Source organism: Podarcis filfolensis (genome assembly GCF_964270895.1).
Source record: "Podarcis filfolensis genome assembly, chromosome: 3".
Taxonomy (NCBI): domain Eukaryota; kingdom Metazoa; phylum Chordata; class Lepidosauria; order Squamata; family Lacertidae; genus Podarcis; species Podarcis filfolensis.
This window is the reverse complement of record NC_139606.1, coordinates 14,245,152-14,317,240: the sequence shown is the minus strand read 5'-3', so window position 1 is coordinate 14,317,240 and position 72,089 is coordinate 14,245,152. Positions and strand designations below refer to the sequence as shown.

General features: G+C 43.7%; 3 long non-coding RNA genes across 3 annotated transcripts; 2 read left to right on the top strand and 1 right to left on the bottom strand.

Moving 5' to 3' along the window:
• Positions 1-22,738: 22,738 nt before the first annotated feature.
• LOC310759606 lies at positions 22,739-29,994 on the top strand. The gene is made up of 3 exons (XR_014546459.1): positions 22,739-22,929; positions 23,036-23,114; positions 29,951-29,994. It is a non-coding gene; the product is annotated as an uncharacterized lncRNA (long non-coding RNA).
• An 8,579-nt stretch (positions 29,995-38,573) lies between these two features.
• LOC310759587 lies at positions 38,574-41,560 on the top strand. Its single transcript, XR_014546433.1, has 2 exons — positions 38,574-39,737; positions 41,176-41,560. It is a non-coding gene; the product is annotated as an uncharacterized lncRNA (long non-coding RNA).
• Positions 41,559-43,291, bottom strand: LOC310759590. The gene is made up of 2 exons (XR_014546436.1): positions 42,864-43,291; positions 41,559-41,922 (listed from the first exon to the last, which is right to left on the bottom strand). It is a non-coding gene; the product is annotated as an uncharacterized lncRNA (long non-coding RNA).
• Between the last annotated feature and the right edge of the window lie 28,798 nt (positions 43,292-72,089).

Sequence of the window (72,089 nt, the reverse complement as noted above, 5' to 3'; positions counted from 1 at the left end):
AAAGATGCCGTTTAATCCTATTCCCTTCCACAAGCAGTTCTTGGACCTACAGAAAGAAAATCTAGAACTCTTGGAGCATCCCTGTATCTTTCTCCTCACAGGGGAAAGGGAAGTTTGAGAGGAATGGTTTTCACCTGAAAAGGAACCAAAGAGGAAATGACTGAATTGCATCTTCCACCGATGTTTCTACCACTCAGACCACACCTGGAAAACTGGTGACCCTCTAGAAGTTGCTGAATTCAACTTCCATCATCCTGGATGTGAGTTAAGGTAAAGATAAAGGGACCCCTGACCATTAGGTCCAGTCGTGGCACTGTGGGTTAAACCACAGAGCCTAGAACTTGCCGATCAGAAGGTCTGCGGTTCGAATCCCCGTGACGGGGTGAGCTCCCGTTGCTCGGTCCCTGCTCCTGCCAACCTAGCAGTTCAAAAGCACAACAAAGTGCAAGTAGATAAATAGGTACCACTCTGGGGGGAAGGTAAAACGGCGTTTCCGTGCACTGCTCTGGTTTGCCAGAAGCAGCTTAGTCATGCTGGCCACATGACCCGGAAGCTGCACGCCGGTTCCCTCGGCCAATAAAGTGAGATGCGCGCCGCAACCCCAGAGTCGGCCACAACTGGACCTAATGGTCAGGGGTCCGTTTACCTTTACTACCACATTGGGAAGGCTGCCTTGACATTCCTATACACATGCTGATTGTATAAACTCACCCAGTTTCTAAACAGTGCCTCAAAACATCCACCTCTGAAGGAGACGTTAACGGGAGCGTTATCAATTAAATGCAATATGTCCTTCAAGCAGAATTTAGAACTGACTGGTTGTGAATATGGTATGTAGTTTCTTCCTGACACCTTTGACTGAAGCCCTCCACCCAATGGTTTATTTCCAGTGTCTCCATTCAGAACAAGTTGCTTGACCTCGCATTTAGGAGGTCTGTCATCACCCAAAACAGTTCCTTTTCATAAAGCGTTCGCAGTTGTACATTGCTGAGCTTTTAGCAGCATTTCAAACAAACCTGTGACCTGCTGACCTACAGGTGGAAAGACTATCTATAAATTTGCCCAGGGACAGGCATTTTGTTTTACTTGGCAATGCTTCCCACTGAATATTAAAGAGCCAGAATTAAGTGAGGTCAGCATTGTGCCACCATGTGCCCCCCCCCCCGCTGCCATTCAAACCTTGTTAATCTTGCTCGACTAAAAAGCTGGAAACTGATGCTATAAAAACAGGAATGCTGTTGCTAACAAAAAGTAGCATGAGCCAAGGGTTTCGATCCATGTCCGGAGGACGTGGAGGGATTATACGAACCTTGAAGCAATTAGTTAAATTGTCTCCCTTCTGGTAAATTCCAAAAGACATTATTAATTGAACTGCTGGTCCCTATTAAAGAGTCCAGCTATTCAAGGACCCTGACAGTGTGCCTGAAGACATTCCTGAAATATATCTTCAGCTTTAGGAAAGACCATTTAGCTAAAATCAGTGCCTGCCAAGTTCATATTTACCAAATGTAGCTGAATGCAAAAGGAGGTACTGACTTCTACATGTTTGGCAAATAGTTCTCAATATTGACTATTCCTGGACAAAACTGAGGAACTGAATGACTGGAGGAAGTTGGGGACTGATATATGCATTGAGGCAGAGAGCCAGAGCTTTAGATTTACGGATTTACTGGGTTAATTAAACAAATAAATTAAACACATCCAAAAGTACACAACCAAACTGAACTATTCCCACCTAAATTCATAATAAGGTCTAAAAATGGAGATACAAAAATGGAATATCAAGAACAGAAACAAAAGCCTGCAATACTTCCACCCTAAACAATACACCAGTCCAAGAGTTCAGCTTTTGTAGCTGGAATCAGTTGGAAGGAATGAGTTTCTTTGGGGGGGGGGTCAAGTTCAAGAAAAAGAAATGAGAGAAGAAACTCATTTGTCTTACTGTGGAGACTACTGATTATGCAATTGTGTTAATGTCTATATTGCAGATTGATCCCTTTGCTAGCTGTTCTGCTTGGTTAGTTAACAAGGAAGAATACTATTGTTTCACTGGAATACTGGCCCTGAAGATTCATGGCAACAAGTTTTTTTTTTTTTTTTTTAAATTAATTCTTTGTATAACCACCAAAGCCATGCTACCAAGAAGATGATCTGTTGTGTTCCATATAAGCAAGGAGAGCAATTATCTATGCATGTGCCCACTGGGTTTTTTGAGATGCTTTTCCATGAACGCAAACCTCTGCTTCACGGCGGAGTGCTGTGTACATTAGGCAACGGATGCAGCAGCAGGCAACAGAGTGCCCTGGCAAAGGAGAAAACTCATTTTGCTCGGTGTGGTCCCTCTTCTTGAGAAGAGCAATGTTTGTGCAACACGACTCTGGTTGCTGGGAAGGGAAAGGAAACCGCTGTGCACATCTGCTCAGATTTGGAAGCGCAGCTCTTCCAGATGTCCAGCACAAATATTACAGAAGCCAACTTGCATCCCAAAGGCACAATAAGCAAGTCCTGTGACTGGCCACTTCAGCAGTAGGCTTCTTCAGAGATTCTTCACATTAGAGCCACAGTTTTAAATTGCTTAATTAACAAGGTTAATCATTTAACTGCCTTCTGATCCACTGAAAAGTGTTTCAGATTGATATGGCAATGCACTTTTTTAATAGAGCACCTTTGCAAACACTGAGGATGGCAGGTGCCATTTTGGAAGAAACATCCTTCCATCACTCTCACAAGAAGGGAAACCTGTTCTCAATACAGTGGTACCTCAGGTTACATACACTTCAGGTTACATATGCTTCAGGTTACAGACTCGGCTAACCCAGAAATATTACCTCGGGTTAAGAACTTTGCTTCAGGATGAGAACAGAAATCATGCAGCGGCAGTGCAGCAGCAGCAGGAGGAGGCCCCATTAGCTAAAGTTGTGCTTCAGGTTAAGAACGGATCTCGGGAACGAATTAAGTACGTAACCAGAGATACCGCTGTATGCTGCCTGTTATACATATACAGTGGTACCTCGGGTTAAGTACTTAATTCGTTCTGGAGGTCCGTACTTAACCTGAAACTGTTCTTAACCTGAAGCACCACTTTAGCTAATGGGGCCTCCTGCTGCTGCTGAGCCGCCGGAGCACGATTTCTGTTCTCATCCTGAAGCAAAGTTCTTAACCTGAGGTACTATTTCTGGGTTAGTGGAGTCTGTAACCTGAAGCGTATGTAACCTGAAGCGTATGTAACCTGAAGCATATGTAACCCGAGGTACCACTGTACACATGATAACCCATGGTGGTTATATACACTGTAAGTATAGATGGAATTTGCTGCAATAGGTGACAGAGCAGTGGGATCTTCTACTTTTTGGTGACAGAAGTGGGATCCACTTCATTTGGCTCCTGACATTTGGCTTTAAGAGTGAACTTGGATCAGATTCTTCCACTGTTCCAAACTATAGTGGTTTAAGAAACCCAACGTAAAATAGTCATGTAGAAACAAAAAAATTTTTTTTTCCTTCCAGTAGCACCTTAAAGACCAACTAAGTTAGTTCTTGGTATGAGCTTTCGTGTGCATGCACACTTCTTCAGATACACTGAAACAGAAGTTGCCAGATCCTTCTATATAGTGAGAAGGTGGGGAGGGGTATTACTCAGAAGGGTGGTGGGAATGGGTGATTGGCAGAAAGCTGTGATGAGCCTGTTGACGACTCTTAACGACTGCAATAGGTCTTACAGGAAAAAGCAAGGGGTGAGAAGGTGAAAAATGGCTTTGTCATGTATAATGAGATAAGAATCCAATGTCTTTGTTCAGACCAGGTCTCTCCATGGTTTTAAGTTTGGTAATGAGTTGCAATTCAGCAGCTTCTCTTTCCAGTCTATTTCTGAAATTCCTTTGTAGTAATACAGCTACTTTGAGATCTTGTATAGAATGTCCTGGGAGATTGAAGTGTTCTCCTACTGGTTTCTCTGTCTTGTGATTCTTGATGTCCGATTTATGTCCGTTTATTCTTTGGCGTAAGGTTTGGCCTGTTTGTCCAATATAGAGAGCTGAGGGACACTGTTGGCATTTGATGGCATATACAATGTTAGACGATGAGCAATTAAATAGTCCCGAGATGGTATGTGTGATGTTGTTGGGGCCAGTAATGGTGTTGTCCGGGTGTATGTGGCAGCAAAGTTGGCATCTGGGTTTATTGCAGGCTCTGGTGCCAGTGTCCGTGTTACGTCTGGTTGTAGTATTATTGTGGGTTAGGAGTTGTTTAAGATTGGGTGGCTGTCTGTAGGCAATGAAAGGTCTTCCTCCCAGAGCTTGAGAAAGAGAACTGTCATTGTCCAGGAGAGGTTGTAGATCTCTGATGATGCGTTGTACTGTTTTAACTTGGGAGCTGTATGTGATGACTAGAGGTGTTCTGTTATTTTCTTTTTTGGGTCTGTCTTGCAGCAAGTTCTCTCTGGGTATCTGTCTGGCTCTGTTGATCTGTAACTGGAGTCATGTAGAAAGTTATGGAAACTACTGCAGTCCTGATAAATGGCAGGGATCTTCAGGTCCACATACATCTTGTTCTCTGGTATCATCCTTGAAGCTAACAGCCTCCCCAAGTCATCCTCAGCATCCTTTATTCTATATCACATAAGCATGGGAATGTAATTACTCACCCCAGCTTCAATAAATATTTCCTGAATACACGTACTAGATATACTACCATTGCTAATATAGTTTCAAAAATTGAATTTCATTGGTGAGATGGAGCTAAACTGGACTGGCTCCAGTCAGTGTCTACATGGGAGCTTGCATAGACACCCTATGTACATTGCCCTAGGCTCTACAGCAGGATACAACTTACATGAAATAATTGACTAACAAGAAATAAATATTAAGAGCGCTGATGTCACTGAATTGAAAACTTATCCTATTGGCCACACTGCTATAACAACCGAATGCAGTCCAGCAGCTAAGCGGACCCATGAAATGATTCCTTTCCCAGATCCTTGTTATCCATTCTCTTCATTGTCTATGGGCTTTTTGCTATTGTGAGAATTCAGTCCTCAACCTGAAATAGCAAGTCTTAGAAACACCTGAAGGGGGCTTTGCATAAAATAAATTGTTGGGAAGCATCTGTAGGCTTGTAGAGGAGATAGGCAGAAGGTTAAGGGCAAAGTGCTGGCCCCGGAGAATTAATCAAGCATCTTCCTGTTCAATAAAGCCATGGAGACAGACATATGATAATCTTTTGGAAAAGTCCTAAGCTGGAGATGGGAAAGGCAAGCCAATGATATTATTTATTGGAGTCCTGGAGTGTTTCTTCTAGGAAAACATATCGTGGGGCAACTTGGTGAAAACAAAAGGGAGATGAAATGTTTGGGTCAAGGCCCTTTGCTTTATTCTGTAAAATATCCCGCTGCTTGGGATATTGCCTCATTTCCTCTTAAGATGTTGTGCTTCCAGAAAAAATTCCCCATGGGCTGAAATGTCCCACCCCCGCCATTCTTTCATAATCAATAGGTCTAGAACAGGCATCCCCAAACTCAGCCCTCTAGATGTTTTGGGACTACAAATCCCATCATCCTTGACCGTTGGTCCTGTTAGCTAGGGATGATGGGAGTTGTAGTCCCAAAACATCTGGAGGGCCGAGTTTGGGGGTGCCTGGTCTAGAAGGTGGAGGAAAAATGTAACTGTATCCCTGCTCAATTTTTGTTCAACGTTTTTACCTGAGCCAGAAGACCAGTGGTTTATCTAGCTCAGGAGTACAAAACCTCAGACTTATGGACCTAACTAGGCCCATCAGGATTCCCCATGTGACCCACAAGACCACTTTAGCCAAGCCAAGTCCACCTGCGCCACCCCTGAAATCACAGGTCATGTATAGATATGCTGGGGCCAAAAGGGGGTTTGCAGGCAGTGATAAACAGATGGTCAGTGGGGCCTGCAAAGCTTTCCAGGATCTGAAGGTGGTGGTTCCCAGATGTGTGGATAGTGTCATTATATGGTTTAGACACTAGACGGCACTGTGTTGTATGTGAGAGGGATCAGCAGCTTCCTGTGTCTATCTTATTCTTGTTGGAGACAGACAATAACACTCTTGTCTTTCCTCCTGACCAGTATGCCCTCTAAACCTTCCATGGTCAGCCCTGCTACCTGAGATGTTTCAAACTAGAGATACCAGGAACTGAACCTAGGACTCAAGATTGGAAGTGGGGCCTTATATGCCCTGATCTATGTCATCTCCCCCTTTAATTTTTTTTTGCCTAATGTGTTTGCTGTTGCTGCTTGTGTTTCAGTGTTTGGCTTAAAGTGCTGCAGCCACATCTTTCAACATAATCCAAAAATCTACTAATAAATTATAGAGAGTTTATGGGCTCAATACAACCACATTTAATCACGTTTGAGTCCCATTGATTTCAATGTGAAAGTTAAACACATGCTTAAATCTCTCTGATTGACATTAATTGGATTTGGAAAGTGTTTAAATTTGGCTGGATTATTCCCTACATTTGCAAGATTAAAAGTATTTAAAAGCCTGGATGTCTGAAGATTTGCCAAAGACCAAGACTAGGCATATTCTGGAATCAGCATTGAGTGGCACTGCTTATTTAATCAAGCCACCAGAAAGTCATTTATTTCTAATTATTTTAAGTAAAAACAAATTTTGAAAACTGTATGTTGCTTCCAAATGCAGAATTCATGCACACACAACTATCCTGCCGCGTCTAGTCATTTGTATTTTCCTCACTCAAAAATCCAGCACCCTTCTCAGTCGCAAACATATCTGGGGGGAGGGGGAAATACCAATTTTATTTTATGAAAAGCCAAACATTTCCAACTTTAAAGGTGGTGCCAAATCTTACATCTGAAATGGTAGCAAAGAAAACTTGGTGCCGTATCCAAGTAATGGGAAAGACACATAACACTAGTCTGTACAAAGAGCCTAATATTGTAGCTTTGTTGTTGTTTAGTCGTTTAGTTGTGTCCAACTCTTCGTGACCCCATGGACCAGAGCACGCCAGGCACTCCTGTCTTCCACTGCCTCCCGCAGTTTGGTCAAACTCGTGCTGGTAGCTTCGAGAACCCTGTCCAACCATCTCGTCCTCTGTTGTCCCCTTCTCCTTGTGCCCTCCATCTTTCCCAACATCAGGGTCTATTCCAGGGAGTCTTCTCCTCTCATGAGGTGGCCAAAGTATTGGAGCCTCAGCTTCAGGATCTGTCCTTCCAGTGAGCACTCAGGGCTGATTTCTTTCAGAATGGATAGGTTTGATCTTCTTGCAGTCCATGGGACTCTCAAGAGTCTCCTCCAGCACCATAATTCAAAAGCATCAATTCTTCGGCGATCAGCCTTCTTTATGGTCCAGCTCTCACTTCTATACATCACTACTGGGAAAACCATGGCTTTAAGTATACGGACCTTTGTTGGCAAGGTGATGTCTCTGCTTTTTAAGATTTTTTAATATTTAAGATTTTTTTTAATATTGTAGCTACCCCAGTCATATGTCTAACTTAAGACAATAGCAGTTGGTGAGAAGGGGCAGGACCCTCACAACTGACCTCCTGGCCGTGGAGTCCCTGTCATTTGCTAGAAGTAGGCTAAGGCAAGAGGGAGGCAGGTTCATCAGCGGAAGCTCTTGTGTCAAGGACTGGCTAGATGAGGAAGTGCGGTAATAATAATATAATAATATATTTTATTTATAGCCCACCCTCCCTAGCCAAGACCAGGCTCAGGGCAGCTAACACCAGGTATAAAAACAATTGATTAAAATACAACTTAAAAACAAGATTAAAATACAACATTAAAATGCAGCCTCATTTCAGTAGAAACTCAAAAACTTTTTGGGGATGAAAACGTCAAATCTTCACCAAGGCCAACTATCCAGACTGGTTCTACGTGGGCCAGAAAATAGCCAGGGTAGTCCCCAAATAGGAATTCCATCACAGAAGGAGAAAGGAAAAAGGAAAGACAGGGAGGGGATCAAGTTGATTCCAAGCCAAAGGCCAGGTGGAACAACTCTGTCTTACAGGCACTGCAAAAAGAAATCAGATCCTGCAGGGCCCGGGTCTCATGAGACCTCCCACTCAAGACCCCCCTAAGGAAGGCAAAGAAGAAGATGATTTAGATCCCGGATCCTGGTGGTAGGACACCGGCCACACCTCAGAGGAGGGGACAAGCTGGGAGGTACTAGAAGCAGGAAACTTGAGGGACTGAGAAAAGGAGATGAGGAAGGGGAGCCAGACCGTGCACGTCTCCTGCAGATCCATCCTGACAGCTTCTCCTGACGGCTCTCCAGCCCCACTTACTCCTAGAAAGTGACATTTTGCTGAGCAATGGGCCACAGGCACAGAGAAGGGCCTCTGGGGCTCACCATAGCAGAAGATTACAAGGGAGCAGCCCTGAGTCACAAAGCTAGAGAGTGAAGGAGGGGTTGCACTCCAGTTTGAGCAACTTCTTCATTAGGCGGCAGGGTTTGCTTTTATGAGCCTCCTTGTATTTTCCCCCTTTCCTTAATAAAGAAACTATCGTTGGCCTCACGTCTCTCTCTCTCTCTCTCTCTGACTTGTGAATGACCTGCTCTTCCTGTCAGCCTTGTGACAGCTGGATTGCTTCAGCTGGTACACCAACACGGCACCAGCATTTCCACCTTTTAATAATAATAATAATAATAATAATAATAATAATAATAATAATAATTTTATTTACAAACTGCCCTCCCCGGCCAAGACTGGGCTCAGGGCAGCTAACATCAGGTATAAAAACAATTGATTAAAATACAACTTAAAATACAGCCTCATTTCAGTGGAAGCCCTAATCAAAAACTGTTTGGGGGGAGAAAATGTCAAATCTTCACCAAGGCCAACTATCCAGACTGGTCCTACGTGGGCTAGAAAAAAGCCAGGGAAGTCCCCAAATAGGGGTTTCATCACAGAAGGAAGAGGGGGAGGGGATCAGGCCGATTCCAAGCCAAAGGCCAGGCGGAACAACTCTGTCTTACAGGCCCTGCAGAAAGAAATCAGATCCCACAGGGCCCTGGTCTCATGAGACGGAGCGTTCCACCAGGCCGGAGCCAGTGTTGAAAAGGCCCTGGCCCTGGTTCACCGCTCCCCCCTCCCCTGCTTAGCAACAGTGACTCTGCAGCCGGAGGCGGGGGGTGTCAAATGTAGCTTCAGGTTTTGTTGGCATCCGTCTGCCTTGAGGGACAATGGAAGAGGGTGCCATGAGGGGTAAAGTCAAACCGTTGGAGAGTTACAGTGCCTGCTGTGGCTGTAGAGACCAATATGGGAGACGCATGTTTTATTGCAGGCAGATGAAGGCGATTTCAGGTCGTTACAGTCTAAGGGTCAGTCCTTTTGCAGCATAATACTAGGCATGGTTACTTGGAGATAAGCTCCACTGTGTTCAATAGTGCTTATTCCCCATTGTTTAGGATGGCAGCATTAAACACATTAATCTAGAGTAGGGATGTGGAACACTCTTGCCCTTGCCGTGCTCCCCCATGTGCCATCTTCCAGGGACCACAGGAAGCAACTGATGTGGTTCTTGCTTTTCTGTTGTAAGCATCATTCCAGCCACAGAATAACCAGAGTTTTCTAATACACAGACAGCAGAGGAACCAACCCCCACGGCAGGTTGCCAGGAATAGATAAGACAAAGAAAAGTCCTAACCATCTTTACAGAGGGAGGTTTGAGAATGCAGCCTCTTGGAAAAATGGTGTTCTCCCAAGTAAATCTCCACCCACTTTTTCTCCCACTTCCTCATTCATCAACAGCACCACCCACCATATGGTTTCTGCTTAGGGCCATCTGTCTCCAAGCTCTTTGCTCTCCTACTTTTAAGGCTCGCCAGGTACTGGAAGATGGTGGGTCTGGAATGCTTTCTTGTGATAATGTGTCAGCGCTCTGCCTCTTCCTCCTCTCCCATTATTTCCCACCTTTCCCCCTCATCTTCCTCTGAACTGTGACCTCCCTCAAACCCCTGTTGTAATTCTGAACTATCTTCTTCTTCTCTGGAAGGGTCAGGCTGGGGAGGCAGTCTCCACCATTCCTCCTCGGCCCAGTCCCTGACACATACCTTCATCTCTCTATTCTCCATCTAGGCAGACAAGAGGTATTATTGCAATTCAAGCACTCATTCTAGGCTGGAAAAAGCACCCAAGAAGAGGCATAGCAGGAACATGCTAGGAACATGGCTTGGGGAAAGGGTGTATGGCCCTGGTGGGAAGCATACTGAGATCCAGATAGAAAGGCATGGAGCATCGCTGCATTTGATCGCTAGGCCAGTTTGCTCTCCTAAGCTTATATGAAGCAAAAGAATCAATCTTCACATTTCTTGAACCCACCGCAACCTCCTGCAGAGCTCATGGCATGAATAAACATGCGTAGAACTTCACTGTGATTTCATGGAGTGTGGGGTTGTAGCTTCTTCCAAAAAGTTGCATTTTAAAAAGAAGACAAGAGAACGGCCAGGTTCACTGGTGGGATATGATATTCAACATCTTTCTAGTCCTTCAGGAGGTCACAACATCAAACGTTAGAGGAAGCAGAAAGGGAATGGAAGTATCTCCTTATCTGCTATTTCAACTATGAACGAGATAATTTGAGATCTAGCATGTCACAGCAAGTCATGACAGTGATTAAATTTGTGTACAGTTGTTATCAAACTCCACTGTATAATTCTCCCAACTTATCGCAAGGCTCAGATGTAATAAGGTGGGTGCCAGAAAGATGTCTTGAACTGTGGATTAAGAGATGCTGTGATATGATTGATGCTGTTTGAACAAGGAAACGAACCTATATATTCACTTTGATCCATTATAAAAACATTAACTATAAACTGCCTGGAAACATCCCAGGCTTTTCAGTTGTAAGCAGCTGACCAATAAGAATGGCAAGAAATATGACTTATGTAGTTAATTATATTCTGGTGCTTTTTGTTATTAATATTATTGAGAGGCCCAAACCTTGGCATCATCTTCAGTGCTGAGATTCTGAAGCCAGCAGCGACATTTTGAAGCAAGCCAAAAAGCAGCTCTAATGTTCCAGATCCATCCCCATATTCATGTGACGTGGTAAATCAAGCTTCAGGAATGTTTATTAAAAAACCAAAAAGTCCACGAGGATGTGCACTTCTTTTATATCAGCTCAAGAAAAGCTCAATAATTTTAAACATTTGCCTAATGAAATGCAAGATTTTACACTGGGGATTTAAGAGGATTTAAAAATAGCCACAGTTTCTAGCAAGTAACTACAGAAGCCCAATGTAAAATTAAAATGAATAGTTGAAGGGTCTGGCTAAATGCGATCTCAGCAACCATGCTTTTGCCTCATTCAAGTAAAAAGGTAAAGGACCCCTGGACAGCTAAGTCTAGTCAAAGGCGACTATGGGGTTGCGGTGCTCATCTCGCTTTCAGGCCGAGGGAGCTGGCGTTTGTCCACAGACAGCTTTCCAGGTCATGTGCCAGCATGACTAAACCACTTCTGGCGCAATTGAACACCGTGATGGAAAGCAGAGCGCACAGAAACGCCGTTTATCTTCCCACTGGAGCGGTACCTATTTCTCTGCTTGCACTGGCATGCTTTTGAACTGCTAGGTTGGCAGGAGCAGGGACCGAGCAACAGGAGCTCACTCCGTCACAGGAATTTGAACCACCAACCTTCCGATCAGCAAGCTCAAGAGGCCCAGTGGTTTAGACCACAGCGCCACCTGCATCCCTTTCCATTCAAGTATAAAATAAGGGGTAGGCCAGCAAATATAACTGATATCAAAAGAAGGTTCCTTGAGCTCTGCTCTGCTCCCCCATTCTTCCTGTCCGGGGTGGCCCTGTCCTCTGCCTGCCCCTCAGAAGCAGATTCTCCTCCTTGCCCCCTCTCCAGCAGCCACTACAAGGAGACCGGCAGCAGTGGCCATGGAGAGGCCATGGAGAAGCAACTGGACTGGCTCAAGGGAATCCATTTTGCTACACTACCAAGTCCAGATTTGAACCCCGCTCTCCCAGGCCCTGCTCCAACCATTACACCACACTGGTTTCAATCCCTTACCATTAGAAAGTACTACAATTTTTTTGTAGGAAGGCATTTAAATGGGCCAACTGGAGCCCACTTTGCTTAATAGGTAAAGGTAAAGGGACCCCTGACCATTAGGTCCAGTCGTGACCAACTCTGGGGTTGCGGTGCTCATCTCGCTTTATTGGCCAAGGGAGCTGGCGTACAGCTTCCGGGTCATGTGGCCAGCATGACTAAGCCACTTCTGGCAAACCAGAGCAGCGCACGGAAGCACCGTTTACCTTCCCGCCGGAGCGGTATCTATTTACCTACTTGCACTTTGATGTGCTTTCGAACTGCTAGGTTGGCAGGAGACTTTGCTTAACAGGAGGGTTCAAAAATGATTCCCCACCTCCCTCCCCAGTTGTGTTATTCTGATGCTGATGGGCGCAATATTTTGACTAGTTTTTACAACGCCATTTTATATGTATATTGCTTTTCACTAGCTGCCTTCAGCATCGGTAGGGAGGGTGCCACTTTGATAAATAATCATCTGCGTTAGCTGCCCTGATAACCAGCCCACAATAAAGACTGTCCAGGAAGTCCTCCCCCAAACAGAATGGCATAACTCGCAGCTTGCAAATGGGTTTAATTTAATACTACAAAAGCCAAGAATTCTAAATATTTCCCTGTCTTCATGCACAGACAGGCCCCATAGTTTGGCCTGGACCACATTTTATGGCATAATTGGCATGGCTGTAATAGACAAGGGTAGTATCAATTGCCTAAGAGTCTCCAGGAGCACAGTGTGCTCATACAAAGAGCTTTCTTCATAAGTCACATGATATCAAACTGGGTTGGTTCCAGAGCTTATTTTGATATGGCACAACAGTGTGCCGTAAAACTGCTTTACAGGCCAGCCCCTGCCCTGCTTTGCCTTCCATCTTTTCCTCATTAGGCAGTCAAATACTTTCAGGAAGTTCACGCAATGCCATACTGGACATGTGCCTTCCTCCTACGTGTTTTGAAATTATTTTAAAAATGTTTTAGGGGTGGTGGGGAAGGAGAAGAGGGGGACCTGAAGGGTCAGGCAGCTTCAAAAGGAGAGCGAGTTATCCTGCAATCTCCAAATTACCATGACTCTCTCCGTCGAGGAAATCAATTAATTTGTTTCCCAATGGCTTATTTATGTAACCCCCTTAACTACAGCATTGCCCTAGCACTTGTGCAATGTCGTGGGAAAATCTAAAGCTATTAAGCAAGTCAAATTCAACTCTGCCTTGTACAGGCAGACAGCATATACAGTAAGCAAATGGATGGCATGTTAAGACACAGACACATTTCCTCCCCTCCCCTTTCAAATCATGGCTTATTGAATCTAGTAAGAAGAGTGCAGGAATCTGTCCATAAGACCTTTTTGTGGAATTTCTAGCCATTTCTATCAGCACTGGTATCTGCATTTCAAATCAGCATTCCATTTTGCCATTGTTTCTGGGTTGGCTCTGTCTTCTGGTTTAACTAAAATTCATTTCAGAATACATACATTTTGATCCCGATGCAAAAAAAGCACATATCTGCATGATGATTCCACCACTGAATTTGATTTCCTTTTGATAGTCTTTAATCATGCACACTTGCACATTGAGTACATAACTCCAAAAAAGAAAAAAAAAGGAATATGCCAGTTATGTCAATATTTTTGCACTTTTATATTGAAAGCAATCCAATATGCTTGTACGCTCCTGCAGATTGGTAAACAGTAAGAAGAAGCAAAAGGAGGCATGAACTGAAAACGAGGAAAGTCAAGCTTCATACATGCTCAGAAGTTAGAACAAATTCTGGAAGTCAAAAGTGGAAAGTGCCATTCTGCAAGCACAATCAAGACAGTTGAAAACCCTAAATCAGGGCAACATCTGAGAAGCACAATTTTGTTGTCATCCCTGATTTCTACTGGCAACGAATAAATGTATGCTACTGCTGCTGGTTTCAGCCCAAAACAGTAGCAGATATATGAAACCTGAAATAACATAGAGGTCTCCAGTCAGTCAGGCCATCCTTCATAACACTCCATTCCATTCCCCCCTGATTTTCTCCTCTATGCAGAAGAACAGGTCTGTAAAACTCCTCCAAGCTGAACATGGCTCACCACGTATAAATGGAGGCTTGAATTAACATGGTACTCAGAACCGCTGCAATTAATAGTTGGCAGGAGAGTGTAGAAGGAAACCCAGCTAGCTGTTTAGAAAATGACAATATCCTTTATCCCCACTGCATTTCAAGATGAGCTCTCCGTCATAAGGAATTTTCTTTACAAATGAGTCCAAATTAGACATAAAGGTAAAGGTCCATTAGGTCCAGTCGTGACCGACTCTGGGGTTGCAGCGCTCATCTCACTTTATTGGCTGAGGGAGCCGGCGTACAGCTTCTGGGTCACGTGGCCAGCATGACTAAGCCACTTATGGCGAACCAGAGCAGCACACGGAAATGCCGTTTACCTTCCCACCAGAGCGGTACCTATTTATCTACTTGTACTTCAGGTTTTATATGCCTGTTGTCTTTGTCCATGGAGTTTTCTTGGCAGGGATACTGGAGTGGCTTGCCGGTTCCTGCTCCAAGTAATGCTTTTGAATTATGGTGTTGGAGGAGACTCTTGAGAGTCCCATGGACTGCAAGAAGATCAAACACATCCATTCTTAAGGAAAGTAGACATGAATACTCACTGGAAGGACAGATCGTGAAGCTGAGGCTCCAATACTTTGGCCACCTCATGAGAAGAGAAGACTCCCTGGAAAAGACCCTGATGTTGGGAAAGATGGAGGGCACAAGAAGAAGGGGACGACAGAGGACAAGATGGTTGGACAGTGTTCTCGAAGCTACAAACATGAGTCTGACCAAACTGCGGGAAGCAGTGGAAGACAGGAGTGCCTGGCGTGCTCTGGTCCATGGGGTCACGAAGAGTTGGACACGACTAAACAACAACAACAACTTCAGGTTTTCGAACTGCTAGGTTGGCAGGAGCAGGGACTGAGCAACAGGCGCTCACCCCGTTGCGGAGCTTTGAACCACTGACCTTCTGATTGGCAAGCCCTAGGCTCTGTGGTTTAACCCACAGCGCAACCCCTATTCCTCTTATAAAGCCACAGTTCCCAGAGTTACCCTGGAAAGATGGATTGATTGTTAGACAACTCTGGAATTGTAGGTCTATGAGGGAAGTAGGGGGTCTCCTGGCAACTCTCAGCATCCTTAGAAAACTGCCATTCCCAGGATTCTTTGAGAGGAGCCATGACTATTTAAAGTGATATGATACTGCTTTTAATGTATAGTGCAGACTAGAGCCTCAATTCTTTGCAAAAGTCCTGCCTTGCAAGCTTTCAACATCTGCAGTTGAGAATGAGGTAGTAACTGTTACAACTGTTTGGGCTTTATAACTGGGACCCATATGGAACTGGACTTGGCCCTGGAAAATGTAAATTCATGTCAGCACAATCCTTTGTGTCTAATATCTTATGTAACCTCTCAAATAATGGCACTGAGCCAGCAGGCAGCAGAACAGGATAGACTTGTCCTGTGGGGGGGGGTGCTGCCATAGGATTGTGGGTGCAAGCTAGTTTGCATCCTCTCCCATTTGTGCCTGTCAGGGTGGCTTATGAGCGAAACATGAAGCAACACTGTTGATCGCGATAACATCTATTTTAGCTAAAGGGCTTTTGCCAATAACAGATTAGAGATGAAAGCTGTATTTTGGGCTCTCAGTTATTGGAAAACATGTATTGTGCTTCACACACTAGGCTATGTAACAAGATAAAGATCTGAACAGCGAAGACAGTAGCACGATTCCTTTTCCAAATCTAGATAAGAAAGTAGCACAATTCCTGCTGTACGTAGAACCCAAATGTTATTATGAGTTTGGGGTCATAGGCTGTATGCAGAGAATGGGGAAGAGGCGGGAGCTGACCCACTCTGTCCGAGGACTCAGAGAATGGGAGGGTTGCAAGATAGGAAGCAAAACAAAAGAAGTAAGAAAAGAAAGTTCAGTTGCTTCCAGTCATGCCGGAAGCAATCTTCAGAAGGGTCATATTGAATAATGGTGCTGGAGGCTTTTTTAGAGCCGTCCGGAGCTATCTGTTTGTTTTTGCAATAAATCCTCCTTTTTAATTAGCTACGCTTACTGTGTAGCGCTGTGGGTTAAACCACAGAGCCTAAGACTTGCCGATCAGAAGGTCGGCGGTTCAAATCCCCGCAACGGGGTGAGTTCCCGTTGCTCGGTCCCTGCTCCTGCCAACCTAGCAGTTCGAAAGCACGTCAAGTGCAAGTAGATAAATAGGTACCGCTCCAGCGGGAAGGTAAACAGCATTTCCGTGCGCTGCTCTGGTTCGCCAGAAGCGGCTTAGTCATGCTGGCCACATGACCCGGAAGCTGTACACTAGCTCCCTCGGCCGATAAAGCGAGATGAGCGCCGCATCCCCAGAGTCAGTCACGACTGGACCTAATGGTCAGGGGTCCCTTTACCTTTACTGTGTTATCAAGCTGAGAACCTGGACTCCTGACACATAAGCTAGTTTCTGGAGGGAACTCAAAGATACGGAGTACCAGCACCATGTTTTCCATAAGAAAAGCACTGAGTAAATGCCCGCCTGTATTTTCATAGAATTGTAGACTTGGAAGGGATCTCAAAGGTCATCTGGTCCATGCAATGCAGGAATCTTATCCCACTCCAGAATAACCTCAGGCCAAGTGACACAATAATACCTGTATGTTTTGGCCCATAGGGCAAATAAGAGGACTTCTGCATGAGCAGAAGAGCAACATAGAGGGAAAGAATTCATGGAATTATAGAACTGTAGAGTTGGACGCTACCAAGATGGGTTCTCGAGTCCAACCTCCCACAATTCTTTTGGGAATTATAGGGACAGAACTACCTAAAGCGTACAGAAACTTATTCATGTATGCTACTATGGTGGATACTCGCCTCAAAATGGAAAGAAGCAGGAGTCCCAGCAAAGTCAAGAATGGATACAAAAACATATGGAATATGGAGAAATGGCAAGACTTACCAGAAGAATAAGAAATCAAGATAACAACCTTTCATTAAAGAATGGAAACGGTTTATTGAATATTTACAGATAAATTGCAAACAGATAAAAACATTGGCAGGATTATTGTAATTACCTGCAGTTTCGTAAGAGTATATATTTAAAGAAGATGAATAAATGAGAAAGTCAAGTTAATTTGGATATGCAGAAAGACGGGGAAGGAAGTCCAGCCTTGCAATGTTAAAATGATTGTAAAATTAATGAAATGTATAAATTTGAGAAGTATAAATAAAAATAAAAATAACTACGAACCCCCCCCAAAAAAGGTCCAGCCTCCTGCAATGCTGGAATCTTTTGCCCAACGTGGGGCTCGAACCCTGGGATTACGAGTCTCATGCTCAACCGACTGAGCTGACTCTCTCAGCTGTGCGACCTGAATCCCCACCCTGCCCCACAACTCCTATTGACATTTTCTAAAAATGCAGCAGATCCGGTTCCCCAGATCTGCCCAACCTTGTCTAGTTTGGCCCTATGGGTTAGTATTGGGGAAGATGGTGTCAAATAAAGAGGCAAAATCAATTGCCGACGTTGACCATTTTGTGACTGTGAAACAACACAAATGTGTCACAGCTACACACGTCCTTCCCTTTGGTCTTTTCCAGCTCATTACCCTTCCAGCAAAGGTTGGACTTGAACCTTTGGCCTGCTTCTAAACACACACACACACACACACACACACACCCACACACCGAACTTGCAATGAAGATTATTGCAATGAATAGTAACACTAGAGGAGGCCCTATCTTCCTCTTAAATAAGCCATTCAATTTGTTATGAATGGCCGAGTGTGGGTCCTTATTTCGCTTGCGGGGACTCGGGTTTCAGCGCTCCAAAGACGGTGAATAGCTGGGATGACGAAGCCAAGGCATGAGAAGAAAGGGGACCTGGGAAGAGAGAAGAAAGCCGACAGAGACAAGCAATTACAAGGTGTATTACGTACACCAGGCGGGCCTACAAAGAGGCAAGAAGTAATTGTCTCTCCGTGGCCCCCAATTAAAGGTAAAAGAGGAAGGGAAATGAATATTTGCCCTTCATGGATTTCGAAAGCTGTGGCTGGAGAGAATGAAAGGGGCTTTTAGAACGTGGCAGATGCTGTAGGCCCCCAAAGCCCTGGTACTTGATACTACAATCTGGCCTCTTAGTGGTTTTTGGCCATCTTTTGAGAATTGCAGGAAAGGTATTCAAGGTGAAGACAATAACAAACGTCAAAGAGAGGGGGGAAATTGAGTTTAAAAGACTGGTGAGTGACGTGCAGGCCAGATCAAAGGGAGAAATTTACCTGGTATTTATAATTACAATGCTAATAGGGAGTTAATAATAGAAGTCAAAGCTGAAGGAGTGATGTCTCCACATCTTTTATTTTATTTTATTAATGCAGTGCAAAAAGCCAACCATTCATTCGGTTAAGCATCCATTCAAGTTTCCCTCTCTGCTGTTCATCAATGAAAGGGAAGTTTCTTTGTAGGTTGGAGGCGAATTCCTTTGCTTTCAAAACATGGATAGTGTGTACTTTGGAGGGATAACACAAGATGGGGCTCAAGTGCAATCATTTGAGACTTGGGTGATTTAAAACAAAAACAAAAACCTCTTGCTGCGCGCATTGATTTGTCCCATCAAAACACACAATTATTTTAATTCTGCAACAGCCACAACGCTTGCGGTTCATTTTGTTGACAGTATTTCAAAACAGATTTGTTTGCTTTAAAATGCCAGCTTGTTCTCGATTTGGATAAATTGACCTGCAACTTTTTAAACATGTTTAAAACCCAGGCAAAACGTTGATTGCAGGCCACATGCAGTTTTCAATAGACTCTGACAACCGAGCCATGAATTTCCCTGTTTTGGATGGCTCGACACTTGCCTTTCCAACCCCAGGGATGCCAGAAGGATTTTCTGGGCCTAACCCATTGCCTGTGGATCGGGGCCCCTGTCTTCTCCCTCTTCCATTTACTGACAAAAACTGCTGTCTATGTACATATATTAATTTAACTTCAACGTTTCATGGTCTTAGGGTATTTTCTGTGTGATGTTATTTATCAGGTTTGGCGAACTTCTGGTGTGTTTGGGAATTTTGCCGTAACATCAGGACTACAAAATGCTGTAGTTAATGCAAGGACACTGTTTTTCTGGCTTTCTTTGCATGGTCTGAGAAGCCTGCTCACCCTTTTATGTGTGGCGGTATTGCGGGACAGAGGAGGCTTCACTGGGGCTGCGACAGAAGAATTCAACCTGGCTGGGCCCTTCCTGATGGGTTCCTTATCAGGAACCGAATCCTAGCCTGCACCCTGCTTTGGCAAATGGGGATGCAGGCTGGGACCGGGGCTGTGCGGGGGTTGGAGCTAATGGAACCGGCAGTGGGCTTCCCGTGGATCCGTCCCTCGCTCTTTTAAGCAGCCAGCACCCTGGGTTCGGCCAGTTTCTTCCTGTGCCCGGTTTTCCCCACCCATCCACCCTCAGTATAAGCTGATAGTCAATGACTTTGCTGTGGCTATGGTTGTTGCCATCCTTTATGGGGCCGGGTAGGAATTTGCCCACCGGGCTAATTGGCTCTGACCCGGTGGTTTTGCCTACCTCATAGCAATTGTCACAGCTGGTTGGGCATTGGGGCAATCCTTTGTTTTCGATGGAGGGGAGGTTGTAGTCTCCACCTGCCCCTCCAAGCGCTGGGTATCCCATTAAAGGGATCTGGGGGGAGTGGCCATGTCCATGTGCCCAGGGGGGCCAGGGCTGAAGGCACTCCCTCAGACAGCAGTCCCTGTGGGGGTCACCCTATTGGATGTAAGTCTTAGGAACCCCCATCTGGATTGACCACGCATCACTTCTGGTGGGCAGGCTGAAAGTATTTGCCGTATTTTTCGCTCTATAAGATGCACCCGACCAGAAGACGCAACTAGTTTTTAGAGGAGGAAAACAAGAAACAAGAAAGCAATGCAAAGCCTCTTGAGTGAAGAGGCTGGAGTGCTCCCACTGCGCTCGAGCGGCTTTGCGTGGCTATCCCCGAAGCCAGAAGAGAAGAAGAAGAAGAGTTTGGATTTGATATCCCGCTTTATCACTACCTGAAGGAGTCTCAAAGCGGCTAACATTCTCCTTTCCCTTCCTCCCCCACAACAAACACTCTGTGAGGTGAGTGGGGCTGAGAGACTTCAGAGAAGTGTGACTAGCCCAAGGTTACCCAGCAGCTGCATGTGGAGGAGCGGAGACGTGAACCCGGTTCCCCAGATTACGAGACTACCGCTCTTAACCACTACACCACACTGGTGCGCGCCAATCCCTCTTGCTCTTCTGGCTTTGGGTACAGCCACGCGCAGCTTCTTCAGGGCAGCGGGATGAAGGTTCCCCACTGCCCTGAAGAGGCTGCACGCGGCTAAGCCAGAAGCTAGAACAGCAAGAGGGAGCGCTGTGCAGCGATCCCTTTCACTGTTCTGGCTTCTGGGATAGCTGCGCAGCCTGCACTCACCACATAACACACACACACATTTCCCTTTACTTTTTAGGAGGGAAAAAGTGTGTCTTACAGAGCGAAAAATACGGTAGATTGCCGCATGCCCAAGCCAAACCCCATTCATCTATATTCAATAAAGTTGTGGCCTGTTTTGACCCAAAACCAGTCTCTTTGGTCTCTCATTATACGGGTTGAGGTATGAGAAGTCCGATGCCTGGTCCTGCAATGACTTCACATAGGAACATGCTGGATCAAGCCAAAAGCCCATCTGGTATGGCATCGTGTTCTCAAAGTGGCCAGCCAGATATCTCTGTGTCATCTGCAAGCAGGACCTCAGTGCAACAACTCTTCTCCCCACTTGAGTTTCCAGTACTGGAGGAAGTAAACAGCCCTTATGGCCAATAGCCATTGATAGCCATTCCCTCCATTATTCTGTCTAATCCCCTTTTAAAGCCATCCAGGTTGGGGGCCATCACTGCAATTTATGGGAAATAATTCCGTAGTTTAACTATGTTGAGTATGAGCAACCTTGCACCCCTCCCAGCCTGTAGGGGGCAGGGTTGAGACTAACAGATATTCAGGGGGATTGTGGTTTTCCACTATACCCCAAGCTGCACTCCTTCCTCTTGTGAAACTAGCCATGAGAAACTAGCTCCACCCTGTAGTCTTAGACTCTGAAGCCATCCTTGTAAATATGAAGAAACTGTAAATAATCAAGTTTTTTCAACCAATGGTTCCTCTGTGTGTTTTATTTACTTTTTTAAAAACATTGTTAGTAATGTGTAAATTGGTGGGACTAGGTTGCTCCAGCTTCTCGACTTTTTAACTCTGCTAGATAAACCACTTTTCTTTTTTAAAACCCAAGAAACTATGCACTGCTCAAAGAAATACTTTCTTTTGTCTGTCCTAAATCCCTCACCAAACAAACCCATCAACAAAAAAGCTCACACCCTGAAGGCTTGCAAGCCTATGGACACTTACTTGGAAGTAAGCCCCATTGATCATGGTAGAACTTGCCTCCGAGTATACATGCACAGGATTGCACTGCAAATCTACTTTTTTTTGAAAAATGGCTGGTTTGTGGCTGATGCGCATTGTTTACTTTTGACAGCTGATGCTCAGTCCTTGCCTTTCCCAGAGGCTAGGAAACTAAACAAACTTGATTCCCAAGAGCACCTCCTCCAGAAAAGGTTGTCTGTGTACAGTTGCCTTGACACAAATATGATTGTTCCTTGACTCTCACATGCTTTTCTTGGCATTCATGAACAAAGAGTAAAATTGCCCAAGAAAAAATATCACTCAAACTTTTGTTCAGCTGCTTAGATGTTCCATTTCCTTTCATCTCATTATACATTATACACAACACAAGTTTTATCTGACATTCTTAAACTGGTGATTCCATTAAACCTTCCTTCCATTGCTGCATCTGGTGCTCAGAAGTTTATCACCACCCAAGTAAAGTGATAATTGCTTGCTAACAGTCAAATTGTACACATACATTTGCATTTTGTCTCCTGGACCAGCATATTGAATCTGCATGCTAACCCATTTTCTGGCGTCCACGTGGCTCCTCTCCTCTGCAGAACTTTCACGATCCTCCAACAACCTACTTTTATATTTTGGGGAAAAAGTTTGTCTGTCTGTCCTCTCTGTTGGATCAGACATCTCTTGAGACATCATCTCCAAACTCATCACAGAAGTTATTGAAAGTTGGGGCAGCAGTCTTTGTTGACATTGGGACACCAGCTGCCATTGTGAAACAAGATGGTGGACCAAAATATGACTTTGGCGTGACTTTACCCAGTTTGGCATGATGGTTACAAACAAGGTTTTCCAAGGTGGAGGAGGTGGTTTTACCGAGATTTCGATGCCATTGTAAATTATCCCAGAACAAGATAAGAGCATTCTCCCCATTAGGAAATTACCAATAATTACAACCTGCTGGAGACTCTACTTTCACTATGTCTCTGACTTCACAATGTTTTACATTCACTACTTTATTGATACTTATGGCAGCCCTGCACAGTAGGCTTAGTTTATCCTTATATTACCAAGAAGGTAAGACCAGTACAAAGAAGTAAGGCTGATGCTGCAATGAATTTACTTGTACAATAACCCTGAGAGCTTTATTTAGACAGAGAGAGAGAGAGAGAGAGAGAAGGATTCACAGGGTCATCTAGTAATCTCATAGCTCAGGTGTGGCTTGAATCAGCAATTTCACTTCTTGGAACCACTACTTTTCACTGTTTCTTTGTTTTTGCTTTTTGCTTTGCTCTGTTTGAAGCAGAAAAGCAGGCACATACTCGCCTACACAGGAATCTGATCCTCCCCAGTTTGATCCATTGGGAGAATTGTTCAGCAGGGAAAGTATTAAAACCATAGCTTCTCTCTTGCATTTTCAGTGTCTCCTTCACACAAGCTACATGGTTGATAAAACTGGAAGGTGAGTGAGAATAAAAGTGCAAGAATTATGTTTTGGGGTTGTTGTTTTTTGCAAATCTTCCTACCTGTCTCAGTAACAAACCATTCTGCCTTCCCTTTGATTTCAGTGGATCCACTGAAATGCTAGGAAGATTAAGACCACAATCCTTTGCATGCTTTCCTGAATGCAAGCTCTACAGAACACAGGTGGGCCTTACTTCTGAGAAGGATAGACAAGTCTGTCAACTTTTGGTACCTCTCAGTTTCGCTCTCCCCTTCCCCAAGCTTAAGCTTAGCTTGTCCCATTTCCAAACCCATTTGTCACTCCCCTCACCAAAAAAAGGTCAGCACAAAAATATGTGCATGTTTTCAAACACAGGTATCCTACAAAGTATTTTTGAACTTTGGTTTGCTGAATGTAGTCCTTTTGCAAGCAATTTGCCTCAGATGTATTCATTTTTTGTATGCTATTTTCACTCAGGTGAGTTTTTTGTGTGCACTTTCCCCTAATATTTTCGTAGGTCTAATTTTTTGCTGACGGGTGTGTGGTGTGTGTGTGGGGGGGACACGACTGCAATGCAAAATTCAAAGGCGCTCTGATTTCGAAGGACAGCTGTGTCTCAGTTTTCACGTTGGTTTGGGAAGTGTGAATTAGGGAGCAGGCAAAATGAACCCTGCCAGTCCCTACTGAGTGTAAGTATGTAGCAGGGGTGAGAATCTTTGGAGGTCTTATTTCTTTTATTTATTTGTTTCTTATACCACCCTACACTGGTACCTCAGGTTACAGACACTTCAGGTTACAGACTCCGCTAACCCAGAAATAGTACCTCGGGTTAAGTACTTTGCTTCAGGATGAGAACAGAAATCGTGCTCCGGTGGCGTGGCAGCAGCGGGAGGCCCCATTAGCTAAAGTGGTACCTCAGGTTAAGAACAGTTTCAGGTTAAGAACGGACCTCCAGAATGAATTAAGTTCTTAACCCAAGGTACCACAGTATATCCGTAGATCTCTGGGCGCTTCACAACATAAAGCTCTTCCCAAGCCACACCCCCTCACCTCATCTGCTTCTCAACCTTCTTGGGTGTTTTTTGCCTGACTGGGATGTGTCCTTGAGCTCTGATAATACTTCTCACTTGCCTGAATGGAGGACACAAAGGGTGAGTAAACTAACCTACTCTACAAGGCTAGAACTACACGAGTTGCTCTTCCTGCTTTTGTTTTGCCTTTGGCTCCCACCCACTGCTGGTCTGTGGCTTGCAAAAGATTGGCTGGATGGGAATGTGATCCCTGAATCTGGAAAACGCTCCCCACCCCAGATGTGCTGGAAAAGTGCATGGCTGGAAAAAACTTGAAGCATCTGAAATGGAAAGCAGGCCCACCAACAAGAACTCCCAGATGAGCTGGGCTCTCCTGTTGCCCTTTCACGTCTCCCCTATGGAGGTTTGAGAGACAAGCCCCATTTCAAAGCAAAACAATTATTTCCTTGAAGGTGATTTGCAAAGCCAGCAATCCAGTCAAGATGCGGGTCAAAAATAACAATTGTAATTAATAAAAAGACCTGGCAAGTAGTAACCTTTGCACTACATCAGCCCCAGCTGCTGTAAAGATGACACATTAAAGTCTTGTGGGATATGGCAATGCAGGCTATCTTGAAAAATCACTGCTCTGGGATCAAACAAGAGGGAGGACAAAATTTCCCTTACGTGAGCCAGGCTAGGTAGGATAAATGGGATGGGTGCAGCTTTTTGCAAGTGAAGTAATCACTGGAACAAGTGGAACTGAAAACAGCAGCCAACTTTAGGTTGTATTTCAGCTATGACATACAGTAGACCAATTTCATGTTTTAGCCTTCTGGGCCAGATGGTTGCTGTTGAGCCTAGGGAGCTGCTGAAGAGAGGTCTTCCTCCTCTCTTCCCCCATCCTTGCACATGCAAACTTGTTAAGAGTGTTTATGAGTATCTGGCATACATGACAGGATGACTAGGTTGGGTGTGGTATATACTCAGCGCCTGGCAATCCCCAGGACAAAAGTCGCCATTACAGATCAAATTGGCACAATTCAGGGCAAACAGTGGAGTTTACAAAATCTGAGTACATCGCACACCCAACATTAAAATTTAGAGTCAAAGCCTGCCAGGCTGGGATTTTATTTGGCCAGGGGAAAGTTTAGGTGGGGTTCACAAATCTGACAGAGAAGGGGAAAAGTCGAGAGATGTTCAGTCTTCTACTGCCTGCCAGTCACTTGTAATTTAGTTAACTTTATTTAAAGCATTTTTACCCCTGTCTTCAGCTGAATCAGCAGTTGGGGGAGGGCCTGGAAAGATCAATAACAGAGATCAATAGCAAAAAAAAACCAGGTCCTGCCGCACCAGCTTACATTCTGAAAGACAGAGCACAAAAGAAAACAAGGAAGAGGAGTAAAGAAGAAAACTCACCTTGCAGTTTTAGACATGCTTACTCACTTAATCCAGCCTCCCCCCAAAGAAAGTGAGCCAAACTATATGTTCAATGTGTTTTTCCAGTTAATGTGCAGGTTTTTGAAATTATGGGGAGGTTATGCAGCAGGGAAGGCTGATAACAATGTTTTCAACATATTTTTTTTGGGGGGGGGAGGTGTTGGATATATAAAATATGCTTACCACTTTCAGGTATTCCCAGGTGATGTCTGCAGTGTGAAACTTGAAAAGCTACATGCTGTCAGTTCAAACACTATTTTCCCTGCATGGTCTCCCATTCTTTCCCCAGCCAATGTTACCCCACTCCCATTTTCTAACGAGAAACTCCCGTCTGTCTAAACTGGGCACTCCCAGACTCTCGGTTTTTTTGCAGGTGGAATTCAGGGTGCACCAGCAAAATCAGGTTGCACAATTAAAACAGACCTGCTATTCTTGTGCAACAAACCCACTTCCAAAACAAAAACACTCCAGTGTGTGTGTGTGTGTGTGTGTGTGTGTGTGTGTTTTGCATCAAGGAAAGTGACCGCAAAACTGCACTGGAAAGGGTGGGATAACAATTTATTGATCAGCATCATCTAACCTTCCCATAAACACACCAGAATGTTTGTGAAGCAGCCAACCTTCCTACAAACCTTGTGGAAAAACAATTCAGATGAATATTCAATAAACAGGTCATCTGAAAGTGAGCTGGGTCTCCTGCTCAGGTTGCCTGTGTCCACAGACCTTCCTGAATCCAAACTAGCTGTCTTATTCACATAAGAGTCTGCTGGATTAACCCAGTGGTCAATGGATGGAGAAAGGCACACACAACAGCCATTGTTGTGCTTGCTCACAGAGAGCGGGCCTATAGCCACCAGACTGCCGACCCTGGTCTATGAATACTTTATTGCTGATCATTGAAAAGCATTAGAAAAATCAGAATTTTCTAGATGCCTTATACAAGACCCAAAAGTGTATTGTTGCACACCACCCTAATTTCTGAGTAGTGTGAGATTCTAGGGGTTTGAGCTGCTTACACAGGTATCGGTTTCCTTGGAATGAGGGTCAGCGGAGACTGCAGTGTCTTTATTATATATGGTTTATTTACACATATATACAATTCTGTCAGTGTTCCATTGTGCCAGAAGTGGTTATGTCCTGCTGGCCACATGACCCAGAAAGCTGCCTGTGGACAAATGCCGGCTCCCTTGGCCTAAAGTGAGATGAGCGCCGTAACCCCATAATCGCCTTTAATGGGTCTTAACTGTCCAGGGATCCTTTGCCTTTGCCTTTTTCTTTTTTCTTTTTTACAACCTGAACCTTGCTTCTCCCATAGACACAACCTTGGATCCCAACAGAAATGAAGCATGGCTCTGTCTTTCAGCTGCCCGGCCTGCTTCTAGTTTCCAGCTCACACACAACTCAACTCAGGCTTTTGTCTTTCTACCAGCCAGTTGTTGGGGGGGGGGGCACACACATAGCTATTTGTCCTCTGGCACAGAGCCATGTCCTTTGTTACCTCAACAACACATACCTAAACAGCCTCAGCCCAGTATACCTGAAGGAGCATCTCCACCTCCATCGTTCAGCCCAGACACTGAGGTCCAGCTCTGAGGGCCTTCTGGCGGTTCCCTCACTGTGAGAAGTGAAGCTATAGGGAACCAGGCAGGGGGCCTTCTCGGTAGTGGCGCCCACCCTGTGGAACACCCTCCCATCAAGGAAATAAACAGCTATCTGACTTTTAGAAGACATCTGATGGCAACCCTGTTTAGTAAAGTTTTTAATGTTTGATTTTTGATTGTGTTTTTAATATTCTGTTCGGTGCCGCCCAGAGTGGTTGGGGAAACCCAACCAGATGGGCGCGGTATAAATAAATTCTTATCCTTATCCTTATTACCATTACCAGAAAACTGGCCTGGCTACCCCAGCAACTGAATCCTTGTTGGATACAGGAATTGAAAGGTACTCAGGCATAAAGTAATGGAATATGCAGCGAGTCTGGAATTTACCTTTGTTTGCCTTACTTTAAAAAGAACCTGCTTAATGTGAGTGTTGAAATAACTGTTGCACAAGAGCCCCACGTCAGTCAATTGTTTGATGTGGTTTGGGTTTTAATTGTCCACCATTCTATTCCTGCAAATAGAATTGCACTATTGTATGGATCGCGCATAATGGGAGAATGGAGCACGACCATGGAGCACATCTCTGCCACTTACATAAAGGATGCACAATCCCTCCTTATTTGTATCTTGAGTGTTGGCTGGAGTTCTTTAATTTTGACATAATAGTAGCGCAAGCAACAGACAAAACATGGGCCTCATTTCAAACAGGTAGGTATGTCTTGGCAAACGCTGTGACATTGGTGCTTGCAACTACTGCCAGCTGGCCCCAGTTGTAAAGCGGTGTTTGAGCAGGATTGCTTCCTCAGCCTCACAGCGCTTGGCGCCACGGCCCTTGGCTGACTGATGAATGAATGAACAAGGGCTTTGGTGAGTGGGAGCCTTCAGTCTCAAGCTGCGCTGCCAATGGCTGGATACAATAAACACTGTGAAGGGGGCATCGGTCACATTTAGCTTCATGCCAACAGAAAGAAGCATTTGCAGCCTCCTGTATGCATGCCTACCTATCCATGCTTTTTGAAAAATGCATGCTAATCTTCTGCCTGGCAGCAAACATGAAGGAGGCCTTCCTAATGGCGCAGCCGTGCTCACTCTGGGCATTCAGCTTAGAGATGGGTTGAGCAGCCAGAAGCATCATAGCCAGACACTGGAGAGACCTGGTAGGAGTAAGCACGGACCAATGGTATAAAATAGTATGGGAGAAAACTTAGTAGAGAAACTAACCAATACACTGAAACTGACACGGGGTCAAATAGAAGAAGACGCCTTCACCCCGGTATGGTTCCCCTTTATCACATACACAGCCCAACAAGACAACAACACGAATCCGCTGACAACATACGAATCAATCTGGCTAACCTGATCCAAACACACACACACCCCACTCTTACACAAAAACAAATCTCACTACAGCCAATCAAAGACAACCCCACCCCAACCCACTCACCATTCCCTCTCCCCCTCTTTCCCCCTTTTCTTCCTAACCTAACACTGTATGTAACACCAATGTCTCACAACAAATGAAACTGATCTGTAATAACACAACTTGGAAAAAGAGACAGTTTTTTGTAAACTAAGAAATCTTTATTTTTTATTTTTTTTAAAGATGCGTTGAGCAGCTAATTCAGGGGTCAGCAAACTTTTTCAGCAGGGGGCCGGTCCACTGTCCCTCAGACCTTGTGGGGCGCCAGACTATATTTTGAAAAAAATTAATAATGAATGAATTTCTATGCCCCACAAATAACCCAGAGATGCATTTTAAATAAAAGCACACATTCTACTCATGTAGAAACACACTGATTCCCAGACTGTCCACAGGCCAGATTTAGAAGGTGATTGGGCCGGATCCGGCCCCCGGGCCTTAGTTTGCCTACGCATGCAGCTAATTCCATCTATTTTGATCTTGCTGGCTTTCAAGCATAGGTATTTCCCATCCCATCCTATTCCATCCCATCTCATTGCATCCCATTCCATGCTCTTATATAAAAACCTACCCCATTGGAGGTGTTTTGTGCATATTTTCTTAAGTAAACTCTGTCCCCCGCCTGTTCACCAAACCTCACTCCCCTTAGAGCTTCCACACACACCCATCCCAAATCCCCCTTTCACCTTCCCAACCCTATTTTTGAAGCCACTTCTATCTTCTGATCTGCAGTCCCACACATTTCCACCTTCACCCTCATGCCCATGCTTTCCCCTCCTGTTGTGCAATCCCCACCTTGCACACAGACAACCCCATAGTGAACTTTGATGTCTTCCTCTTCCTACACATTGCAACTACTAAGCACCCCTGTGTTAACTTGCTAATAATATATCTCTTCCAAACTATCACATTGAATCTAGAACTTCATGTTGAAGACAGCATGGTGTCAGGATGCTGTCAGCCGATCCTGGCTGGTTGCCCTGGAAAATATAAAGACAAGGGAAATTTTTTTACAGTCCTTTTTTATTCCAGTCTTTACAGAGAGAGGTTAGAGAACCCAGCCTCTTGGATAATGGTGTTGTCCCGAGTGAATCTCCACCCCTCGTCTCTCCCACGTCCTCATTCATCACTTCTACAGGTGCTGCTAGGTGCCCTCTGTCTTTGAGCTCTTTGCTCTCCTACTTTGAAGGCTTGCTGGGTTCTGGGAGAGGGAGGGTCTGGAATGCTTTCTAATGACAAGGTGTCAGCCATCTGCTGCTCTGGCTCTCCCATTATTTCTCAACTTTCCCCCTCATCTGCCTCTGAGCTGTGACCTCCCACAAACCCCTGTTGTAAATCTATACTGTCTTCTTCCTCTTCCTCCCTGGAAGGGTCAGGCTGGGGAGGCGGTCTCCCCCATTCCTCCTCTGCCTAGTCCCTGACACAGAGTGTACAGTACATCCTACATATGTTGCGGTGTATATGTGTAGGTCCTTGTGCAGACATCTTGAACACATGGTGGTTGAGCACAGAGGGGGTCAGCTATGTGTATGCTTGTAAGTGTACATATGTCCATTCCCCCCCCCCAGACATGTCCAGGATTCCAATGGACAAATTACCATCCAGAGGCAAACAGAACCAAGAAGTGGGGTGAGTTGGGGGGGATTTCTCCCCCCCAAAAAAAGCTCAACAACTTTTTGCGTCCAGATTTTTACTTCTTGAAATAGGGCTACCCGAGTATAGAATGTATAGAGTTAACTTTTGCTTTGGTGGAGTAGGGAGTAAGGATGGCTATGTTCCTACTGCACCACCCTTTCCCCTTCACATTTTCTGCAATGTCGCTGTTTGTATATCATGTTAGAGAAAGGATGGCTAAAACTAAGGACAGGCGGGCAGAGGATGGGGGACGGGAGAGAGCTTGAAACTGTGCCTTGGAAGGAGGAGGCTAAAGCCTGGAATGAGAAGATAAAACACTGGTAGTGGTGAACTTGTTACAAATTAGAAAAGAAACTGGATGTCACAAGGAGGATTGAATACACGTGGCAGAGCTCAAGATGAGGAATGACACCCATTAAATGTGTCCATTTTTGTTCTGGCAAATAGGAATCAATCCTGCAAGTTGCCAGTCCGTTCAACAAATCAATCAATAACTTGAGAGACAAGATGGATGTTTTTCTTGACAGAGTACCTTGATTAGGACACAGCTGCTGACTAGTTACCATCTGAGACATGCCCTCTGGTTCTGAATCAGCTCTTGGGGAAGAGAGTATCATTTTAATGCATGGCAACTGCAATAAATTCCTCCAGAATGAGCAGGATATCGTAAGGATGGTGTTCTCTGGCAGCCCTGTATTGGGAAGTTCTTAATGTTTGACGTTTTAGTATGTTCTGATATATGCTGGGAAACCCAGCCAGAAGGGCGGGGCATAAAATAAAACAACAACAACAACAACAACAATTTAGCCCCCAAATGATCTCAAGGCAAACGGAAAACTCTGTGGTTTAATCTACAGCAGGTTTTCTGAAACTAGGGCTGTTTTTGGACTCCAACTCCCATCATCCCTAGCTAGCAGGACCAGTGGTCAGGAGTGATGGGAATTGTAGTCCAAAACAGCTGAGATCCAAGTTTTGGAAACCTTGATCTACAGCCACGTAGTGCTCAGATTAATAAGAGACGCTACTTGCCGGACATCATGCTGCAGCACTGCTGTACTGTAGAGAGTGGAGCCTGCGATGGTGGTGGAACCTGAGAGAGAACTGGGTGGAGCAATCAATGCAACTCTTAGCTTTGTACAACGGAGTGCATTCCAGCCTTGCCCAAGTCCAAGGTTTCTACACCCATCCACCCATGTGTCTCCATCTTCCATCCATCCATCCGAGCAAAAGGTAGTATCACCGTACAAAAGCCACATTCCAGTCAACCAGAAGCCCTCAAGGATGGTGTGAGAAGGCCCGTGAAGGGTTGGCATAGGGTTGGCCAGACAGTGGGTTGGCATAGGGAGAATCAGGAAGGCCAGAGAGAGACCTGAAGAGCTTCATTCAGTCCCTAGGCCTGGCATCCATTACCCCAATTTTATGCTCTATTGTTCTTGATACTGAAACAGATGAACTTGGCCTTTGCTGTGTCAGATGATGGTTCCATCTTGCCTAGTACTGAATGGTAGCAGTTGCAAAGGTCCTGTTCCCAGCCCAGCAACTGATGCCTCCTTAACTAGAGATGACACGTATTCTACCACTGATCTTCAACTTCTCCTATGAAAACAACACACAATATCATTCGCGGGCTCTGGTGCTGATTTTCTGAAGTACCCACAATCCCCTTCTCACACTTGTTTTATTTAGATGTTTAGATGCTTTCTTTAGATATCTTGCATTTGTCAGTGAAAACTGACTTGGGAAGTACCTGAGTGCTGTGTTATCTTACACACAGGTAACCTACTGTCAGTCCTTTCCTTCCTGCCACCATAATGAATGGGGCAAGCACTGGACCGGGGGTGGGGTGGGAGAAAGGTGAACACAGGTGGGCCTCTTTGCAAAGTCTCCTGAACAGCTGGTGCAAAAGAATAGCCAGGAAGACAGGAGTATCATTTGGGCTGAATAGAAAATGTCTGCCTTCAAATCCTACAGCAGCTGTAATATGCAAGAGCTTGGGTTTTTGAACGGGCTGGTCACCATTTCTAAGACCTCCCTACTCCCTGTTAACAGATGGCTCAGTTTCTCAGCACGACAAGTATTGGTCTCCGTGTCAATGAGGATGCTGTAAATTTAGCCTGTATTCAGCAAATGTCTACCTTAAGTCAAAGCAATTTGACTGGAAACCAAAGGAAATACAGCAGATCAATATGAATGGTCTTCCTTTGAATAATCAGAAGTTGGCCAGAGAACTGGTGAAGAACAGTGGTGAGGAGTATGAAGAAGATCTTGCCAAATGTCACTTGGAATGAACTCATGAGGGACATATGTGAAGTCACATCCACAAACTGTAGCATGCCGACCCTCCCAACTGCTGGAGCTTGCAGTGATTTTCTTTTCTCCCATCATCTGGGAAAAGAAGGGAGTCCCATGAAAGGGACAACTAGTCCCGTTAGGAAGAAGCAGAGTGAATTGCATCCCCAGAATTTGTGGTCACTGAATATCATATTCAGTAACCAAGCTGGTTACATTCATAACAGCCAAAAGACATCACACTTTGGTTAGGGAATGCAGGAGGATGAAAACACTGCTTTACTCTAAAGGGTTTCCAACTTTTCACATTTTAGGAATCAAGGCACACAGAATTCTTGCATTTTAGAGGGGATCCTGTTAATATTCTCAGTTTACTACTTTCCTCATTGCCTCTCTAACATTTCTATTTGATGTATGTTAGAAGAGTTGGAGGCCTACATTCTTTTTCACTTCAATAAAATTTTGCACAAAAATGGGTGATGGAATTTGTTTATAGCATTATGGGGTTCTCCAAAATTACGAAGTAACATTTATCTGGAATACCACCAACCCCCCCCCCCATTTTAAAACCACACAATTCACAATACTGAAATGCAGTGGCAGAGATTTTTATTTCTATTATTTTGCAGGGTGGTTCTATCCATAGCAGGTGGCATGTTGGGATGGCAATGTTGCCTTGACCTCCAGTTAGTTGCATTGCTGCTGCTTAAAGGTAAAGGTAAAGGGACCCCTGACCATTAGGTCCAGTCGTGGCTGACTCTGGGGTTGCGGTGCTCATCTCGCTTTATTGGCCGAAGGAGCCGGCGTACAGCTTCCAGGTCATGTGGCTAGCATGACTAAGCCGCTTCTGGCGAACCAGAGCAGCACACGGAAACGCTGTTTACTTTCCCGCTGGAGCAGTACCTATTTATCTACTTGCACTTTGACGTGCTTTCGAACTGCTAGGTTGGCAGGAGCAGAGACCGAGCAACGGGAGCTCACCCCATTGCGGGGATTCGAACTGCCGACCTTCTAATTGGCAAGTCCTAGGCTCTGTGGTTTAACCCACAGCGCTACCCGCGTCCTGGGTGGTAAATATAGAAGGGAAAGTGGGAAGATTGGCACAGTGTTGATGCAATGTGTTGGCTCAGCTGCTGTGTTTCTACCACACAAAACTTCCTCTGGCTTTGGTCCTCTACCTCCTGGTAAGGACGAATAATGTGATCAAACTCGATATCAGGTAAGCGCTTGAAAACAACGAATGGACCACACTCACATCATCACCAAAACTCAGAAGTCCAAACTGCGCTGTGCTTTTGAGATTCTTGAATCTACATTTGGGGTTTTTGTGTGTGCTTCAAATCTGCAGCAGCTGGAATTTAATGTTGCTTCTCTGTGCATTACAGCATCAAGACCGTAGTCCGTGTTAATGTTGGGAAATGTTTATGGAATAAATTGCAGAAGCCGATGTCCCCAAGGAATTGAGGCCTATGTAGTTATACTTCCAAAACAACACAAGGTGCGACTGTTATAGAATGTGTTCATGTTTGTGGTGGCAGGGAGGAGAGTGGGAGAAGAAAAGTTTGTATCTGTAACTACAAAAAAATACATTTTTAATTTTTATTTTTGGTCTTGAGCCAACAGTGCCATGGAATGTAAAGCTTTCTCATCAAAATGAGAGTGTCCCTATTAGTTCCACTGATGCCAGTAAGAATGAATGAGGTCAATGAATCACCTCAAAGGAATTCTTGGCCCTTTATATGGTGGCTCACAACTTTCTTCTTACACCTCCTTAAATGCTAAGATTTCTTTGTCATTTGTTTTGGACAATACTACCTCATAAAACAAACAAACCAAAAAAAACCTTCAGCTTGAAAGCCTGCACGTATAAAACAACCCATTCATCACCTCAATAACCCGGTTCATACATTGCTTTTAGAATGGATAGCTCAGTTGGTTAGAACATGGGGATGCCAAGGTTGCAGGTTTGATCTCTGTATGGGACAGCTGAATATTCCTGCATTGCAGGAGGTTGGACTAGATGATCCTCAGGGTCCCTTCCAGCTCTACAGTTCTATAATTCTATGATTCTACATACATTGCCTTTGATAATGTATTCTTTACAGTGGCGTAGCATGGGGGTGCAGGGGGGGCCGGCCGCACCGGGCGCAACATCTGGGGGTTAGGGTTAGGGGGCGCAAATCCACAGGTTAGGGGCCGCAAATCCACGGGTTAGGGGGCACAAATTACTTGCCTTGCCCTGGGTGCTGACAACCCACGCTACGCCACTGATTCTTTACGGAATATATGAGAGGTGTATGCTTGGTAAAGCTTTGCCTGCGATAGCTTCTTTCTGCAACTAACTAGCATCCAGCTAGGATAGCAGCATTTCTCCCCAATCCTAATTTAATTTGTTTTTTGTTGGACACAGACCTGAAGAGCCACATTATGTATGCCACATCCACCTGCTGCTAATTAGTAGTTTCTTGCAAAAACGACCCAAGACTTAAGAGAACAGGCACCCAAGAGTTAAATAATAAACCTTCAAGCTAATGGGCAGATTTTGCCAGGATTAAAATGAAGGAACCACATATTCATTATTTCCCCTGAAGATGAAACAATAAATCATAATATTGCTACAGGGATGGCAGAGTGGGAAATTAAGAAACAAGAAAGCTAGGTTTGCAGGTCCCAATCTGCCTTCTTGTGCTTGTGGGAACCAAATTTTGCTTCCTGGCCAATAGCTGGCTGAGATGGCAGTACATCCAGTGTGATTTTTGCGCTTTCAAGAAGGAACAAGAGGGGGAACAAAGGCGATCATTCTCGTTGTTTTCATTTGCTCCAAAAGCACACCGCAAGATGAATATGTGTCTGATAACCTGCAAGTTATGGCAAAGAGGTGACAGCAGTTGTAAACAAAGAGTGAAGTGGCCAATCCCACGACAAGATCCAGTGAGATGAGCAGTGGATCGCTGGCTCAATTGGCTGATTCTGGGATCAGCCAGGTTCAGCCAGATCCCCAACATCAGCTCAACTGAACATTTGCTGGCGTAACCTCTCATCCCACAGCAAATCCCCCAAACGGGGCATTCTGAGGTTGTGGTGGACATAAAACAATAGAAGCAGGAACTGAATCCAAAGTCCATTTACCTTGGTCATTTGACCTGGCAACCTGAGACAGGACACTATTTTAGAGGCTTGTTTTTCTCTCTGTCAGGCTTAGGCAGAGCAGCAACAGTAGCCCTGCTGCCAAATGGGGTTTAGAGCTGGTTAACTTTATGCCAGCTTAACTCACGGTGGCTTGCTTCATGCCAGTTTCTTGTGCGTAGGCTTACACAGTTTTATTCTTAAGATGAGCCATGGCACATTAGGGATGGATAAGGAATTCAGTTCACATTTAATGGGGAACCAACCTATCAAATTCTCTTTTTCTCATATAACATAAGAACCAAAATACAGCCGTCCTTCGCACTTATTCAGATTTTGGGGTGCAGTTCTGCAGCCAAATAATGTTTACGGAAATGTATACACACAGCTTTTGCTATCTACCTGCTCACTATGCAAAAATTCACTTCTCTGAATGCAAAGAATTACAGTCGTACCTTGGTTTTCAAACAGAATGCGTTCTGGGAGTCCGTTCGACTCCCAAAACCATTCAAAAACCAAGGCGTGGCTGTCCTGCAGCCAATTGGAAGTCTCAGAAGTGGCACTGGATGTTTGGCTTCTGAAACTTGTTTGAAAACCGGAACACTCATGTCTGGGTTTCGATTGTTTGGGAGCCGATTTGTTCAAGAGCCAAGGTGTTTGAGATCCAATTTATGACTGTATGCCCAAATTATGGGGGGGGGGGAGGGCAGAGGAGACAATACTCAGTTAACTGATGTTCTGCACCCCTCCAGAAATCTCCTAAAACAACTTTTCTACCCCTCTAACAAAAATCCTGGCTATGCCCCTGGCCCAAACCTCACTATAAATGCCTCAGACCCAGGTATCCAAACATCCAGAGTTTGCCAATTTCTTTACTTGTTTGTGCTTTGCTGGCTGGCAGCAGGTATGGAGGGAGCAAGCAGGACAAATCCCTAATTAGAAATGTTCCCATAGTAGCAATCCGTGGACATTGCGGACTCATTGTGCAAATGCTCACCTAGAGAACGATTTCCAAGGAGCGCATTGTGTTCAGTAAGTGGGACCTGTGTGTATATTTGGGGAAAGTGTGCAGAAAAAAAATTATCAACCTGTGAGTTGATATACAAAAATGCATTACTTTAGAGAAATTGCTTGCAAAACTGTGCACATTGGGCAAAACTGCATGCAAAAATGTGTTTATTAGGAGAAAATCATACCAAAGTGCTGTTAAATTTGTGAGAGGATGAAAAAAGAAGAAGAGAAAGTGCATATTGCTGCAGAAAAGTGGAGAACTGAATTTAAGATTGCTAAAACAAGAAAACATGAGAAGAGAAGGCTCCCTGGAAAAGACCCTGATGTTGGGAAAGATGGAGGGCACAAAGAGAAGGGGACGACAGAGGACGAGATGGTTGGACAGTGTTCTCGAAGCTACCAGCATGAGTCTGACCAAACTGTGGGAGGCAGTGGAAGACAGAAGTGCCTGGCGTGCTCTGGTCCATGGGGTCACGAAGATTCAGACATGACTAAACGACTAAACAACAACAACAACAAACAAGAAACTGAGAAAAGTGTAACTGACAGATCCTTCCAGAATCTTGGAATGTATGCTATCAGTCATCATAGACAATACTGAGCTATAGGGCCTGAATCCATTATAAGGTGGGCCAACAGTGGGTTTTTTTTTAAAAAAAACCCTTTCCTAGATCTGCTCAAAAACCCATCTCTTAGATGTTTTCCAACACACAGGTGTTGGTGTCCCTGAACTGGGAATGAAAGCAGGTTGGCAAAGTGACTTTGAAGGGAACAAAAGAAAGGGAAGGTTTAAGCAGCTTCTCCACCCTCCTAAAGAACCAGTCCGCTCCTCAAACTGAAACCGCCTCCAACGGCTTGTTATAAAGAAAAGCAATAATGGGAGTGTGTGTAATGTGTAGTTTGGTCCTTGGGATCAAAAGGCTTACAGCTGGTCTGTACTTATGGATGTGACATGAGTTTTTCACCCTTCACCCCATGCCCTTGGCACATCAATGTTATGATGTTACATCACATGGTGATTAGTATGTGCGTGTTCTAGTGCCAAAGTTGAAACTCACCATGAAGAAAGGGAGAAGAGGCAGAGATGGCAACACCATGCGAAAATCAGCCCACAAAAGTTATTAATTTGGTCTAAATCAGGCTTCCTCAAACTCGGCCCTCCAGAAGTTTTGAGACTACAATTCCCATAATCCCTGACCACTGGTCCTGCTAGCTAGGGATCATGGGAGTTGTAGGCCAAAAACATCTGGAGGGCCGAGTCTGAGGAAGCCTGGTCTAAATCTTACACCGACACTCAGAGATGAAAAAGGAAGGAAGAAATGCATTTGGACTGGTTGCCTGCCACAGTCTTCCAGTTGATTGGAAGCAAGTTGTTTTGATATACAGTGGTACCTCAGTTTATGAACCAAATCCAAGTCCGTTCTTAAACCAAAGCCGTTCTTAAACCGAGGAGCGCTTTCCCTAATGAGGCCTCCTGCCGCCAGTGCCCTTCCACAGTTCAACTTCCGTTCATAGACTGAAGTAAAGTTCTCTAACTGGCTCATCTGCTTAATTTTCCATTCTACTTCCTGATTTATCATTTTCATGTATTGTACTTGATATAATTTTATTTCTCTCAGAATCTCTTGCGACTTTGGTTTCGCTCTTAATTTCTTCTCTCCTTCTTTTATTTTTTCCAAGATTTTATCTTTTTTCTCATTTTGTATTCTCTTCTTAAGTGCATTCTGTTGAATCAGAAACCCTCTCATAACCGCTTTGCTTGCGTCCCAGATTACTCTTTTTTCAACCGTAGTATTCAAATTTATCTCAAAATAGTCTCTCAGGATTTTTTGGGCCTTCTTAGTGACCTCTTGATCTCTAAATAAGGTGTCATTCATCCTCCATCTGAAGGAACCGATTGGTGTTAGTTTCATCTCCATCTTCACCACATTGTGGTCGGAGCAGGTTTTTGGGCAAATTTCCACTTTTCGAGTCTTAGGTGCCAGTCCTCTAGTTATCCATATTTGGTCAAGTTCTCTAACTGGAACACTACTTCCGGTTTTGCGGCGTTCTTATACCGAATAGTTCGTAAAACAGGGCTGTTCCTAAGGTACAGGTACCACTGTACAACTTTAGTGATCTCAATGTTTCCACTGGCATAATTATTCTGAGCTTAAGTGACCAGTGCCGATAGACTGTAAGTAAATATGCAGAATAAAAAAAGAAAAAGAAAAACTTCTTTGCAAGTTTTGCCTGGTGGGAATACAATCTCCTCCAGATTCACCTAATCTCCTGAATAATTAAGAAACAATTTCATTAAGTGATCCTATTATTGTAGTTAATAAAAAAGCATTTATGTGGAGCCAAGAATTTAGGCGGCGCTCACACTGCATCCACAGAGGAAGGGCACTTCCCACTTCGGTTATGCCTTCAGGGAGGAATGTTTAATCAAATATGTGCACCTATTTAAAGTGAACTTTCTTTAAAAAAAATAAAAAATCTTGGAAAAATCTTTCTTTTTTCTTTTTTAATCACTAAGTAGGTAAAGTACACATTAAGCAATGCTGCCTAAAAGGTAAAGGTACCCCTGACAGTTAAGTCCAGTTGCAGATGACTCTGGGGTTGCGGCGCTCATCTCGCTTTACAGGCCGAGGGAGCAGGCGTACAGCTTCCGGGTCATGTGGCCAGCATGACTAAGCCGCTTCTGACGCAACAGAACACCGAAACCAGAGCAGTGCACAGAAATGCTGTTTACCTTCCTGCCGGAGCGGTACCTATTTATCTACTTGCACTGGTATGCTTTCAAACTGCTAGGTTGGCAGGAGCTGGGACTGAGCAACGGAAGCTCACCCCGTCGCGGGGATTCGAACCGCCAATCTTCTGATCGGCAAGCCCAAGAGGCTCGGTGGTTTAGACCACAGCGCCACCCGCATCCCTTTGAAATGCTGCCTAGTGGGCAACAAAAGCATCCTCATCCAGCGGATTTGCACATTTTTGCAATTTGAGTCATGTACAGCAAGGGTTCTGATTCACCCCACCCTTCTGCCACAGCCTCATAGGCTACTTATTCCACCCTTGGGCACCCAAGTCCCGGTCTACTCACGGTGGCAGTGTGGGATGTAAGCATCCAAAATGCATAGGTAAAAGGGCTAATTGCAAGGGCTGTAGAACACAATGGTATCATGCACTCTGTGGCAGTTCTGGCAGTTGGTACAGTTATGGCAGGTGAATTGTCTTAACAGGTAGAGCAGCAGGAATGTTATGTTGTGCTGCTGTCCTCCTCAGAGTTAGTTAGCCTGTAGCAGTTTAATCAAAGTAAGTAGTTTTAGCAACCTAAGTATCTGTATTGTATATTTTAATCTGCAAGTGCAAGTACAGTGATACCTTGGTTTTCGAACATAATCCATTCTGGAAGACCGTTCGAGTTCTGAAATCTTAGAAAACCAAGGCGCGAAGGGCAGCCTGTAAATTTGATAGAGAGAATTGCGAAAACCTCAGCGGAAGCCATTCGACTTCCAAGGCGCGTTTGAAAACAGAACCATTTACTTCCGGGTTTTTGGCATTCTGGTTCCAAAACGTTCGTCAACGGAAACGTTCAAAACCACTTTACACTAAGTTAAAGTTATGTGTTATTTAAACCAGGGCTGCCACACTTCCGGAAATTCCCAGACATAGTTGGGATTCAGCTGTCAGAAACAGTGCCCAGGCAAAAATTGCTTAAATGTCTGGGAAAATCTGGACATATGGCAACCCATGTCGGAAGTGTAGATTTTGGTGAATTTCCTTAAAAATAGCTCCAAAACTTCTCTCTTTTTTGAGTTTTTGCAACAACTTAGTCCCCAAAACTTTTGTGTCTGGATTTTCACTTTTTGAAATATGGCAACCCTAATTTAATCTTTAAAAGAGAGTGTGTAGTTTTTATAGGAGGAAAAAACAACAACCAATGAACCAATGAAAGGGTCAAATGACCTAGGGCTGCCTTTGGCATACTCTGCAAATGGGAGCTGGAGTCTAATTCCCACAGAAAGAGCACCAGAGATTCACCTTTTCAACAGTGGCTTTCCAGGTCTCCCATCCCAGCTGTCCTTGTCTAACACAGGATCGCCTTAGACCAGGCATGGCCAAACTTGGCTCTCCAGTTATTTTGGGACTACGGCTCCCATCACCTCTAGCTAACAGGACCAGTGGTCAGGGGTGATGGGAACTGTAATCCCCAAACATCTGGAGGGCCAAGTTTGGCCATGCCTGCCTTAGACAGACAGGAGGCTATAATTCTCCCACCACTGCCTTGGTTCAGCTTCCTCAAAAGCCCTCCTCCATCCTTTGAAAACTTTTTGCAAGGCACTTTGTGTGTGTGCACATGTGTCTCAACTGGCCAGGTCCACCAGTAACTAGTCTCCAGTACAGGAAGTCAGAAAGACTAGGTCTTGGGGCGCACTTCCAGCTACAAGAGAATCAGCTGATTTTCCAAGCCGGTCAGGACCCATCAAGCTTCTTAAGACCCTTTGCAGCCCAGGAACTCCCCTCCTTTCTTTCCTCTGGCCTTGAATGGTTGGCCTGGAAAGCAGATGTGTGATTCAATTTGTGTGTCAAGAAGCAAAAACATTGTTTTGAAATGTCAGGTGTTTCATGGGTAAAGTAAGCACTTGGGTTCCAGCCTTTGACTACCTGCAGAGAGTTGCTACTAGTAAAGACACTGAGAAGCGAAAGTAGGTTTTGCCTTTAAGGAGGAAACATCTTGTCTTCGTTCCAGAGACTCCATCAAAGATAGAAGAATGGGAAAAGCCCCAGAGGAGAGATTTTATCACGGCCCCAAATCTTTGCAGCGTCAGCAACTCTTCATTGCGAATCTCAGGGAACTTGTTGATCATCTCAGAGACCCAGCGTGTGAAAAGAGCTTCGTATTTCATCCCAAGAAAAATCCAGCATTATTTAATAGTCCTCCTAATCACCAAAAAAGAGGGCATATTTTGTCAATGTGCTCCTCTGGACTTGATTAAGGCCAAAGCCTTCCCTGACCACAGAAATCACTGGGGGAAATCTTGGGCAAGTTGTGGGGGTTTAAGGCCTTGGTTTCTCCTCTAGGAAATAAAGTTGATGCAAAAATAAATAAATAAATAATGCATTATTGCAAAGAACACTTTGTTCATTCTATGTTATGACCAAACACAGAAATGAAGAGTTGTAGAGGTTTCCAAAGACCATCTATTCCTGCCAATGCAGGAAATCCAGGAGCAGAGAACATGCCTGAATAGGTGGCCAGTCAGCCTCTGTTTAAAACAGAAGTAAACCTTGAAAATTTATATGCTGGCTTTCCAAAATGTTGCTGGAGATACCGTGTGTGTGTGTGTGTGTGTGTGTGAGAGAGAGAGAGAGAGAGAGAGAGAGATATTATAGTTGAATTTTGGCTTTTAAAAAAATCATAGATTTTTTTCCCCTGAGTCCCATTTGTGTTCTTTGTCACTAGATGTCACTGCATGCACAAGTGTGTTGCTGAAACCTGCAGAAAAAGGGAAAAAAAATTGGGTGATCATTTGACAGTATTCCAGAAGAGTGGTCATGTTAGTGTGATGTTATCAAAAATGACAAAGAGTGCCTTGGTACTTTAAAGACTAGTTATTTTAAATGCTCATCTAAACAAATACCCTGGATGTCATTTAGAACAGGGATTAGTAATTTACGGCCTTCTAGATGTTGTCGGAGGGGGATGCGGGTGGCGCTGTGGGTAAAACCTCAGTGCCTAGGGCTTGCCGATCGCATGGTCAGCGGTTCGAATCCCTGCGGCGGGGTGAGCTCCCGTCTTTCGGTCCCAGCGCCTGCCAACCTAGCAGTTTGAAAGCACCTTCGGGTGCAAGTAGATAAATAGGCACCGCTTTATAGCGGGAAGGTAAACGCCGTTTCCATGTGCTGCGCTGGTGCTGGCTCGCCAGAGCAGCTTCGTCACGCTGGCCACGTGACCCGGAAGTGTCTCCGGACAGCGCTGGCCCCCGGCCTCTTAAGTGAGATGGGCGCACAACCCTAGAGTCAGACACGACTGGCCCATACGGGCAGGGGTACCTTTACCTTTACCTAGATGTTGTTGGACCATAGCTCCCATCATCTCTGATCGTTCTCCATGCAGACTGGGATCGAAGGATATTACTGGGTCACATTCAGACCATACATACAAAGCAGCATTATACCACTCTAACAGTCATCCCAAATAATTCTGGGAACTGTCCTTTTTTAGGGTGCTTCAAGGAACCCGGGTTTCTTTGGGGGAAGCTGTGACTGCTAAAGTGGAAGGGTGCTTTAAGAGGATGGTGTGGATCATTTCCCAGTACGGGGAAATGATATACAATGAAATGAAAAGGATGATTAAAATAATGTTTGTAAAAAATACTCTGGGTGACTGTCACAGGGACAAGTACAGGTGAACATTGCTACTCCTGTCCAAATTACCTTCTCTCTTCCTCTCCAAGTGCTGCGTGCTTCCTCCTATCCTTCCTCTCTTTTTCTCGGGTCTCCTCAGCTGTTCTACTGCTGCTTTGCCCATCAGTTGCTGCCTAGTCCATCTCTTCTCTCTACTCTGCCCTCAACCTGTGACGGTCGCTGCACTTTGAAGGCTCACCATTGAATTTGGGGTGCCAGGCCACATTTGCACCTACTATCTGCACACACAGCTTGCTGTGGTCTGTTTTTTTCTTACCCTCTCCTGGCCATTGGGACCTCATGACGATGCTGCCTCCCTGAAGGAGAGAGAGAGACTGGCCATTGTGACCTCATGTTGATAGTGGCCAATGAAGGAGAGAGACTGGTCTTTGTGTCCTCTTGCTGATGTTGTCCACTTGAAGGAGAGAGATTGGCCATTATGACCTCATGTTGATAGTGGCCAATGAAGGAGAGAGACTGGTCATTGTGTCCTCTTGCTGATGTTGTCCATTTGAAGGAGAGAGATTGGCCATTATGATCTCATTCTGGTGCTGATAACAATGTGAATGATGAATAATAATACAGGGTATTAATGTCCCTTTAATAGACATTATTTGGGAATTTTAGGGACAGAACTACCCAAACTTTACAGAAATTTATTCATATATGTGCCTACAGTGGCCAGAATGTTACTTGCCCCCTAAAAGAAAGAAGCAGAAGTCCCAGCAAAGGAAGAATGGATACAAACACTTATGGAATATGCAGAAATGGCGAAACTTAGCAGAAGAATAAGAAATCAAGATAACAAACTTTTTATAAAAGAATGGAAATGGTAATAACCTGCAGTTTCATAAAAGTACATATTTAAAGAAGATTAATAAATTGAGTAAGTTAAGTTAATTTGGATATGCAGAAGTTATTAAAAATGAAGGAACCACAGAAAGAGGGAAGAAAGTCAAGTTTTAAAATGTAAAAATAATTGTAAAATCAGTGAAATGTATATATCTGAAAAGTGTGTGTGTGTGTGTTAAAAAAGAGAGGATGGTGTGGATGCGAGAATCCGAGAACATCTGGATGGCCACATGTTAGCCCCCCATGCTGTAGAGATTTCATCTGTGTACCAGAACTTTCGCTCAAGCCATATATTTAGCTTCTCCAACATTTTCATTGCATTACTACCCCTCCCCCATTTAAAACCATTATGCTTTTCTTACGTTTTTCATTTTTCAGTAAATTCTTCATCTAGCACTATGTCTGGGTATGGCAACTGTCAAACATCTGTACTATAATCATAAACAAACAAAAATATATATGGAAGGGTCATCTTCATTCCTTAAAGTATTATGGAGGAGCTCCATTTTGAAATAAGGGGTTTGTGCAAAGCTTGTGGGGCAAAACACTACTCTCTAAAAATGAAGTGATCAGCGAACCCTTTTTAGTTCTATTTGGAAATAATCATAATAGCATTCAAAGCAAGCCTTTGGAACGAAGCACATTTTATTTTCTAGAGGCCTGTGCCAGCTCATAAATGTGGTGCATGCATGCTTGAAATTGCCCTTGAAATTGTAGGCCCCAGCCATGGTGGAGAGCAGCCACTTGAAAATTCAACCCCACTACAACCCCACTACACACAAACACATACCAGAACAAATAGAGCTGGGAATAGGAGAGGGTTTCACATATGGATGGGATGAGCAACTACACACAATATTTGTAAGAAGCAATCAAGGAAATTGACCGAAATAGAGGGGGGGGGAGCCCTCCACTAGATCGGAGGCCCTTGTGTTGACAGAAACACTCTTTCCACAAATGGGAGCACCTTTGAATCAGACTCAACGTACACATAATTTTCTTTGCAGAACATTAGTGCAGACTGGCTCTTACTCTTGCGTAATCCCATCTGACAGCAGCTTAAGGTGCTGTGCAGTGCTTATTTGGATCAGCTGCAAATATGTTCAGTAAAGGTAAAGGGACCCCTGACCGTTGGGTCCAGTTGCGGATGACTCTGGGGTTGCAGTGCTCATCTCGCTTTATTGGCTGAGGGAGCCGGCGTACAGCTTCCAGGTCATGTGGCCAGCATGACTAAGCCACTTCTGGCGAACCAGAGCAGCGCACAGAAACGCCGTTTATCTTCCTGCTGGAGCGGTACCTATTTATCTACTTGCACTTTGATGTGCTTTCGAACTGCTAAGGTGGCAGGATCTGGGACTGAACAACAGGAGCTCACCCCATCGTGGGGATTCGAACCACCGACCTTCTGATTGGCAAGCCCTAGGCTCTGAAGCTCTCTACTTCAAGTGGACAACATCAGCAAGAGGACACAATCGCCGGTCTCTCTCCTTCATTGGCCACCATCAACATGAGGTCACAATGGCCAGTCTCTCTCTCTCCTTCAGGGAGGCAGCATCCTCATGAGGTCACAATGGTCAGGATCTGGGTTTTTTGCCCATGTAAAGAATCTCATTTTACATTCTGAGCTGAAGAAGACCTTCTGGGGGGACAAGACATGTGATTCATAATACAGAAGAGTACATGAGATGGACAAATTCAGAGTCAGATAATTATTAACTTCACTGACATCTGTATTAAGAATATTGATGTGAACATCTTATGATTGTATCTAGATTCGTTTTTCTGTATGGTATTTTATTCCACTCCTGTGCATTGGAACATGCCACAAAGAAACATTCTTGATGAAACTGTATATGCATTAAGATTTCAGCAATGTGCACTGATAAAACACTAGGCAAAGAATAATATTGATGCAGTTATATGTATGGCCACACCAATAATCCTTTTTTTTGGGGGGGGGCTTTGCTCAGATGTTCAAAGATAAGGCAGAGAATGGGGCAAGTATGACAAACTGAAGAACTGGAAAAAGCTATGTATGCATGCTACCCTCAGCAAAATCCAGAGAAATCTTTATTATTGGAGGGCAAGTTTCACAACAAGAATCCAAGACAAAGGTGGTGGTGATGGGGCTATTTAGTGCAACTCTAGTCCCAGGCTGGGTCTAGACACATCAAAAAAAGTTTCAGGAAAACGTGCTGTAAACCTCATAATGGAAAATCACGTTGCCAAAAGATGGAACTCCACAGCGCCATCTGGTGTCACAGTGTTATAACGAATTTAAAACGCTTTTTCTTTTCCAATGTAGCTGAGCCCCCAGTCCATGAAAGGTTTTTAAGACCCAAACCAGCATTCTGAATTGAGCTCAGAGGCAACCTGAGAGCCAGTGCAGTAGGTAAAGCATAAGAATAATGTGATTGTAGTGCCCAGCAAAATATAAAATGGTCTCTTCACCAATCTGTGAAATCAAAGTCAAAGGTGAAATTCCCACTGTTTGAGGTTTGTCCCAATTATTTGTTCAACCATAGAACATACTTAGTGCAGTCAAACATTTCTTCACTTGTCTCCGTTTATTAATTCTGCATTTTCTATACAACATCTTTTAACAGTTTCCTTTCTGAATGCCCCTAGCCAACAGCAGGTTGTAGAATGTCAGCCTTCAGGAAAAGAATAAATGTGATTCTGTCACTCCAGAATCAACAATGAGACAAGCTTTCAAAGGGCTGCTGAGGCAGGTGATGGCATTACTGGAGATGACTTGAACCATGGTGGAAGTTAACCGGTGAATTTGTCTCTCGGTGTGGTCAGTAACAGAGTGATCGAAGTAAGTCTACTCAGAAGTAAGCTCCGCTGAGTTCAATGGGATGTGATTAGATTTGCAGCCAAAGGCATGTATAGGATTGCACCGCAAGGCTTTTAATCCAAAGGCTCTATTAAATGTAAAATTTATGGATATGTGTTTTTATGTCTGGAAATTTGAAAGGGGATTTCCTGATGAAGTCATTTCTCTGTCGCAGCAGCATAAATCCTTATGCAGTGGAGTTACAAACATGTTGACTTTAAAACACACTCACACCTATTTTCAGAACTTTAGTATAACTCATTTTCCCCTCCCGGATGAAGCACAGAGCGAGCTCAGCCTGGAAGTGGCATGACTTCATGCGAGTCAAACAAAAATAGTTCTTTTCTTTTCCTGCACATCTTCTTGTTTTTTAAATAATTCTGATTATTAAACCTAGTCAGTAACTTCTGTCCTGACTCAGGGGTTCCTCCAGATGTTGTTGGACTCCAACTCCAGCTAGCATGGCCGATTGTAAGGGACAATGGGAGTTGTAAAGGTAAAGGGACCCCTGACCATTAGGTCCAGTCGCGGACGACTCTGGGGTTGCGGCGCTCATCTCGCTTAATTGGCCGAGGGAGCAAGTGTACAGCTTCCGGGTCATGTGGCCAGCAGGACTAAGCCGCTTCTGGCGAACCAGAGCAGCGCACAGAAACGCCGTTTACCTTCCCGCCAGAGCGGTATCTATTTATCTACTTGCACTTTGACGTGCTTTTGAACTGCTAGGTTGGCAGAAGCAGGGATCAAGCAATGGGAGCTCACCCCGTCGCGGGGATTCGAACCACCGACCTTCTGATTGACATGCCCTAGGCTCTGTGGTTTAAGCCACAGTGCCACCTGCGTGCCTTAATGGGAGTTGTAGATCGGCAATATTTAGAGGCTCCCAGGTTCATCCCACTCTAATTAGCTGCGTATAGGCATTCTGTAGTGGCCAAATCCTGTGAGTCCAATAAATAGTTGGAATAGAAGGAGAATAGGGATGGTAGACCTGTACGTTACTCTTGTGTGCATTTGGTGAGGACATCACCAGCTGTATTGATGCAAACCTATATATTTGACACAGGACAGCAGATGCCATTGATGTAATTAAGAGCACATAAACGACATTTGTTTGAGGCACATTTATTTCCTTGGGGGGAAATGGTGATGGAAGACCAAAGTTGGTGCTTGGGGTGGATTAATCTGACAATTTATCACACCCAAACCTGCCAGTCTGCTGTGTTCCTAATCAAATTGTAATTTTATTTGTAAAAGTCAGCATGAAAAACTGCCTGCATTTTCAAGCGCGTTTCTCCTAATGCACATTTGTGCCCTCAGTTTTGTCTCAAATAAGCACTTTTGGGAAGCAATTTATCCTAATAGAATGCATTTAGTATACCATTATAACTAATGTGTGCATTGTGTACACATTTTCTCGTTATCCTAATACAGTGGTACCTCTACTTACATGCACCTCTTGTTACGTATCCTTCAGGATACGCGCGCGGCAAACCCAGAAGTATATTTCTGGGTTTCGCCACACGCGCATGCGCAGAAGTGCTCTACTGTGCCATGTGCATGCACAGAAGCGCTCTATTGCATGTGTGCACAGAACAGGCACCTCCAGTTGCAGAAACCTTGGGATCCAACTGGAGCTCCAGAACGGATCCTGTCCGCAACTGGAGGTACCATTGTATATTCTAATATACAAATTATTATTGTAGCTAATATTAAAAATTTATTAGTTGCCTTTCACCCTAATACACAAGGGCAGGTTACAGCAATTTAAAATACAACATTAAAAACCAATTTAAAACCTACAATTATATAAAATGCTTTGTGTGAGCAGGGAGGTACTGGATAACTTCATTACAAAATTCAACAAAGTACAAATTCAAATAATAACTGTTTTGGTTCACATATTTGTAATGAGGTAGATTCCTGAATAAATTTCTCCCCCATCACTAGCCAGTAGAATAGATGAGTCAGGTTAAAGATCATGAGGTCCCATCCCAAATCATGCTCCAGCAAACACATATCTCTGTGGAATATGGGACGTGACTGGCACTGTGGTCTAAACCACTGAGCCTCTTGGGCTTGCCGATCAGAAGGTCAGCGGTTCAAATCTGCACAATGGGGTGAGCTCCTGTTGCTCTGTCCCAGCTGCTGCTAGCCTAGCAGTTTGAAAGCACGCCAGTGCAAGTAGATAAATAGGTACCACTGCGGCAGGAAGGTAAACGGTGTTTCCATGCACTCTGCTTTCGTCATGGTGTCCCGTTGCACCAGAAGCGATCTAGTCATGCTGGCCACATGACCCGGAAAGCTGTTTGTGGACAAACGCCAGCTCCCTCGGCCTGAAAGCGAGATGGGCGCCACAACCCCATAGTCATGTTTGACTGGACCTAACCATCCAGGGGCCCTTTACCTTTTTTTTTTACCTGTTTATCTCTGTGGATCATGTCACCTACACTCTCATCTGTGCTGCAATATAGAAAACTTCTCTCCTGACTCTTGTGGGCAGTTTTAGACATTGTTGAGCCACTTCCAGAACAGATTTAGGCAGTGCACAGAGGGAATGAGAGAGGGGGAGTATTCCATTGTGCAAGAAGAAATCCACGCGCCAATGGAACCTGAGCGCTATGTTGAATTAACTTCGGATCTGGAAAAGAGACCCCCAGAAGATGTTCATATGGACAACAGGCTTCACAGCATTATTGAACTTTGCAAGGCACATGGAAGCACCACACAGATGTGCTGATTTTTTTCTCCATATACAGAGCAGACATAGGTTGTTCTGGGCTGGTTGTGGGCAGCAAAGCACATTCACTAGATTGGTCCACGGGTGGTTAAGTGCACAGCCCCCTTCTCTGCAACGGTGGTATTGACAATGCCCCAAAAGCCACACCAAAGTTTTGCATCCTTAACGCTCCATCATGGATAAAGCAACCTTGCCGCTTTTGCTTAGACGCTTCCTCAAGATGCAATGGCACACAGGCTGTGTTTTAGTACATGAGAATAACTCCCGAAGCGTCAGTGATACAACTTAACAGAAGGAGAAAAATGGAGCAAAAAGAAAAGAAAGGTGAACGCTCCAACAGTTTGATTACTTCTGGTGTTAAACGGGAACTCTACCGCAGTTATGTAAGGGAGGGGGTGACCCACTGTTGCTGAGAGCATTTCCCGGGCCTGTAAATACACTGAAGAGCCCTGTTGGAGCCTTCACACAATAAGCCACAAGGACTTCAAAGGGCTGCCGTATTCTTTCCTGAGAACAATAAGCGCACAAAGCAACCTTGTTTATCCAAAGAGCTCAGGTAACACCCAAAAACCTTCTGATAAATAGAGTCCAGGATGAAGGAGCAAACTGACCACCTGGCTTTGAAAAGGCTGCCCTTGGAGGATTGCTAAGTCTTTTCACTTGTTGAAATCCCAAAGGGCATCACTTTTAAAGTCCTGTTACCGGCTCTCTCTCTCTCTCTCGCTCTCTCTCTCTCTCTCTCTCTCTCTCTCTCTCTCTCTCTGACTTTTGAATAGATGCATTCTCAACCCCTTCTGTGCTTCAAGGAATCTGCCATTACAGCTTGCAGGGCTGTCATGTCCTCCAGCCACTACAGCCTATTCTCAAAGATGTTTCCACCAGCGAAACGACGTTACGCAGGGTGGATATTTTTTAGTCACAGTCTACAGTACTTAATATAACAGTTGCATATCCTCACTTGTAATAAAATCACAGTTTGCTTCTGGTAATGTCCCTTTCATTTACACCATATCGATTTAGGTCAACAAAAACAAAACACCACCTGAATACATCTTATCTGAGCTGAAAACTTCTCCTTTGATTATTTGTTGGCTGGGTATGAAATGAAATGCTCCTGAAAAAATCCTGGAAGAAAAGGAATTTCTTTGAGTTTTTCAAGAAGGGATTAATACTTGCATTACACGGTGTTGTAATGAGTTTCCCATATTTTCTTGATTTTTTAAAAAACTTTTTTGCTCTTGCACATAGCATTGCAAGGCTCTCTTTGCAGAGTCTTGATGGGTGCACAGTTGGATCTGTGGGGCTCTCATCTTGACGGACAGGGTGCTAGAAAGGAAGGACCATGGCTTACTGATAGAGCACACACTTTGTAGACAGACGGTCCTATGTTCAGCCCCTGATGTCTCCAGGTAGGGCTGGGGAAAATCACATCTGAAATCCTGGAGAATATGTAAGTCAGTGCAGACAATACCAAGCTAGATGAGCGAATGGTCTTACTTGTTATACAGAAGTTTCCTATATTCCCAATAAACTGCTGCTGTGTTTTGATGATGCTCTCTTGAGCATGAGTTCAGGAGGAATTAATCCTGTCCTGTTCCTCTTAAGGCAGTACTTATAAACACCATCTCCAACTATGTGGCATTTGCCCTCCTAGTGACATCATGCTGGGTCATAAGGAAAGGGTTAAATGAGTGTGAAGTGATTGGCCAATGGGAACCCAAGGGGAGGAGTTAGAGTTGGAGTTAGAGTTAGAATTAGTGTTGTTTAGGTGTCAGTCAGGTGTTAGAGAAGAGAGAGGGAGGATAAGTCTGTGGGTTGGGATAGTTTGATGTGAGAGAGTGAGAGAATCTGTTAAGAGGAGTCAGATAGACAGTTGGTATAATCAGTTAGAAGTTATTAGGAAGGTATAGGCCGGTAAAGAAACTAAGATTAAGAAACTGACAAGAAAAATTATCTGAAACTGTAAACTTGTTAATGCTTATAAAATAAACTTGTTTATTTGAATTAGTGTTAACAACTGTCTGGACTCCATGTGTACCCGAGAGAAACGGGTTGGTGGCAGCAGGGAAGCAATCACAGTGGTGGCACAGGGATCAATAGACCGTCAAATGTGTGATCACCACAAACTCCTCAAAAGATTCCATCAACAGTGGCTCTGAAAAATTTTATGCATCACTTGGGAAGACAGGCGAACTGATGCCAGTGTACTGGAAGAAGCAAATATCACCAGTGTCACAGCAATGATTCTTCAACATCAGCTTCGTTGGCCTGGTCATGTTGTACAGATGCCTGATTATCGTCTTCCAAAGAAACTACTCTATTCCGAACTTAAAAATGGAAAGTGTAATGCTGGTGGTCAACAAAAGAGGTTTAAAGACTCTCTCAAGGCAAATCTAAAAGAATGTGGCATTAACACCAACAACTGGGAAACACTGGCCTGCGAGCGCTCCAATTGGAAAACAGCCTTTACCAAAGGTGTCATGGGCTTTGAAGACGCTCGAACTCAGGATGAAAGGGAGAAACATGCTAAGAGAAAGGCACGCTTTGCAAACCCTCACTGTGATCAACTCCTGCCCGGAAACCAATGTCCCCACTGTGGAAGGACATGTGGATCCAGAATTGGCCTCCACCGTGACTTGTGGACGCACTGTTAAAACCATGTTCATGGAAGGCAATTGTACTCAGCTACGACTGATTGCCAAAGAGAAGAGAGACTGATATTAGTTTCTCCATAGCACAGATATTTGTATGCCAAGGACTTTCTGCTCATGACTCCATGCAAGCCCCGTTGGGGAGGAACTTCATATGTAATGGTCCCATGTTTAATCCCTGGCATCTCCAGTTAAAAAAGGAACAGGGTGAAGGTGATATGAAACATATCTGATTGGAGATCCCAGAAAATCACTGCCTCTCAGTGGACAATCTTGGGCAAGATGGGCCAATAATTTGATCCAATATATTTTTTTTTTTTAAATAATATTTATTAAAATTTTTCAAAAATACAAAAAATATCACTTTACGGGACTCCCCCCTTCCCCAACCCCTACCATATTCCCCTTTCATATTGTTGGCCAAACAAGTTCCCCATTCAAATTGAAACTTAATTTGTTTTACCCTTAATAATAATAAAAAAAAAAGAAAAAAAACCCAGTGTTCTTTCCCCAAGACCCACCCCATGTCATTCCACAATTTCCATTTTTTAATAAAAGAAGCACCCCAGATAATAGAAACAGAAAAGGTAGAAAATAAAAAAAAATATAATGAATAATAGACCAATTCAGCAAAAAATAACAAAGTTGGCAAGCCTTTGGAGTTTTAGTTCTCCCCCCCCTGTCTCCGGTTTAATTTCCCCCTGACCATCAACCCCTAGTGTCTGCCTGGAATTCTTAAGGCCATAAATCACAACTTTTCCCCAACTCCTTGCTGGCTATTTCTTTTTAAAATTAAAAATAAATTTTTTTGAAAATCAAAATTATTATTATTATCATTATTTTTCAAAACTTTAACTTCAGTCTTTAATAAAACTGTAATAGAACTCCCTCCATTGTTCTTTCCAGGTTGTAGTCTAATTTCCCTTTGTTCCGCTGCTAAAACGTTGTAATTCGAAAGTTTGGTAAGTCTGCAGGGATGGTTGTTATTCAGGGGCAAAACCTTACGTTCAGTCCCTTCCTTTCTTCAATAGAAAAATCTATTGTCTCCTTTAAAAAAACAAAAAAGAAAACACCCTGAAGACGAGATGTTATTTCCGTTTTGCAGCTTTCCCAGAAGATAACCAGTCCTGTAAAGTTCCATTGGTGTTTTTCCACTTTCCCAATCCTTGTAATGTCCCGAAGCTCCTCAAGGGGGATTGTTGTGACTTTGTTTCCTCTAATCCAAAAGTCAATTTGTTATCCATATTCGCCATTTTGTATCCAAATTTTAACAAGTTGTAGCAAATTGTATCAAATTTAACCAGCCAAGTTCTCATAATAAAATCCACTCCGCTTTTCGACTTTGACAGCTATTTTGACAGCTGTCAAAATCTCCGACTCCTTTCACCAGGCTCTCTCTTCAGTCGCCCCGGTTCCCAGGGGGGGGGGTTGCGTTTCCCTTCTCCAGTTCCTCCTCCAGCACAGTTCTTGTAGTTCCCCATCGTGAAATTTTGGATTTTTATCAGCAATGCAAGCCTTTTTGGGTCTTGGTTTCCCCGTCCTTGTTTTGGAAAGTTTACAATAGGGAGGGGACTGACTTCCTTTTTGGATCCCCCCCGCTCGTATCCAATTCGAAAAAAAAAAATTTTTTTTTCCTCCTTTTGAGCCCGGTTTCCAAATTTACTCACGGGTTGTTGTTGAAAAGTCCGAATTTTCAATGGAAGAAGTCAGCGCTCTCCGCCGGATGGCATGCGGCTTCGCTCAGCAGGGGAAGCAGAAAACTCAAGGCACCACGCTTCTCCCCGGCACCCGATCCGTAGCCTTTAAAAAGGCTCCTTCACGAGTCGGGAGGGCGCTAACGGTGCAAGCCGAGTCTCCATGTCCACGGCCTCCGTGGCCGTGGTTTCTAAGGGTCCCCGCATCGCCGGTGCGGTAGAACCCAGCCCCTGCCGAGCAGACTCCCTCCGGAGCTCGGAGGGAGTCCGCCATTCGGCGATGGCGCCAACCCGGAAGTAATAATTTGATCCAATATAAAGCAGCTCTTATGCTCCTGTTTCTGCATACTCACCTGTGGAACACATGATTTTGTCCAGGAAGAAAAGCATAAAAATAGTGTAGATTTACTCAGGCAGGCTGAAGTCAAAAGGTTTCAGCAATGCTGCATTAAGAAGGATGGACTGGGGGCAATAACATCAGCCTCTGCGATATTTCTTTACTACTCCCTGCTCAGTTTCTGTTTGGGGTTGGCAAAACTGTGGGCTTTAAACATGATGCAGCCTCTTCACTTCACACATCAAGATATTGCGTGTGGGGCATGGTGCCCTGAACTTGTCCAACCCAGCAAGAATCTGCAGGAAAAATTAGCTCATCCTTGACTGCATACCATCACATCGACTTAACAAGGCATGGCAGCAGGAGGAGAAAACTGCAAACGTCCAACAGTTTCCTCATGCATCTTTCCTCATGTATATTCCCACGGCAACAATCTAAACAGTGAATAAACCCCCTTTTTTTGTAAAAAAGCAAAGATAGGAAGCAACCTGTGCGTTAGTGAAACAGAGGCCGTGCAACAGAGGGGGCAACACATTATGGAACAACCAAAGAGAGCTGAGCTCTTCTGGACTCTTTTCTTCTTTGGCGATCACTCGTAGCCAAGTAAGATTATCTTCCATAAACATGGTTTTAACAGTGAATCTGTAAGTGCTTGCGGTGGCCAATTCTGGATCCACATGTCCTTCCACAGTGGGGACATAGGTTTCTGGGCGGGAGTTGATCATGGTGAGGGTTTGCCAAGCGTGCCTTCCTCTTAGCACATTTCTCCCTTTCATCCTGAGTTCAAGGGTCTTCAAAACCCATGACATCTTTGGTAAAGGCTGTTCTACAATTGGAGCGCTCGCAGGCCAGTGTTTCTCAGTTGTCAGTGTTTATGCTACATTTTTAATATTTGCCTTGAGAGAGTCTTTAAACCTCTTTTGTTGACCGCCAGCGTTATGCTTACCATTCTTAAGTACAGAATAGAGTATTTGATTTGGCAGACGATAATCAAGCATCTGCACAACATGACCAGTCCAACGAAATTGATGTTGAAGAATCATTGCTTTCACACTGGTGATCTTTTCTTCTTCCAGTACACTGGCATTCGCTCACAAGGGTCACAGGAACGTGCAAGCCCACTCACAACGACAAGGTGAAGATCCATTGAGTGAGCTGGCCTCTTTTACCAGATCATCAGCAAAGAAACTCTGTACCACAGAGTTGGTATATATCAGGGTTGCCTAATCTGTGACCTTCTAGATGTTATTGGACTACACTTCCCATCCAGGACAGCCAGTGGGGAGGGATGCTCCTCTGTCTCTGGCCTCCCGTCAGCCTCGTCACCGTGCTTACCAAGAAGAGCAAGAGGAGCAAGGCAGTGAGCAGACTGCTGCGGTGCAAGCACAGTGGCAGGATTTCTGGATTTGCTCTGCTGCAGCACTTGCACTGTGCTGACCTCCCAGCCGCTTTGCTCCCTCTTTCCCAGAAAGCACAGCAACACAACTGATGGGAGACCAGGTGCGCAGTAGCATCTCTCCCTTGCCAGTCAGCCATGCTCCCACTATCCTTCACAATTGGCCATGCTGGCTGAGACTGATGGGAGCTGTAGTCCAGCAATGTCTAGAGGGCACCAGATTCCAAGCTGTTGCTTTAAATTCACATGACCCCCAAATATATGTGGGGTGGGGTGGGTCTGGGGAAAGGAGAAGGTAGGGGGAGATAATATTTAACTGAGCATCAAGCCTAAGCAACAGCAAAGACCTATGCCTATATTTATTTTAGGATTCCATGGGAATAGGCAAGATATTAGAATCTGAGCAGATTATAGCCGCTCTCGTGTCATGACACCAGGACATGACATCATTAAACATTTTAGTTAGTTTTGACTGAAAGGAACTAGAAAGCAAGCATATTATCCCATGGTGCTTTTTTAAAGTATACTGTATCTCTTGTCTTTATCTCAGCCTGGTGCACTATGGGAATCTCCTAATACAGGATGATATCACAGTTTACATAAGAAAGCACCGGAAAGTGAAATTCCAAGAATCAGGGAGTCCCACTCTTAACTGTGGAAGTTGCTCCTCCTGTGGCTTCGAGTCAGCCTCTTAGTGTTAATGTAACCTATTTTTTTGTGGTTTAATAAATCACATACTTCTGCTTATGTAATGACTCAGAGTGAGTGATTGTGTTCTCTGTTGGCCCAGAGGTGGTGTGATCACATCCCAGCACAGCGCAGCAATGGAAAGCAATGGTTGCAACTGGAACCCTTTCAGACAGGCCGGGGCGTGCAGAGGTGGCAAGGGCCTGGTTTGGCTTGGAAAAGTTTAGTAGTTCCAGATGGATTTGTTTACAAAATATAAAACTTTCTTTTCTTTTTAAAATCAGCTTATGGCAACGTTTCCCTTTCCTCCCCCGCACCCCACAACAGAGGTACGAGGACCCATCTGTGGATTTCTGATGGCTGAACCTGAGTAATAAAGCCATGTTTTCTCCTTCTTAATAAACTTTTCCAAGGACAATTACCTGCCGGAATTCTAATATCCATTAAAACTCAGCGCTGAATCGTGAAGTCACTCACTGCCGGGTGCCAAAGTTTATTCCCTTACACTAGTAGTGAAATCTGAAGCGGCTGGCTACAGTGTACACCCCCTTCAATTAAACAGCTTACCCATTGCAGTAAAAGTCCCTCCAGTTCATTTCTGTTGGCGGGACCCAGCCTGACAGAATAATTTTTAAAACTTCGCTGTGTTGTAAGCTGCGTAATTATCTGTGGTGCTACCCACCCACCCCCCTCCAGCATATTCATGCTGTTCTCTCCCATGCTGCTCTCAGAAGTAGGAGCTGAGGAAAGCCTAAATTCCCACTGCTAGGATCAAGTTAAATCTGGAGACAGTCCTGGATTACCTCAACTTGTAATGTGGACAAGGCCTATGAAATTCAGATGTGGGCCAGAACACAAGGAGCATATCGTGGGCATGCTTCCAGAAGGCGAACTATAGGAAACAAGAGATGTTTTAAAGGCTGGACACATGCTACGTATTATTCTGTGCCAACCAGTGGCATTTTAGCCTAGCTTTTCCTAACACATATGCACAGAAGGGCGGTTTTCTCTGTAACAGGGCCAGCTAAACCTTGTTGGCCTGGAGGCCACATCCATACTTGGCTGTCATACCCACCATACACATGAAATGATCACAAGGGGGCTATTTGCGTTGTTAAAAAATACCAATACAAAAACCTGTTGCCGACAACCTGCTTGCAATATCTCAGCGACCCTTTGGCAAATTGAATCCCCGCCTAGAAGCAAACCGTATTTCTAGTACTAGGACTCAAAATTAGTGTAAGGCAACAACTTTTCCTTTAGCAAATGCCCAGAGTTCATTGATTGCTCGTAAACCTGATTAATGAAAAAAGGTGACCACAGTTCCTGCATCAGTGGGACCATAAAACAGCCTGCAGTGACAATAGAGTTTTGACCCATTTACACAACGAGTAACGGAAATGGATAAGATCTATACATCACATGCCTGGACATTCTGTTTGTATTTTTGAGGGCATTTTTACTAGCAGGAGGCAAAGGGGGGGGGGGAGAGAAAGATTTGTTTCCATACAGTCTTCCCACTGTGACCCACAGAAAACAAAATTATATCCTTGGGATGGAGGTGGGGCAAGGAAGTCTATCGTGTAGGGAATAGAATGTCTCCCCTGCTCATGCAATCAAATTATCTTCCATCAAAAATCACTTTGATGGTGTTGCATTCAGAATGTTTACCAAACATTTTTCAAAAGGGCTCCTGAGGGGTTTTTCCCAGTTATGGAAAAGTTGGTTTTCTTCTTCAGCAAGCTACCGACCAGTGCAGGCTGGTTTATTAGGACAACTGGGGCATGGCCTTCTCCTTAACAGCTAATCAACTTCTCAGCAGTACAATGGTACCTCGGGTTAACAACTTAATTCATTCTGGAGGTCCATTCTTAACCTGAAACTGTTCTTAACCTGAGGTATCACTTCAGCTAATGGGGCCTCCTGCTGCCGCTGCGCTGTCGCCACACGATTTCTGTTCTCATCCTGAAGCAAAGTTCTTAACCCGAACTATTTCTGGGTTAGCGGAGTCTGTAACCTGAAGCATCTGTAACCCGAGGTACCACTGTAATCTCATACCCTTCAACATTTCTCTGAAGAAAATAGGGAAATCCTATTCCATAATGATAATTTTACTCTTTATACCCCACGCATCTTACTGGGTTGCCCCAGCAGCTTCCAACATATAAAAAAACATAATAAAACGTTAAACATTAAAAAACAACAACCCTTCCCTATACAGGATTGCCTTCAGATAGCTTGGGAACTGAATTACTCCATACCCTCCAACCTTCAATGAAAATAGGGTGTCCTAAGGAATAGTGGGATATTCTGGGATCAAATCAGAAACCGGGACACCTTCTCTAAATCTGGAATGCCCCGGGAAAATAGGGACACTTGGAGGGTCTGCAGTCCCAAGCTGAACCCACTTTCCACACCCCTTTCCTTGCTCATGAGTAGCCACAGCTTCTCAGGAAACTGTCAAGACACCCCCATCTCTTTTGTAATAAGGCCATATGAACCTACCCGGACCCTGAAATCATCTTCTGAGGCCCTTCTTTGTGTGCCTCCTCCTCAAGAGGTCCTGAGGGTGGCAACATGAGAATGGGCCTTCTCTGCAGTGGCTCCCGGTCTGTAGAATGCTCTCCCCAGGGAAGTTCACCTGGCACCTTCATTACACACCTTTAGGCACCTTTATGTTGATCTTTTCTGTGAACTGCCCTGAGACCTCCAGGTATAGGGTGGTAAAGTAAAAGTAAAGGGACCCCTGACCATTAGGTCCAGTCGTGACTGACTCTGGGGTTGTGGCGCTCATCTCACTTTATTGGCCAAGGGAGCCGGCGTACAGCTTCCGGGCCATGTGGCCAGCATGACTAAGCTGCTTCTGGCGAACCAGAACAGCGCACGGAAATGCCGTTTACCTTCTTGCCGGAGCGGTACCTATTTATCTACTTGCACTCTGACATGCTTTCAAACTGCTAGGTTGGCAGGAGCAGGGACCAAGCAATAGGAGCTGACCCCGTCACGGGGATTCGAATCGCCGACCTTCTAATCGGCAAGTCCCAGGCTCTGTGTTTTAACCCACAGCGCCACCCACATCCTATAGAGTGCTATATAAGTGCAATAAAGAAGAAGAAGAAGAAGAAGAAGAAGAAGAAGAAGAAGACCGCCTCCTGCCATTTAACTCTGCTTGCTTGTGTGAGTAGTACAGACATTTGCCTTCTGTCAGCCTATTAGTTCCTGTCCTTTTCCCAGCCTAATTGTCTTCAGAGCATCAGTGCTACCACAGAGAAGTCCCTGCAGTTCCAAACATAGAGTCCCCTTTTTTGGGGAGCAGCACATCTGGAATGTTGAGAAAATGCACAAGCTGAGAGAAAACAATGGTTGCCATGTGGAGGTGTGCTCATTCACAAAATGGCTGCTGTGATGGGAGTGTCCAAGCATGAAACACCCTTTTCACAGAAGGATGAGGGTTAAATAATATTTCCTAAGAACCTGAGTGCACATCCAAGATGGCCGAATCTCCCAAAAACAGCGCCAAAGACCTGCAAATTGCCCCCTGCAATGTTTGGTCATGGAAACTCTGCATTTCCAGGTAGGCAAAAAATGAGCCCTCCCACTGAAGTTAGTGGGACATGTTTCTGTGTAGACCTAAACAGGATTGTTCTGTCTGTCTTATTTTTACTCACTCGCATCTCCACATCCTCTCACTATTCTTCAGGGACAGCAAAACCAGCTCATTCAAGGATACACTTTTAAGGGATTCCCAGGTTGAATAATGCATGTGCTGCAAATCTTACATTGTAGGAAAGTATCAATCAATCTTTCGGAACATTGGTAGATTAACGAAGACTTTGAAATGAATATTTCAAATGAATATTTCAAAGTGAGCGCAATACTCTTTCCCCTTATTTGAAAAGTGAAATGTAATTGAAAGATTCCATTAAAATGAAGTTATTTTTTAAATTTTTATTATGCCAGGGGGCGTGTGTGAGAAATTGTATATAAATGTGTGTGTGAGAGAGAGAATGGAAGAGATACGAGCAGTGTTACTAAATTGCCTCTTCTCTTCTCCTATGTCCTGATTCTAATGAACATTTTGATACTGTCATATTAATTCTTTTGTGATCAAATTGCAGTAAGGAGATGATCCAAGAAGACCCACAATAACAAAATGCAGAAAGATTTATAAATTATGAGTCCTGGCACTTCACATGGAGGCCTGTCGAAAATGCAATTAGGCTTGAATTGAGAATCAAAAGTATTTTCACATGTTAACACAGCTGTGAAGACTGTTTGCAGTGAAACAGCTGGTTTCAAGTTTCATCCTGATCTTGAAACAACCCTCTTTTCTTCATATTGAGAGCAGGAGTTTCAGTATCTTGGATTGATGGATTTGTATTTGTTAAACCAGACTAATTTCTTTTGACAATGATACTCATCTCCCAAGTTGTGTGTGGGTGTTTTCTAAACACACTTACTTCAGTCTTACCCAAGTTATGTGTGGGTGTTTTTTAAACACACTTACCACTTTACCACCTTCTCTCTTATGTGATGCATCCCACTGATTCATGTTGATAACTAGGCTTATGATAATAGCTTTTATTGTACTTTACAGTTAATCCAATTTCCTGATCCAATTCACTAACCCTTCCCCAACCTGGTGCCCTACAGACGATGTTGGATAACAATGCCCTTTATTCCTGACCATTTACCATACTGGCTGGGGCTGATGGGAACCTTTAACAGGACCCAGAGTGTACCCAGTTGGAGGAAACTGAGTAATCAGAATAGCAGAAGCCTGCGGAAGTGGCATTCCAGATTTACCCTAAAATTCCAAACTTCAGAAAGAACCATCTGCCAACTACAGATAATACAAATCTAATAAATAAATACATAATAAATAAATAAATAAATACATAAATACATACATTAGGAATGCCTATTGAATTCTTCCCACCCTAATTCCTTCCAGGATTTTGAAGTATGGAAGCCTTGTTTCCAGAACCACAGTGCTGCAATACTGAGTCATTAGGCGCTCAGTTTAATTTCCTAGACTTCATTCAAACTACCATGCTCATTCAGCATGAAAAAGATCACTTTGCACCTTTTTGTTTCTTATAGGATGCCAAATGTATGCCAGCACAGGATATCAGGGACTGGGTGGACACTGAAGAGAAGGCAGGTTGGAGACTGAAATACATGCCTCTTCCTAACTTGTAAATGTACTACTTTTGACAATAAAGTATGTTTCCAAGCACAATTCCAAGTATTGGTGCTGATCTTAAAGCCCTAAACGGCCTCAGTCCAGTATACCTGAAGGAGCATCTCCACCCCCATCATTCAGCCCGGACACTGAGGTCCAGCTTCAAGGGCCTTCTGGCGGTTCTCTCACTGCAAGAAGTGAGGTTGCAGGGAACCAGGCAGAGGGCCTTCTGGGTAGTGGCGCCCACCCTGTGGAATGCCCTCCAATCAGATGTCAAGGAAATAAACAACAATCTGTCTTTTAGAAGACATCTGAAGGCAGCCCTGTTTAGGGAAGTTTTTAATGACTGATGTTTTAATGTATTTTTAATCTCCTGTTGGAAGCCACCCAGAGTAGCTGAGGAAACTCTGTCAGATGGGTGGGGTATAATAAATTGTTGTTGTTGTTGTTGTTGTTGTTGTTGTTGTTGTTGTTGTTATAAAGTAGGGCTGCCATTTGTCTAGACGTAGCCAGGATTCGTTTGTTGAAAAAAGCTTAACAACATTGGCCCAAAGGAAAGGAAAGGAATCTTAATGTGGTTGCATGATGGCACAAATATTCCTTTGGTGCAGAACTAATAATAAAATAATTTTATTTTTTATACCCTGCCCATCTGGCTGGGTTTCCCCAGCCACTCTACATAGAACTACTCCAGACATAAGGCCTCAGACCTTACTCCCAGATAAGTGGCTAGAGGACTACAGCCTTAATCAAAATGCACATGTGCTGGACATGCACTGGCAGCCCATTCAAAGATCAAGAAGCAAACTGAAAACCAGGGATGGAGCATCCGTTTTGTTGCTTGAGCAAAATGGGAATGTTTTGCTACTGGCAACACCCCAGTCCCCTTGCATTGCATGGCAGTGCCCATGAAACATGGGCAGTGGTGCCATCTTCCAGTGAGAGCCTGCAAAATCTTGATGAAAACTGGTGCTGTTGCCACCACGGCTTCTCCAGATGCAGCAGGGTGGGCGAGATGCTTGAGGTGGTCGCCTTACCTAGCCTCATGGGCAGGCCAGACCTGCTGAAAACTGTGGCACACTCACATGTGCCAATTCCAAAATTCAAAGCAGAGACATGTGGAAGTCCAAGCCCACAGAGTAATGGGAATGGAATGAAGAAAACCCCTGCACTCCTATATTGGCATTCCTACTCCCCCATCTTTCTCCAGTCATTGTTTCATGCTAAATAACAGCAACATATCCTCCAACATTTCCCTGATGAAAATAGGGACATCCTATTCCACAACAACAACAACAGCAATTTTATTTATACTCCGCCCATCTGACTGGGTTGCTCCAGGCACTCTGGGTGGCTTACAACATATATAAAAACATAATAAAACATTAAATATTTTTTTAAAAAACTTCCCTAAAAAAGGTTGCCTTCAGATGTCTTCTAAAGGTTGTATAGTTACAAATCTCCTTGGCTTGGGAGTTGCATAACTCCATACCCTCTCTGATGAAAACAGGGACGTCCTAAGGACGAGCGGGACATTCTGGGATCAAATCAGAACCTAGGACGGCTGTAAATCTTGGACTGTCCCTGGAAAATAGGGACACTTGGAGGGTCTGTTTTTCTTCTTCTTCTTCTTCTTCTTCTCCTTCTTCTTCTTCTTCTTCTTCTTCTTCTTCTTCTTCTTCTTCTTCTTCTTCTTCCCCCCCACCTATCTGACTGGGTTGCCCCAGCTACTCTGGGTGGATTCCAACAGATATAAAAACATAATAAAATGTCACACATTAAAACTTTCCCTATACAGGGCTGCCTTCAGATGTCTTGTATAGTTGTTGTATAGTTGCTTATCTCCATGACATCTGATGGGAAGCTATTCCACAGGGTGGGTGCCACTACCAAGAAAGCCCTCTGCCTGGTTCCCTGTAACCTCACTACTTGCAATGTGGGAACTACCTTAGGCCCTCAGAGCTGGATCTCAGTGTCCAGGCTGAACAACAGGGGTGGAGACACTCCTTCAGGTATGCAAGGCCAAGGCTGTTTAGGGCTCTAAAGGTCAGCACCAACACTTTGAATTGTGCTTGGAAACGTATATAACATGTCGGTATCCCCGATCCCCAGCCTGCCTCCAGCTATTCCTTCATGCTACAGATGCAGAAAGGAAGTGTTAATCTGATCCATCACAGTTAGCAGCCCTAAAAATGCACCTCTCCTGAAAGCCATGCTAATCTCAGAGGAACATTAGATGTTTCTGTTACAGTCTGACACTGAAAAGGGCCTGTTTTTCTCCTTTCAAAGGGCTCAGAGCGACAGTAGGTTTGTTGTGTCCTGCAATGCACAGGAGAATAGATATGAATTACCAGGAATCTAGGAGGGCAACTTCTTGCGCACAGTGATTTATTTACTTATTTGCGCAGTGGATTTCCATCAGTCCACAAAACTAAAAGATATATATCCCCAGCATTTCAGGGGCCAGTGGAAACAATAGCTGCCATAAAAATCTTCGGTGACTTCCCCTCGCTCGCTCATTCAACCCTTTCTTTTGGAAGAAGTTGCCCCCCACGTAAGCAGGAGCGAGAGAAGGGAAATTCACAAGAGAAAGCGGCAAGTGACAGCTTACGCGAAAGAACTGAAAATGAGCAGAAGGGGAGATAAAAGGGACGGCGAGAGAATGAGATTGCACAATGACATATTCTCCTATAAAACCACCTAATTCTCCTATTTGGTATTCATCACTGTCAGGAGCCATTGTGGGACCTGAATGAGGGCTTTATATTTAGCCTCATTATCAGCTCAATGATAGAGGGCAGACCATGCAAATGAGGTTCAGGACCATAGATATGTTGTTAAAATGCTGCAATTTGTCAGCATTTAGATAAACAAATGAGGGGCAAGCTGTGTCTGTGAAATGACCCATGGAGCACTTGTGGAATATTTTCTTTCCACTTGTTCACCAAAATATCTTCAGGGCTTCCGGCTTCTTAGGGATGTTTTTGTTCGGGCAAGTAAAACAACAACAGGAACACCTTTCTCCTTAAAAGAAAAACACCACACCCCTAAACTTGCATTTTAAATTATGTTCGTGGGTGGGGTCCAGAGCACCACTGGTGGTGCATTGCCTGTGCATTTGAATTTTTCAATTATCCCATCCGGTGGCAACCCCCTAAAGCTTCCCAGATCCTATACATAGTTGGAGCCATTTAGAACTTCATCCCACAAGATGTGAGAGTCTATCACGGGAAATGAATATTGCCCCTCCTGCTTTCCACCTGTGTGTGGGAGAATCTGGGTGCCACCTCCCTCAAACAAGATGGCGGCAGCTCTCACTTTCTCTCTCCATTATTTTGTTGTAATTGAGCTTCATATGAGGAGAAGTTCCTCTCTCCAGGTTCTTATGGGGTCCCTCCCTCCGATACTTATCCCATATTCCAGACCTTTGTAGGTTCTGAGAAGAAGTCTGAATTCAGAATCTTGATTCTTGGTCGAGCAAATTTCATAGCACCATAAGGACTGTATTCCTTTTTCTGCCTCCCAATACCTCCATGTTGTTGTGGTGGTGCTGGTTGTCATCTCCTTCTCAAAGCAATTTTTCCAGTAATTTTTGTTTTATGGCTTACATTCACCTGATCTCTTTAACATACCCTCCAACTGTATTGTCTAACTGACACATTATGTATTTATTCCATTACTTGTGCTATTTGTATGAATTGGTATATATCTTCTGCATTCACCAGTAGAAAAAGGTCTTAGCTAAGTCCTACTGAAATTAATGGGCTATGGCTTAGCATCTCAGTGATCTTCCATCCAGATTTCCAAACAGTTCTATACTGACTTAAGCACCAGTAATTCTGCAGTGTTTGGTGTGTCAGGCCACTGACTGTATCCTACTTGTAAGCAAGGTTTCCTCAATTGTGCAAAAAATACTTTAAAATAATATTACCAATAACAACATTAATATGTTTTATATGTATGGATTTGACTGGCACTATTTTGATATTAGACCTAAACATGTGCTAATCTGAAATTCAGACAACGGTAGCACTGGGGAGCTAGATTTGGAAAATGTAAAAAAGAGGAGGGGGACAGAGCAAATTGCCCTTTGGGTGTTAGAGAAAAATGGATTTTGAAGTTATAGATTCCTAAACTTGTCTTGGGAACTGCCCCAGGCCACCGGACCCCCCAGAAGTGGCAAGCTCACGATGTCTGTCTATCTTTCCATAAGGATCTATTGTTTTGTTACAAGGAAAAATAAATGTACCTATCTTTATCTGGCAAATGTTGGAAGGTCTGCTATTAACGTCTCCAGCTCCTTTGCCTCGCGCGCAGCTGAAGTGACTTGAACATGCTTAAAGACATGAACAAAGACCATTGAGTCAATTCTCTAGTTTCTTAAAGGGCTTTTAATGATCCCTTGAAAACCCGAACACCTTAGAAATCTAACTGAATGAATTGTAACACTCTCTGAAAAGCAAGATTAGGCTACAATAGGGTCTCAGTCACCTCGAGAAGCAGGCCTGCCTGAAAGCAGGCCTTCCTAGGATTATAAACAGCTGTTGAGCTACCTAATTCTTTCACAGCTTCCCCCCGCGTAGCTGGAAACTATGGCGGCATGGGATGGCCATCCATCTCAATCATTTTGTACAAAGCAGAGTCACTAAAGTCTCATTTGCAAGCCCTTTCTGTTTCTTGGCCAGCGTGCAGTCTTTTCTGCTCGTTTGAGGAGAATTATGTGGGCTTAATTAAGTGTAGTAACTTATTGGTAGCACAGCACCCGATCAAAGAGAGGTGCAGATGCGGGTGTCAAATGATGGGCCATCGCTGCTGTGAGGGAGACAAACCCGGGTGAGAAAACTATTCTGCGTCACCCAAAAGGAGTTATTTGGGACTCAATTATCCCATTCATTGTGACTGTGGAGCACCAGATGGTTACAATGCAAAAGAGCTTTCCATGACCATAACATTACTCCGAACACTTTTTCTTCTTCTCCAGTTCACCATACAACAATTAGTTCCTTATTGGATGTTTTGTTGAAATGAAGAAGCAGGGGCAAGGGAGGGGTAGGTTTGGGCTTCATGAACAGATTTAGTGCATCTAGGGACAAAAAAAGGGAAGGCAGGACGACGAATCAAAAGAAGAGATTGCAGCATGCCTCTGTTGTTTCGAAGGGGCCTTGGAGTAAGTGGCCTCACAGCTTATCTGGAATCAGACCCCCTCCACAATGTGGGAGATGTAAAGTGTTTCTAATCTGACCGGCTGCTGCGCCGTCTGCCAAGACGTTTCCACCCAGCTGAGCAAGGTTCCGTGCCCCCATTTAATTCATTGAGTTGTCCTCAATAAAAATTAATTCCTTCTCATCAGCAGCATTCAAGCACACAGTGGGAACAAAACCAAATGAGCTCGTGAATATAGTGCTGGTCATTAAGCGGAGGCACCCAACTCCATCATGTTTTTTTGTTCTTCTTGTCCCCCTTGGGACTTGCGAAGACCTCACCATCCAACGAAAAGGGAAAATGCTCATTGATATCCACAAGAAGGACAGAGTTTCAACGGGGAAAAATGAGCAGCAGGTTTTTTTAAATAAAAAAAATATATGAATGGGAGTAAATCCTTCTATACAGATCCTGTCCACAAAATACAAGCTGTGAACTCCTGCCATGCTTGTGACCTGGGGCCTCCGGCTTATCCCATTCTGTCCGAAGCGTTCTGTGACGCTTAAGACTAGTTTGCGCCCATCCGCCAAAGTTATCCCCATTTGGAGTATATTCTAAACATTTTGTTACTTCAGCCTCTGGTGTATTCCCAATTGGTGTTTGCACTTATGCATTTCTTTTGGAAGCCAGAAACAATCTGTTTGCTTTAAGATTCCCACATTGTGCCCATATGGCACCCCATTTTCACATTTGTATCATCCTTCCCTCACCTTTTCTTTTCTTTTCTTTTCTTTTCTTTTCTTTTCTTTTCTTTTCTCTTTTCTTTTCTTTTCTTTTATACCATTTTCAGCTGAACTGATGAGAAATGCCCATCAGGACAAGTACCTTATCAATTCTGTCCTGTGTTGTGCTGTCATCTCACAGCCAAAGGTAAAGTTATATGCTATCACTTTATAACTGATCAATTCACCTCGTGACTCCTATGATGCAATGCCAAGCTATATTCATAGCCCTAAAGTTAGAAATGGAATCATTTCTAATTCCAGTTTCACTGGGTCCAAAACCAAAGCCAGAATGGAAATATGGGGGAACCGCACCACCTGGAGCATGGATTCTCTGCAGCTTTTGAAAACAGTCCTTTTAACTTGTTTCACAAGGCTTTCCTTGCTTTCCTTTAGAAGAATGGGATTTTTAGAATAGGAAAAAAATATGGTTGAAAGAATGATGGCTACCACCGACCAAAAGCAATAGTTGAGTTATAGATTACACTCATCTGACATACCCAGTTCTGCCTATCCTAGATTCCCCCTGATTCAGAGTGTTTTTAAAATATCATTACTATCCTCAAGTCACTGGGCAGCTGGGGGCTTCTCCCTTTGACTACTATAACTATGTTTTTTTTTTAAATAAATTTTTATTAAAGTTTTACAGAAAAGAAAAGTAGAGATTCTCAAAATAAAAAAAACCATAAGTTACAGAAAAAAAAACCACACAGAGATACAAGAAAAAAAACCCACAACTAATTAAGAAAAATTAAATTTAAACAAAGAACAAAAAATAAAAACAAATCCATTATTCCCAATGACCTCAAATTCATATGCTTATGTTCTTGACCTCCTCACGCCTCCCCCCTTTTGTATTCCCGTTTAGATATTTAGTTCAGCAAATTCTTACCCTTTTTCAAATATTTAAACTTTATACCATAACACATTCTATATCAATATTTTCAGCCAATCATCAATGCCTTTTTTTGCATAATCTTATTAACTTTTATCACTAATTACCACTTATGACCAATCCAAGCACAGTTTTAGCATTCATTAATTTTATAGTATTTCTGAAGATAGTCTTTAAATTTCTTCCAGTCTTCTTCCACCAACTCTTCTCCCAGGTCTCGGATTCTGCCAGTCATTTCTGCCAATTCCATATAGTCCATCACCTTCATCTGCCACTCTTCCAGGGTGGGTAGCTCTTGTGTCTTCCAATACTTTGCGATAAGAATTCTTGCTGCTGTTGTTGCGTACATAAAGAAAATTCTGTCCTTCTTTGGCACCAATTGGCCCACCATGCCCAGGAGAAAGGCCTCTGGCTTCTTAAGGAATGTATATTTAAATATTTTTTTCATTTCGTTATATATCATCTCCCAGAAAGCCTTAATCTTTGGGCATGTCCACCAAAGGTGAAAGAATGTTCCTTCATTTTCTTTACACTTCCAACATTTATTGTCGGGAGATGGTAGATTTTTGCAAACTTGACTGGGGTCATGTACCACCTGTATATCATTTTCATAATATTCTCCCTTAAGGCATTACATGCCGTAAATTTCATACCTGTGGTCCACAACTGTTCCCAGTCAGCAAACATAATGTTATGACCAACATCTTGTGCCCATTTAATCATAGCAGATTTAACCGTTTCATCCTGCGTATTCCATTTTAGCAGCAAGTTATACATTCTTGAAAGTATTTTAGTTTTGGGTTCTAACAACTCAGTTTCCAATTTTGATTTTTCCACCTGGAAACCTATTTTTTTATCCATGTTATAGGCTTCTCTTATTTGAAAATAGTGCAGCCAATCTCGCACCTTATCTTTTAATTTCTCAAAACTCTGCAATTTCAATTTATCTCCTTCTTGTTCCAATATTTCCCAATATTTCGGCCATTTGGCCTCCATATTGGACTTTTTAAGTGCCTTTGTCTCCATTGGTGACAACCACCTTGGGGTTTTATTCTCCAATAAGTCTTTATATCTTAACCAGACGTTAAACAATGCTTTCCTGACAATATGGTTTTTAAATGCTTTATGGGCTTTAACCTTGTCGTACCACAAATATGCATGCCACCCAAAAACATTGTTAAAACCTTCTAAATCCAAAATGTCTGTGTTTTCAAGAAGCAGCCATTCTTTCAGCCAACAAAATGCGGCCGATTCATAATAAAGTTTCAGGTCTGGCAGGGCAAATCCACCTCTTTCTTTAACATCAGTTAGTATTTTATATTTTATTCTGGGCTTCTTGCCCTGCCAGACAAATCTAGAAATATCTCTCTGCCACTTCTTGAAACAGTCCATTTTGTCTAGAATTTGTAAGGATTGAAACAAAAATAACATCTTTGGCAATACATTCATTTTTATAGCCGCAATTCTGCCCAACAAGGAAAGCTTCAGGTTTGACCATATCTCTAAATCTTTCTTCACTTCTGACCAACATTTCTCATAATTATCTTTAAATAAGTTTAAGTTCTTAGCAGTCATGTTAACCCCCAAATATTTGACCTTCTTTACTATTGTTAAGCCTGTCTCCTTCTGAAATTGACTACTATAACTATGAGCAAGGCATGGTGCTTACGGAAGTAAGGAGAAGTAATTATTATTTCATTTTAAAAAGCTATTCATTGAAAGTAGATGAGGCTTTGAACTTAAAAAGAAGCAAATTTGATAAAGTGAAAGAAAATGAACCCTAATCTCTTTCAACTTCTATGTTTGAATAGAACAAATACCAATGGAATAATAGAATTGTAGAGTCATGTAGTCCAAACCCCTGCAACAAAGAAATCTTTGCCCAACGTGGGGTTCAAACCCACGACCCTGACATTAAGAGCCTCATACTGTACCGGCTGAGCTATCCCAGAACACGAGCTCATATGCACTAAAATTCAGGCACTAAATTTCTGCTGGCTACCAAGAAATCACTGATGGTTCATTCATTTCTTTGAAACTCCACCTGGAAATATGCTGACCACTCTTGCAACGAAGGCTGGCTGCAAGCCAAACCATACCTGTTGTTATGGTGAAAATTGTTTGTTGAACATACTGATGGTATAGATAATACTATATTTATGATTTTCCCATTCAAAACAACAGTACGGCTCTGATGGCGTCTGCTTGAAACCTGATTGTGTGGTTCAAAAGGCTGGCAGCCACATCCTATATTGGGGTTAGCCAAATAAAACTATATTTTGGTTTAAGTGCAGCTAGCTTTGAGGAAATGATGGTTAGGCTATTTGGGCCAGAGTTTATGTTGACTTTAAAACTGCAGCAGCCATGAGACAGAGCTCCTACCCCCAGCTTCAAAACAAAACAAAACAAAAGCTTTTCCAAGCAACATCTGCAGTAAGTTTTCAAGAAGTTAAGAAATGCAGAACACAATTCTGATTGTGACACTTGGGCTCTTATTGATCTCTCTGGGGCATTTAGCTCTCAGGTTCCTACTGCTTCTGCTATTTCTGTTACTTAACATTGATATTAAATACTCCTGCAGCCACTAACATCTTTTGCTAGTTACAACATGTTGAGCTGCCTAACACCAAGTAAGAACTTTGGCCCATAGGGATGGGTGAATATGTCAATTTTTGTTTATCTCTGTTTCTCATTTCTCCACTCTTAAGTTCAGTTCTTCAAATTTCCATATAAGTTTGTGATATATCTGTACAGCTATATCTATCCTCATGAAAATTCATTTTACTGCAAATTTCTCCTAATTTTTTGTATGCCTAACATTCACATTTTTGCAAAAGCAATTGCAAAGCCATTTCCTTTAACACAAATGCATGCTTTTCTAATATAAGCTTTTCTTTATTGATTTTATCCTACTATATGTAATCTGCTACACATTATTTGGCTGGAAAACTTCATTGCAAAATTCAGAGAAATACAATTTTTTAAAGGTTAGCTGTGCATCTGTTCAATCAATCCGTTTATTACGATCATAGACCAGCATCTGTTTTCGTCTTCTTTTGGAAAGTATAAGGTAGATAAGTTTGCCTTTAAATGCAAATCAATTCAAATTTCTCCTCCATTCCGATTGCTCCATCATCTTGAGCATCATTTCCTCAAGAAGGAAGTAGCTCTCCAATTCTTCAGTGACAGAGATGTCAGCATATGGTTGCGAAGCAGTGTTGTACCACTGAGCTACAGGTCCACAGGAACAGATTGGGATCTACTGGCTCTCAACAGCAAAATAACTCCCTTTGCCAAGAGCAGAAAAGTTGTGTGGGTTACCAGGAGTAGGTTACTGAGCTGAAAGATTGTGAGTTCCATTCAGTTCTGGTGTACACATAAAATAAAGATTTCTGGTGTCAGAATTCTTACTTCTTAAGTGTATTTCTTCTGCATCTCGCTCCAGTTCATGGATCTTGGAGTTCTATTAAAAACCAAAGTAGATCTGGAAGTCTTCGCTCTCGGACAACACAGTCACTACCTTAAGCCACTGACTTAGTCCTTCACTCCCTGTCCCTTCTTAGTTAGATAACATATTTGGAATTGAGTAGTAATGATGCAGTTCGCTATAAAGTAGCAGTTCATTGTAAAGTACATCATAGTGGAGCTCAACTGCTCATAACTCACTCACACTTTCCCCCTTGAAGCCATTTTTTAAACTGTGGTTATTCTTTTTGGGGAAGGGTTTTGTTGTTGTTGCCAGTTTTAGAGAGTAGAAGAGAAGAGATTTTAAGAAGGAACCTTTGGGAGGAAAACAAAGCACACGCTTTGCTCCAAATTTTCTCACTTTGCTTCTTTGTAGGGATTTGGTGGCAAGTCTGATTCGGCACATAGCTCCTTTTTTGCCCTAAGAAGAAGAATGTAGGACAGAAAGGTCAGATGACAGTGAGTAGTGGGAAAGAAGAAGTCAATAATGCCTACACATGTGCACACATGCATACCACAAATGTTTGCATCAAAGAAATTTAAATTCAATGCCAAGAAAAGCTGCACATGGTGGCCTCTGTCAGTTACGCAGATCAA